Here is a 68,407-nt window from a genome sequence, read left to right as displayed (position 1 = left end):
GAAAAAAAAGGGGCTGGAGCAATAGCACAGTGGGTAGGGCATTTGCCTTGCACGTGGCCGACCCAGGTTCGATTCCCAGCATCCCATATGGTCCCCTGAGCACCACCAGGAGTAACTCCTGAGTGCAGAGCCAGGAGGAACCCCTGTGCATCGCCCGTGTGACCCAAAAAAAGCAAAAAAAAAAAAAAAAGAATGCAGGCCGACGCACACAGAAGAGAAAGAGCCAGGACACAGCCAGAAGGTGATCGCCTGTGCATGGCAGGCCAGGACTCGGACCCGGGTACTACATATGGTCCCCCTGAGCAGAGCCTGGAGTAAGGCCTGAGCATTACTGGGTGTGACCCAAAAAATGAGAGAGAGAGAGAGAGAGAGAGAGAGAGAGAGAGTGCAAACTATGATTCCACACTCGTTTGCAGCCTGAAACTCCCCGGCTTGCCTCTGTCCATTGGGGTGTCTGTGTTGCTTTTCCGGGGCATGAAGAGCAACGTATGAGACACCCCCCCCCCCGTGTCCCCCCAAGACTGACCACACCTGCCTCCCACCATCTCAGACCAGGCGGTCAGTATCCTGGGGGAGGAGAATGAGGCTGCACAGGTGGGACAGGTGCATCACCCTTGAAGGGTGAACATGCACCAGCTGGGACCCCAGAGTTGGCCCCAGGGCTGGCGTTAGTGGGCAGGGCCCTGTGGTGCATTGGTTGCTCTGCTCGCGCCCCCTGCTGGCCAGGCGGGCTCCTGCAGCCCAAGGCCAGTTCCCCCGAAAGTCACGCTCAAGGTCCCAGGTGGTGCCTTGGGAAGGGGTCACGCGCCTGCGTGAGGCTCCTCTGCAGAGATGTTCTCCACGACCACGTGCGCGCGCACACGCACACACACGCACACACACACGCACGCCTCTGCAATTGTCTATTACAGAATGTGGCCAATGGAGGTCTCCTCCTCCAGGCAGTTCTCCATCAGCGGGTGCCGTCCAATACGAGGGGCTCTGGTCTTGATCACACGGACGGTCCAGTGTGCTCCGCAGTGGGCTGGGTTTCTCCCGCGGGGTCCTCCTGGGGCCTGGGCTGGTACCTGGCCTCAGGCTCAGGGAAGTCGCTGCTCCAGCCCGTATTTCCCTTCGCCAGACCGACCCGGCTGCCTTGCACACAGCCAGCCCAAGTTCAGTCCCCACGGCTGCATACAACCTTGCACGGGCCTGAATCGTACAATGATTCATTTGAAATTGGGCTCAAGATTTTATTTTGGTTTTGTTTCGGGGTCACGCCCAGCAGCGGCTGAACATGGGGGTTTCTGCATATAAAGCAAGTTCTCGGGCCTGCGGATCGACTGCGCTGGCCAGAGCCTGGACTTTCATAACAGATCAATATGACATTTTAAATTAATTTTTAAAATGATTTATTTTAAATTGGATCACCATGAGATACAAAGTTTTCATGATGGGGTTTCAGTCATACAATGTTTCAACACCAATATGATTTTTTTTTCCTTTTTGGGTGACACCCGGCGATGCTCAGGGGTTCCTCCTGGCTCTGCACTCAGGAATTACTCCTGTCGGTGCTCAGGGGACCCTATGGGATGCTGGGAATCGAACCCAGGTCAGCCACGTGCAAGGCAAACACCCTACCCGCTGTGCTATCACTCCAGTCTCACCAATATATTTCCTGAGGAAAATCACAAAAAGATTGTCAAGAGGTCAAGTGAGAGGTCAGTGGGGAGGGCGCTTACCTTACATGCTGCTGACCTGGGTTCGATTCCAAGCACCACATAATGGTCCCTTGACCCCTGCTAGGAATGATCCCCGAGCACAGAGCCAAGAGTAAGCTTTGAGTGAGCTAGAGCAAGCCACCGGGTGTTGCCTAAAACCAAGAAAAGGATTGTCAGAGAATATATAACAACATCCCCACTGAAAAATAAGAGAGGCACAGCCAGAACGATAGTACAGCAGGCAAAACGTTTGTCTTGCATGGGGGCAAGTCAGATTTGATCCCTGGCACCACATATGATCCCCAACATGCTAGCAGAGATGCAGAGCCAGGAGTAAGTCCTGGGCACCACGAGATGTGGTCCAAAACCAAAAAAAAAAAAAAAGATATAACAGACAAGCAATTAATAGGGGAAAATGGAATGACAAATAATTCAAAAGAATGCCAAAGAAGGAAGGAAAAAGTAGCACAGATGGGGTGGAAGGAATAGGAAAAACAGTAAGTTGATTTAAACCAACATTAAAAGCAAGTGGGTAATTGTCTTCAATGTTAACAAATTTATTTTCCAATTAAAATATTAAAGTTTCAGACTGGGGGCTGGGGCGATAGCACAGCGGGGAGGGCGTTTGCCTTGCACGCGCCTGACCCGGGTTCAATTTCCAGCATCCCATATGGTCCCCCGAGCACCGCCAGGGGTGACTCCTGAGTGCAGAGCCAGGAGGAACTCCTGTGCGTCGCTGGGTGTGACCCAAAAAGCAAAAAAAAAAATAAAAAATAAAAAATAAATTTTTAGACTGGGTTGCATAACATAATTATGTAGAAATATTGACAAAGGGGAGAAAATATATACAATGCAAATGCTAATTCAAAAATTCGTACCAGTATAGGCTGGTATGCCTATACTCAATTCAAATTCAGTGGGGACCAGATCAATACAGCAGCAAGGTGCTTGCCTTGCACTTGGCTGACTTGGTTCAATTCCCAACACCGCATATGGTCCCCAGAATACCGCCACGTGTGACCCCCTGAGAACAGAGCCAGGAGTAAGCCCTGAGCACCACCAGGTGTGGCCCAAAAACAAATAAACTGTAGCACTGTCCTCCTGTTGTTCATCGATTTGCTCGAGCGTCCCAGTAACGTCTCCATTGTGAGACTTGTTGTTACTGTGTTTGGCATATTGAATACGTCAGGGGTAGCTTGCCAGGCTTTGCCATGTGGGCGAGATACTCTCAGTAGCTTGCCGGGCTCTCTGAGAGGGGCAGAGGAATCGAACCTGGGTTAGCCGAGTCAGCTGCATGAAAGGCAAATGCCCTACCCTCTGTGCTATCGCTCAAAAAAAAAAAAAGATGTGTGTCAGAAGTCTGTGGCCTTATTCATTCATCTACAGTTTCGCTTTTGATGAACAAATTGACCCATGGTACCTACCGAACAAACCTTATTCTCCTTTATACATGAAAATCTCAGGGGCTGGAGCGATAGTACAGTGGGTAGAGCATTTGCCTTGCACATGGCCGATGTGGGTTCAATTCCCAGCATCCCATAGGGTCCCCAGAGCACTGCCAGGAGTAATTCCCGAGTGCAGAGCCAGGAGGAACCCCTGAGCATCGCGGGTGTGACCCAAAAAGAAAAAACAGACAAACAAACAAAAACCCCAAAACATGAAAATCTCACCCCCATAACTTACAGGACCTAGAACCAGGCTCCTGATGGCCACGTCCTGATGTCCAGGCCCATGAACATGTGGGAGGGGATAAGGAAGTGGAGGGATTTGGTGTGCTGAGACGCCTGATTAGCCTGGATTATGTCGGACCCGAGGTGACCGGGGTTGTGTTGTGCAGAGTCCGGGGCCCGCTGCAGCACCCTGGGCTGGCTCTGAAGGTCAAAGGGAGCCTGAGCCAGCAAACACCGGAAGCCTCCAGGAGCTGGAAAGGCGGGGGCAGCAGTCGCCCCAGAGCCCCGAGAATGTCAGGTTTGGCTCAGCGAGACCCATTTCAGACTTCTGAGTCTGGACCTGCGCCAAATGTACTCAGGGGATAAACCAACCCCTGCAGGGTGTCCACTTGCTAACCACTCCCGAGGGTCCACTGACCACCATTTCCACAGCAGAGAGCACGCAGACGTCAGCTGACAGGAGTGAGGGGGTGAAGAAGGGGCCAGGAGCCTGCCGTGTGGCCAGGAGCCACATGCACACACATACACACACCACACATGCACACACATGCATGCACACAAGCACATGCACACAAACACACATGCACACACGCATGCATCACTGTGCATACACACATGCACATGTGCATACACACATGCACACACACATACACACATGCACATGCACGCACACAAACACATACACACAAACACACATGCACACACTCATGCACCCATGCATGCATGCACACATATGCACACACATGAACACATGTCCATACACATGCATCCACATGCACATGCATGCACACAAACACATGCACACACATGCACACACCACACATGCACGCACATGCACGTGCATGCACACACATGCATACACATGCACATGCACGCACACAAGCACATGCACACAAACACACATGCACACACGCATGCATCACTGTGCGTACACACATGCACGTGTGCATACACACATGCACATACATGCACACATATACTCGCACACACACGTGCATACACATGCACACACACACATGCACACACACATCCATGAAACAGTTCCTCCACGCCGCCTGGCGGCCCTGGCCGGAACCCCCATGGGCACCGGCTGGGCCCCACGTGCCAGCTTCACGCAGCCCCAAGAGGGAAGGGCCGAGAATGTGGGCTAGAGGACAGCGGGCAAGGCAGGAGGTGGGGGGCGTCTGGGTGAGGGTGAGTGGGTGAGGGAGGGTCCAGGCGCCAGGGAAGGGCGGCCAGGCCAGGGAGGCCCCCAGGGCTGTGGAGGGAGGAGGGGGCGGCTGAGAGAGGCGCCTCGGGGGAAGCGGGGTGTGGGCAATGACCGTGAGATGGGCAAGATGGCCACCGGGAGCCCTGCGGGGAGCCGCATGCAGACAGACCAGCAGACGGCTGGGCAGATGGTGGCCGGGTCACCAGGACATGTGACCGTGACCAGGACGTCACAGGCTGTAGGGGCTGGAGGTGGTGGGGGCACAAGAGGTATGAGGCCCGAGACTACGGGGCTCTGACGGGGGTGACCAGTGGGTGGCCGTGTGTTTTGCTGCGACAGGAAACGTGGCACTGCAGATTAGAGACTGATGACCAATTCACAGCAGACATACTGACAGGGAAGGACATGCGGACATTCCAGCAGAGGGGCCAGGAGAGGGAGTGTAGCTCAGTGGTTAGGGAAGGAGCTCAGCCTGAGGCCACATGTGGAGACTGAGATACAGGAGCCGGCAGGACAATGGAACCGGACAGTGCGTGACATGCCCCAGGAACTGTGCTGAAGGCGACAAGGCCCAGCCAGTATGAGTGGGTGACCTGAGGCCCTGGGAGAGTCTAGACTCACAGGGGCAGAGGTGTGGGTTTAGGGGGCTTTTCTGAAATATAGACCCAACCCCTCATTTCCGTAAGTGTCCAGGAAATGGGGCCCAGGAAGACTCTTCCTGGTGAGGAAGTAGCCAAAGGTCAGCAGGAACCTGAGAACAGGGTCAGAGTTATAGCACAGCCCAGAGGGCATTTGCCTTGCACGCGGCTGACCCAGGTTTGATCCCCGGCATCCCATAGGGGTCCCCTGAGCACTGTCAGGAGTGATTCCTGAGTGCAGAGCCAGGAGGAACCTCTGAGTATCGCCGGGTGTGACCCAAAAAAAGCCAAAAAAAAAAAAAAGAAAGAAACTCAAGACCATTGAAGATGGTCCAGGGCTAGAAGGGCCTGGACAGTCCAGGGAGAAGGGCCACGATGGGGCGAGAGAGGACAGAGTTGTCAGGGGATCCGGGCGCGGGTCAGGGCACTGATGCCCCAGGAGGGCCACCCTGTCCCCTGCCAAGTTCTGACCCGCCCTCGCCTCCCAGAGCTGGGGCCTGGGGGTTCTGCAGCCCTGAGAACCTGGGCAGGGTGGCGGCGGGGGTAGGGGGGCTGCCTGCGGGGGATCTGGTGAGAGAGAGGAGGGCCCACCAGATCCGGCTCGCCAGGGGGCTGGCAACTCCAGGAGAGGGAATTTCGGTGGTGCCGTGGGCGGAAAGCCAGATTGCCGTGGGTGAGGAGAGAAGGGGAGCCGAGAACGGAGGCAGCCGACGTGGACCCCATTTAGGGGACGTGTGCATGAGAGGCGGAGGTGAGAGCTTCAGGCCCCCTCAGAGGCCACCTTGCAGCTCCCACAGGAAGTCCGGGGAGACGATGAAGAAACGTGATGGGCCTTCAGATCCCAGGGGCCCAAGTGGGGCTCGCAAGGCCCTGGCAACCCTCAGATTGTCCGAGCACTCAAGGCTACCTCTGTCGCCCCATTCGAGCCTAGGCCCCTCTGGGCACTGGGCTCCCCCCGCTCCCCAGGGGTCCCCATAACCCAGTTAAAACTTAAAGTATTAAAACTCCCCCAAACGGGGTCTGGAGCGATAGCACAGTGGGGAGGGCGTTTGCCTTGCACGCCACCGACCGGGGTTCGAATTCCAGCATCCCATATGGTCCCCTGAGCACCGCCAGGAGTGATTCCTGAGTGCAGTGTCAGGAGTAACCCCTGTGCATCGCCGGGTGTGACCCAAAAAGAAAAAGAAAAAACTCTCCAAACAAGACAGGAGCTATAGTACATCAGGAAAAGCTGTACTTGCATGTGGCCGACCCGGGTTCGATTCCTGGTCTCCCATAGGGTCCCCGGAGCACCACCAGAAGTAATTCCTAAGCCCTGAGCATCACTGGCTGGAGCGATAGCACAGCGGGTAGGGCGTTTGCCTTGCACACAGCCAACGTGGCCGACCCGAGTTCGATTCCTCCGCCCCTCTCGGGGAGCCCGGCAAGCTACCGAGAGTATCTCGCCCGCACGGCAGAGCCTGGCAAGCTACCCGTGACGTATTCGATATGCCAAACACAGTAACAACAAGTCTCACAATGGAGACGTTACTGGGTCCATTCATCAAGACGTTCATCAAGAAAATTGATGAACAACGGGAGCACAGTGAGCATTGCCGGATGTGGCCTCCCAAACACCCTCTCCTCTCCACACAGTTCCTCTCCACCTTCCTGCACCCCAGGGAGTCTCCAGACCCCTCTGGGAGACAAGTTCGGGGCTGCACTGTACTCAGAGCTTCCTTTTGGCTCTGTGCTTGGGAGTCACTCTTGGTGGGCTCGGGAAGCATGCGTGATGTCGGGGATCCCTGTGGTCAGCATGCAGGGACAGCGCCTTAGCCCTGAACTGTCATCTCAGACTCCAGCCAGTTCTGCCTGTCACCACCTGGCGCTCCCCTGAGGACTGGGTTCCCCAGCCCCCTTGGCCGACAGGTCAACAGCATAGATAGGGCACCCGCCCCCACCTCCCTGGAGAGAAGCCACCTACAGTCCCAGCACTGGACAATGAGTGATTGTGCCTGCACAACTGTGCCCCCCCCCCCGTGCCTTCTCTGGACACCTTCCTGTCCTTCCTCTCCCAATCCACAGCACCAGGCCAAGGGCCCACTTCCCAGGGGGTTCTGGAAGTTTCCTTCTGGAATGCCATCTTCACTCAGAGCCACCAATTAAATACCCGAACCTGCAGTTTCCTTTCTGCTTTGCCTAGTTCTATTCATGCTTTCAGAATTCTTTTTTTTTTCTTTTTGGGTCTCACCCCACGATGCACAGGGATTACTCCTGGTTCATGCACTCAGGAATTACGCCTGGTGGTGCTCAGGGAACCCTATGGGATGTTGGGAATCGAACCCGGGTCAGCCACGTGCAAGGCAAATACCCTCCCCTCTGTGCTATTGCTCCAACCCCTCAGTATACTTTTCCTCCAAAGAAGAAAAGGCAGGCTGGGGATGGGAGGTCTTTTTGGGTCACACCCAGCGATGCACAGGGTTTACTCCTGGCTCTGCACTCAGGAATTACTCCTGGGGGTGCTCGGGGGACCATATGGGATGCTGGGAATCAAACCTGGATCGGCCGCGTGCAAGGCAAACGCCCTCCCCGCTGTGCTATCACACCAGGCCCAGGGATGGGAAGTCTTTACTTTAAATATCGAAGACATCACTTTGAAAACAGGATCTGGCCGTTTTTTGAGGCAGGTGCAGGGGAAACAGCTCAGCTCCCTTCCACTGCAGCAGGTTATAACCTCTCAGCACCTCGATCCTCGTGGGGTTACAACACGCTGTTGCTGAAAAGGATTTTTTTGAGAGGGGCCAGGAAATAGCTGAGGGGTCTGTGCTCCGGCTTTGCATGTGGGTGGCCCAGGCCTGATCCTCAGCAACACACCGGCTTTTCCCAGACCCCTGAACTGGATGCAGCCCCTGAGCACCTCCAGCGGTGCCCCCAAAAGAAAAGCCCCTCCCCAAATCAAAGGATTGCCTGAAAATGGGGTTTAGATGCGCCTCATAGGAACTAGACAAATCATCCACAGCCTTCCCAGGTGTTAAGAGAAGAGCATCTTGGTACCAAAGAGTCGCATTTGTGATTTCAAACGACGAACGGAACTCCCCAAGGCAGTGTCGCTTTCCAAAGTTTGTTTCTCTAAAAAAAACGAGAACTTCAGGGGCTCCCCGCTCTCCCACCCACCGCCGCCGCTCAGGCCCACGGAAGACGGCTCCATGCGAAGCCACGCCCCCCGCGCGCCAGGCCACGCCCCCGGCCCGTCCGCCTTTGACGTCATAGGGCCCTTCGACGCGATTGGCGTCTCCCTCCACCAATAACAAGTGCGGCCTCCGTCCACGTCCGGCCGCGGGGGGCAGGACTTCCGCGCTGGTTGCTAAGACACTCTCGCTGCGCTCCTTGACAACCCTGGCGGGGGTGCGCTAGCGGCGGCGTCGTCCGGGCCCCGGCGGGAGCAGGTGAGACCCCCGGACGCGGCGGGCGGAGCGGCGGGGCGGGCGCGGCGCCGAGCGCGGGCGGGCGGCGCGGCGGGGCGGGCGCGGCCCGGGCCCGGGCGAGGCCCCACCTCGGTCCCCGCCTGCGGGGTCCTCCCGGGTCGGGCCGGGACGCGCTGGCCGTGCAGACCCGTCGGGCCGCGACCCGCTTCGCGCTGCCCCGACCCCCGACCCGGACCCCCGGCCCTGCACCTCGCGGCCGGGCCAGGGGGGTCGCTGTCGCCTGGGCCCGGGCGATCGGCAGCTGGCCGGGACCCCCGGTTGGCCGATCCCCTCTTTGGGCCTCCGTCCAGGTGGGAGCTGGCTTGCACGACCCCCGCCCCCCGCAGGCCTCTCGGACCCCGACATTCTCTTCGCCCCCAAGTGTATGGGCTTCACCGGGAGGGCGGTGGAAGAACTTGGCAGACCCCCGATGCGAGAGCCCCCTCCCCCCAACTCCGTGCTTAACTCCCCTGGACTCCGTCCGGTCCCTGTGCAGGGGAGACAGCTCCTTCCGCCGCCCCTTGGGGAACCCTCTTTGGGGGAGACTTGGGGGACTTGGGGCCACACCTGACGGTGCTCAGAGATCAATGCCGGTGGGGTTCAGGGGACCCCAGGGGTTCCTGGCCTTGTGCCTGGGTCCACCAGTGCAAGGCAAGTGTCCTGCCGGCTGGACTGTCTCCCCTGGGGAATTCTGAGGTTCCCACAGATGCAAGCAGATGGGTCTGACGTGTTTGTACCTCTCCCTCCATCTCTGCCCAAAGTTTTATTCATCCTCTCTTTTCTCCATCTGACCCTCAAGCCCAGATCTGTCCAGGATGGTCCTGCAGCCAAGTAGAGCTCTTAGAATTCTGTGCTGGATTGGGGGGGGGGGGGTCAAACTTGGGTCCTGGTGTGCAAAACCTGCGCCCAGCATAGCACCCCAGAAGACACACCCCAGAGCGGTAGTAGAGCCTGTAGGGCATTTGCCGGACACATGGTCGACCCAGGTTCGATTTCCGCATCCCATATGGTCCCCTGAACCTGCTAGAAGGAACTCCTGAGCACAGAGCCAGGAGTAGCCCATGAGCACCGCCAGAGTGGCCCCATAACAAATGAACAGAACCCAAGACTCTTGGAGCTTTTCTGCCTGGGCTGCTCTGAAAGGTTTATTGGCCCTGTGTACCTGCCACACGTGCCCACCTTAAACGCCCCGGCTCAGGGCCAGAGCGATGGTACAGCAGGCAGGGTGTTTGCCTTGCACACGGCCGACCCAGGTTTGGTCCCCGGCATCCCATAGGGTCCCCCGAGCACCAGCAGGGGTGATTCCTGAGTGCAGAGCCAGGAGGAACCCCTGAGCATCGCCAGGTGTGACCCGAAAAGCCAAAAGATAAAAAATAAACGCCCCAGCTCAGACGCTACTCTTGTCCCCGACCCTCCAGAATTTCTTTATCATGATTTTGCTGCTCTCTGCTTTGAGGGGTGTGTGTGTTCATCTGTCTGTCTGTTCTCCATGTTGGATTGTAACAGGCAGTGTCCCTGAAGGCCGGGCTGTGTCTTGCTTATAGCCAGGTGGTGGCCTTGAAGTCATGCACCTGAGGCTGGACCCGCCCCGCCAGGTGGAGAGTCACTTCCTTTCCGTGACCCACGTACCACCCCCCCCCCCCCGAAGAAGTCAGGCTCGAGGTGCCTTTCGGGCCACCCCTCGCGTGAGAGTGTGGAGAGACGTATCGTCACAGCCGGCGTGAGGCCCGGCCTCGCTGGCCTTCCCGGGGCTTCACGTGGTGGTTCCTGGTCCTGTAGGCTTGGCTGCGAGAGAGTGTCCCTGGCGGTTCCTGGTTGGGAATGAATTTTTGGGAAAGAAATCTCTGTAGACTCCACAGACTTCTTTGACCCCTGTCTGCTCATTGGGGGTGGCAGGGGTGACTGTGTGACCCATGGACAGAGCACTGAGCGGGGCAGCTGAGAGTCTGGGATTTCACCCAGAAAGACTGTCCTGCGGCCCCTGCCCCCTCCCTCCGTACCCCCTTTTTCCCGCCCGCAGTCTTCAGTGGTTTTCCATAGACTGGTGTGGGCCCACGGGGTGAGTTGCTCTTTTTGTTTGTTTTTGCTTTTTTTGGGTCACACCCGGCCGATGCACAGGGGTTACTCCTGGCTCATGCATGCAGGAATTACTCCTGGTGGTGCTCGGGGGACCCTATAGGATGCTGGGAATTGAACCCAGGTTGGTCGCGTGCAAGGCAAAGGCCCTCCCTGCTGTGCTATTGCTCCAGCCCTGTGAGTGGCTTTTGAATGGGCGTGGAATGGGCGTGCATCAGACACCTTCGACGGGACTCCCATTCCCCCAACCCCGACATTACGCCCCCCACCCCTGAGGGGTGGTGACCCACAGTTTGACAAGCGAAACCTGCCCGGTCCTCAGCACAGTGAAAGGAAGAAGGTGGTTGTCGGTGTGTGTGGGTTTTTTTTTCTTTTTGGGTCACACCTGGCGATGCTCAGGGGTTCCTCCTGGCTCTGCACTCAGGAATTACCCCTGGCGGTGCTCAGGGGACCCTATGGGATGCTGGGAATCGAACTGGGTTGGCCGCGTGCAAGGCAAACGCCCTCCCCGCTGTGCTATCGCTCTGCCCTGACGTGTAACATGTTTTCTGCTCTCCGGGAAGGTGATGTGTTCTGGGAACCCAGGGCCACCGGCGTGCATGTGCAGTGTGTCCACCTTGCATCCCATCGGGGCGGGTGGGCACGTCCCGTTTTCTTTGCTGTGAATGTCCTGGTATCGGTCCAGGGCCTGTTCTGGTCTTTTGGGAATTCACCCTGAAAGCCAGTGGCTGGGTCGCTTGTGGCGATCCGGTTTCCTTTTTTTTTTTAACCTTTTTGGGTCACACCCAGCAATGCACAGTGGTTCCTCCTGGCTCTGCACTCAGGAATCGCTCCTGGCGGTGCTCGGGGACCCTATGGGATGCCGGGGATCGAACTCGGGTCGGCCGCGTGCAAGGCAAACGCCCTCCTTGCTGTGCTGTGGCTCCGGCCCCTGGTGACCGTCTGTCTGTGCCCACTCCTGCCTGCACTGTGCCCAGGGGATGGGCTCAGGGTGGTGACCAGGACGGCTTCCGGTGCCCCCTCTGCTGCCTGTCCCATATTCTGCCTGTGCCCTGCCCCCCTGCCTGCTGGTTCCTTCTGGCCAGTCTGGTCATTGCAGCTTGCCACACTGCCTGTGCCAGGGACCATGGTGGTTGGAGGAGGAGGAGGGCCCCCCCTTCTGAATGGATGTGTGTGACCCCTCTGCGGCCGCATGGCCCCATCAGGATTCCACCACCACCCCCGACCCTGGCACTCCCAAGTGGAATCCCCCACAGGCCCGGGGTCGGCATGAAGGGAGTGGGGGACCACCAATGCCAGGCTGGTGTGGGCTCTAGAGGGGGCCATGGCAGGGCCTTGACGGGCTGGGGGAGGGTGAGACCCCTTCCCGGGGCCTCTGCTTTACCCATGTGGAGGTCGGGGTGACCCCAGGCCACGCCACTGTTGCTGCGCTCAGCCCCCCAGGCGGGTGGCCCCCCCTCCTCCACAAGGCTACCTCACATCCGGTTCAGAGTGACGCTTGCTGGCGTCCCCAACCCGGCCGTTCCGCTCACACATGTGGAGAAACACGGGGTGCCCGACCCCCGCTGAGGACGGCCACCCCCCACATGTGGGCAATGGGGGACGCGGGGTTTGGGGGGGTTCCTGGTCACTGGGCTCTCGCTAACTGTGACTCACGCCTGCCCTGCGAGGTGGACTGTCCCCAGGTGGACACAGCGACCCTGGCACCCTGTCTCCGGGGCTCCCCGCTGCCCTGGGCACCTCACCCCGCCCCCTCGGCCCGCTGCGCTCACTCCCTCCAGGCTGTGGAGTCGGGGTGCCCTGGACGCCGCTGCTTCGCCCGCTCACCCCAGCTCTCCTGGTCTCTCCTGTCCCCCAGCTCCCCTGCTGGACACTCTGTGCCCCAGGCTGGCCGGGCCGCCCCGGGGGTGGCGTGATTGCCAGGGCCGGCGCCTCCCAAGGCCCCAGGAGGAAGGACCATGGGAGAAACGGAGGGGAAGAAGGACGATGCGGATTACAAGCGGCTGCAGACCTTCCCCCTGGTCAGGGTGAGCCAGGCTCTGGGGGGGGCAGGCGGGGCTGACAGGGGGGCTTCTCCCGGGGCTGTGGAGGCCTGCCTGCCTCCCCTCCCGCCCCCCTCCCTCCTTCTCACCTCCCCCTTTCCTTCCCTCCCCTTGTTCCGCAAGGCCCCGTGCCGTATGTGGGGTCCCTCGCTGGCCGCTGTGGTCAGTAGGGAGCAGGAAGAATGCCCCGAGCATGATCCCGGGAGACAGGGCCACGAAGGGGCCCGAGCGGGGTCACTGTGTTCGTCTGCAGAGCCCAGACACCTGAACAGCCTGAGGCCACTGGTGCCCGGTCCGGGACCACGCCTGCCCAGACAGGCCCACGCTGGCACCTGCTGAGGCATCACTGAGGAATGTGGCTCCATTTGAGCCTAGAGGGCACCGCAGGGGTTAAGCCGAGCCCAGGGGACTCGGGTCTGAGCACTGCTGGGGTAGCCAGCACCCGAGCAGTGACAGATGTGTCCCCCAACACCCCCACCAAAAATTAAAATAAAGGGACCACCACGCCCCACAGCTGGTGGGGGGAGCGGAGGTGTGGGCAGCCAGGGACCCTGCGAGCAGGGCAGAGGGGCGCCCGGGGCTGTCCCCCCCCCTCCCTGGCGGCAGGAGAGGGTGGGGGTCCCAGAGGCTGCTGGGGTGCAGCCGCCTGCATCCGTGCGTCAGCGCTGCCCCTTGCCCTGTCCGTAGCACTCGGACATGCCCGAGGAGATGCGCGTGGAGACGATGGAGCTGTGTGTCACGGCCTGCGAGAAGTACTCCAACAACAATGAGGTGCAGCCAGCACCCCTGGGGGCGGCTCAGCGTGGGGGGGATCCCTGCATGCCACAGAGCCCCCTAGGAGTGGGCTCCAGCCTGGGGGAGACCCCACAGCGCCCCCTGGGGGCGGACTCCAGCATGGGGGTCTTGCACATTACACCACAACGCCCACTAGAGGCGGCTTCAGCATGGGGGTCCCCGTAGCGCCCCTTGGGGTCAGTCTCCAGCGTGGGGGTCCCCGCAGCGCCCCCTGAGGGCGGGCTCCAGCATGGGGGGTCCCCGCCTGCTCAGCCCTGCCCAGGCTTGTGCACGTGGCCACCTCCCCATGTGTCCCCCCGGCCCTGACCGTGTTCCCCCCTCCCCCCCACTCCAGAGCGCCGCAAAGATGATCAAGGAGACGATGGACAAGAAGTTCGGCTCGTCCTGGCACGTGGTGATCGGCGAGGGCTTCGGGTTCGAGATCACGCACGAGGTGAAGAGCCTCCTGTACCTCTACTTCGGGGGGACCCTGGCCGTGTGCGTCTGGAAGTGCTCCTGACCCCGCGGGGCGCCACACCGCCCACCGCGCCTGGATTTTCGGAGTCCGGGGGCTGCGGACCCGCGTCCCCGTTTCCCGCACTGCGCCCCATGTGTGACTCGGTGGCCCTGCCCCGTCACCGTCCCCTGGGGCTCGGCCCTGCAGTGCTGACTCCCAGGGGACCCCGGGGCTGCGAGGGGGCAGGGGGAGGGGGGGAGCCGGTCTTTTCCCCACAGGCCATCTGACTCGGGGGGCACCTGCCCCCTACAGCCCAGGACCCCCGTCTGAGTGGCCCCTGCACTGCTGACAAGGGTCCAGTCCTGGCGGGTCCCAGCCATACCCTCCAGGGACACGGTGACCCCCCAGAAGCCCCTTCTCCGACCTGCCCCGGACTGGACTGGCCTCTCGTCTCCAGCCCGGGGACCCGGCAGCCTTCCCCGCCCTGGGCACGGGCGGGCACTGCCCATCAGGGACGCATCACGACTTTGTATTTCTCATCTCCGCTGGCTTTTTCTAGACCTTTTTGAGTGTGGGGAGAGGGTTTTGGTAGAGGGGCCCTATTTTACAGTGGTCTTATTTATACGAACGTCTTGGTTTTTACAATTAAAATGACAAAAATTGGCCTCGACCTGCAGCCTCTTTCTTTTTTTAAATAGAAAAGTTTATTGGAAAGTAGAGGAGAAAAGGGGTTCCCCAAGTGGGGAGGAACTTAGTAAAGGACTAAATTGCTCGACCTGCAGCCTCTTGAGGTTGGAGGAGGCAGGATCGGGGTCCGCGAGCTGGGATGGGGCCGGGGGCTGGGGGGGACCCCAGGAAAGTGGACCTCGGGGAAGTGAGTGCCGGAAAGGAGCCCCAGACAGACCTAGGGGGTCACGTCTGGGCACGGGACGCCCCTTCACTCAGGGCTTGGCTGCAAATCTAAGCCCCCCCAGCTCAGACCAAACACCCCCCTGGTCGGTCCCCGAACGGCCTTGTCCGACCATCTGAGGGTCCAGCTGCTGGCCCCAGCCCCTGGGGCCTTCCCTCCACCAGGGGGAGACGTGGGCCCCTGCCCCTGCCCCCCACTTCCGTGGGGGGGCAGGAGAGATGGTGTGCGCCCTCCACTCCAGCAGCCGAGCACTGTGCCTTGAGAATGGAGTCAGAGCCCCGACAGGGCCTCCCGACCCCCACGACGTAGGGGGTGCTGGGGGTTGGCCGTGCGCCACCCCTGTTCTATTTTCCCTTTGTTCCCTGTGTCGCCTGTATTTAAGGCAACCACCGCCCACCGCCAGCTGCTGCCTCACATCCTTAGAAAGAAGGGCGCGGGGCGGGGCGGGGGAGCCCCCAGGCAGAGCCAGAGTTGGCTCCCAGCAGCCCAAGCCCAAGGGGGAGGGCGTGCCCGAGTCCCCGCACGCCAGGGGTCAGCAGCCCTGCAGTGTCTGGCTCCCCATACGGGGTCACTTTGTGCATGGGTCTGCCTCACTCCTACCTCGGCCCCCCAAGTCCGCTCACTCAGTGGTCAGAGGTGGAGCTGGAAGGACGCCAGGGGGGAGGGGCCTGGCCCACGGGTCCCCTCGCGGAAAATGGGACAGCTCAGAGGTGATGGGTGGCCGGGTGGGTGGATGGCTACAAGGGGAGATGGTGGACGGGTGGACGTGGGGTGGACAGGCAGACGGCCGGATGACTGATGGTCATGGGCAGGGAGGATGATGCAGGGAGGGTGACGCATTTGGGAAAGGCTCCTCCGGTAGCTCGGACCCGACCCTGGCCTGCAGGGTCTCATGTCCTTTGTCAGATTTTCAGGCCATTTGCAGACCGTTTCCCGGATCCCTAAGATGAAAACCCAGAAGCAGCGAGTGGTTCCCAAGTGGGGGTGCCGGGTTCAGACATTTGCTCCACCCAAGCCTGCGGCCTCGAGAGTGGACGGGTGTGGAGGGCTCAGCTCTCGCGTGTCTGCCCAGGGTCTGGGCTCATCACGGTATCAGGGACCCCCCGCGAAGCCTCGGCTGGGTCCACCCTTGAGCAGGCGCCGGCAGCTTCCGGGGCTCCCCACCACCATCCTGCCCATGGCCACACCCTCAGCCAGGACCGAAGGCAGGTCTTAGAGATGCTGGGTCTGGGGTGGAGGGGGCCGGGGGCAATTGGGGTCTGCAGGTGGCCTTGGGAGACGGGGACCAGACACTGCTCGGCAGCTGTGGGCCACTGCGGTCCCGTGGTCACCAGTGTATAATGTTAGACTTCAAAGCAAATAAAGCAGTTCCAAGTCACGGGTTTTGTTTTCTGGGGTCTGAAGAGTAAGACGTCCTGTTTCCCTGGGGGGCAGCTGGAGAGGGTTGGAGACCGGTCCAGACAGGCTGCTCAGAGCCACAGCCCACCTGCCCACCCCCTCTGGGCCTCACACAGCCTCACAGACGGTCTCAGCCAGGCTGTCTGACGCGTTTGCCACACCTGCAGGGACAGGGCAGGGGAGGGCGTGGGAAGGGAAGCAGGGGAGGGGAAAGGACATTTGTACCTGACCTGGGACCGAACTGAGCTCAAGCAGTGATGCGAGTGAAGCCGGAACCGTGTCAGCCAGTGAGGCTGTTGAACTCTGGCAGTGATGCAAGTGAAGCCAGAACCGTGTCTGCCAGTGATGCTGCTGGGGTGACCTGAGGCAGGGAGGGGTCAAGCTGCAGATCTGTGGTGCCGGAGAGGGAGCCAGGCTGTGGATGAAGAGGAGTCAGTTCCCACGCGGAGGCCAGTGGGCTCAGGGAGAGGCCCAGGATGGACATGAGGCAATACTAGGACGGCTCCTGGGGACCCCTCAGTTCTGTGCCCTCCTTCCATCTCTCCCCATGAGCCCTTAGTGGCCACACTCCAGGGCGCAGGTGTTCCCGGATTGACAGGAAGCGACAGGAGCGCATCTTTCACTGAACAACAAATCCCGCAGGGCCCAAGGAGTGGTCAGAGCTGGGCAGCCAAGGCTGAGCCAAGTGCGCTCTGACTATCTGACCTAGAGCTGTGAGCCCCGGAGTGCTTCCTATAGGAAGTGGTATGACAGAGCCAAACTGAGGGGCCTGGCCAAGGATGTGCTGGACCCTGAGGTGTGCCAGGCCTGCTCCCTAGATTGCCCTGCGGGCCAGCCCCCCTCTGACCCCCAACCCCAGGACGCTGTAAGTAACCTCACCTAACAGCGTCCACCTCAAAATCACTGTGTCAGGGGCCAGAGCGATCGGACAGCGGGGAGGGCGCTTGCCACACACGCAGCTGACCCAGGTTCGATCCCTGGCACCCCATCCAGTTCCCCAAGCCTCACCAGGAGTGATCCCTGAGCACAGAGCCAGGAGTCAGCCCTGAGTACTACCGGTGAGTATGTCCAAATAAACTAAAAACAAAAAAAGCAAAGTCAGCAGGGTGGTGAGCTGGGAGGAGACCTCAGCTGGCTGTGGCCCCCTCCCCTAGCCCACTTTGCCCCGGGGTACCTTTTCGAGGCGCCTCAGGCCTTTTATGCAACCCCGCCCCCTGCACACCTGCTCCCCGGGCTCTGGCCGCCCCCCCGCAGACGGAGTCGTTGCTGCCGCGGCTGCTGGTGTGGGGCGGCCTCTTGTGGCCACGGGTGGTATGACAGCCTGCTGGACGCATCCAAGACCGGTGCTTGGCGGAGAACTGGGAGGGTTCTAGGGAGGGTCGGGGAAGGTCCTAGAAGGACGCAGGGAGGACCCTGGGAGGGTCCTGGGAAGTCCTTGGGAAGGGTCTGGGAGGGTCCTAGAAGGGGACAGGAGGTCAGAGGGCAGCTAAAGAAAGGTATAGGGTGGGGGGGCGTGAGGGCGTGGGGATCATAGGCCAAGAGGCCGTGTGGCCAGAACCTGAGTTAGGAGGAAGAGGCACGGGAAGGGCAGCCCCCGGCACCTGGGGGCTCACCATCTTCCTCCGGCCACCTGCTGCTCGGTTCCTGCCCAGGCGAAGGTTCCAGGGTCTGCTGGGCCAGGAGACCATCGGGTCACTGAGAGTAGTCGGTGAGCACGTTGTCCTGCTCAGGTCCTTGTTGGCTTAGGGGTTGCCTGAGCCCATCACTCCCCTAGGACCTCAGTTGTTTCCAAAGTTCGGTCATGACAACTTGCTGCTGCCCTGGTAAAGGCCCATGGGCCGGCCTGGACCCCACAGTGTCTCTGGTGTGCGTGTGTGCGTGTGTGCCTGTGTGTGCGTGATTGAGTATTGAGTGTATTATGATTGTGTCAGTGAGTGTGTGTCTGTTTCTGTTGTGTGTGTGCATGTGTGTGTGCATGATTGAGTGTATTATGGTTGTGTCAGTGAGTGTGTGTGTCTGTTGTGTGTGTGCGTGTGCATGATTGAGTGTATTATGATTGTGTCAGTGAATGTGTTTCTGCTGTGTGTGCGTGTGTGTACATGCATGTGTGTGTGCTTGTGTTCGTGTGTGTGCGTAACTGAGTGTATTATGATTGTGTCAGTGAATGTGTTTCTGCTGTGTGTGCGTGTGTGTACATGCATGTGTGTGTGCTTGTGTTCGTGTGTGTGCGTAACTGAGTGTATTATGATTGTGTCAGTGAATGTGTCTGTGTGTGCGAGTGTTGTGTGCATGACTGTATTATGAATGCATATGTCAGTGTGTGAGTGTGTGTATCTGTCTCTGCTGGGTATGTGTGTGTGTGTTGTGTGAGTGGTTGTCTGAGTGTGTTATGAACGTGTCAGCATGTGAGTTTGTGTATGTGTATGCGTGCTTGTGTGTGTGTGTGTGTGTGTGTGTGTGTGCCTGGTTATGTTTCCTTGTGCCTGGGGGGCCACACCCCTGTGCATCTGTGGCCGTGTGTGTCAGTGTGTGTATGTTTGGGAGTGACCAGGATGCCCCTCCACCTATCTCCGCTCTCAGGGACAGGGGAACCCTCTGTCAGCTGCAGACTGACCTCTGGGGGCTGCCCGAGTGAGGGTTCAGGCTTTCAGCCAGAGGTTCCGGGTTCCAGACCTGGAGGGGACGAAGGGGCCCACCGTGTCCCACCTTCTAAACCCTAAAATATGCCTCACGGGCTTATGTACTCCATCACATTCCAAAGGATTTGGGGGGGATTGGGCCACACTCAGAGGTGCTCAGGGCTGACTCCTCCCTCTGTGCTCAGGGATCACTCCTGGTGGGGTTCAAGGAATCATAGGGGTGCCGGGATCAATAGGGCTGGCCACGTCCAAGGAAAGCTCTTTGATTTTTTGCTTTTTGGGTCACACCCAGTGATGCTCAGGGTTCCTCCTGGCTCTGCACTCAGGAGTGACTCCTGGTGGTGCTCGGGGGACCCTATGGGATGCTGGGAATCGAACCCAGGTCATGGGACCATATGGGATGCTGGAAATCGAACCCAGGTCGTGGGACCATATGGGATGCTGGGAATCGAACCCAGGTCGTGGGACCATATGGGGTGCTGGGAATCGAACCCAGGTCGTGGGACCATATGGGGTGCTGGGAATCAAACCCAGGTCAGCTGCGTGCAAGGCAAACGCCCTCCCCACTGTGCTATTCGCTCCAGCGCCCCCCAGAGGATTTTCACAGATCATTTGGATACAAATGATTGCTTCCTGATGAGCCAGTGGCACCTCGGGGTGCCCAGCTGCAGCTGAGGGCCCAGCTGAGGAGCCCCCCAGCCTGGTGGCTCCCCCTGCCCCCCAGGCTGGCAGCCCTCACAGCTATTCATATCCTTGAGGTCGTCCTCAGCCGCCCTCCCCTCCAGTGGGGCCGTTGTTAGCAGACTCACCCCGAAGTCCTGCAAAGGCCCGCTGCATGTGGTGTATATCTGCTCCCCGGGCAGCTGCCCCCAGCCCGTCTGGACCCCCAAGCTCCCCACCCCAACTTGGACATACTCCCCAAAGTCCACCAGCAGTCGGGTGTTTGCCTTGCGTGCAGCCAGCCCAGCCGAACCGAGTTCGATTCCTCCGCCCCTCTCGGAGAGCCCGGCAAGCTACTGAGAGGATCTCGTCCGTACAGCAAAGCCTGGCAAGCTCCCCGTGATGTACTCGATATGCCAAACACAGTAACAACAAGTCTCACGATGGAGGCGTTACTGGGCCTGCTCGAGCAAATCGATGAACAACAGGAGGACAGTGTTTGTTTGTTTTTGGTCACACGCAGTGATGCTCAGAGGTTACTCTTGGCTTTGTACTCAGGAATTACTCCTGGCAGTGCTCAGGGGACCACATGGGATGCTGGGGATCAAACTTCGTGCAAGGCAAACGCCCTACCCTCTGTACTATTGCTCCAGCCCCCTACCACCTCTTTTTTTCTTGCTTTTTGGGGTCACACAAGGCGTTGCACAGAGGTTACTCCTGGTTCTGCACTCAGGAATTACTCCTGACGGTGCTCAGGGGACCATATGGGATGCTGGGATTCGAACCTGGGTCGGCCGCGTGCAAGGCAAACGCCCTCCCCGCCGTGCCATCGCTCCAGCCCGCTCTACCACCTCTTGACCCCTTTGTCCACGGTCCAGATTCCTGGGCACCTGCTGTGGGACCCCTGGAAACAGTGGAAAGGGGGGGAGCCATGGACTGGGGTCCCCAGAATGTGCTGTCACTGCACCCGCCCTGACCCCCTCTGGGGACATGAGATGCCTCATGCGGGCACACGCCTCACCCCCAGGCCGGCGACTGTGTGGGAAAGGAATGTCGTCACCCCAGGGGCAGCCCCGTGGACAGGCGCCACTGTGGGGCCCTCACAGCCCCCGGACGGGGAGGGCAACATCTGGACACCTCATCTCCGCCCCCAGCCACCCTGGGGGAGGGATGGGTCACAATGCCTGCCCCCATTGCACTGACGGGTAAGTTGAGGCCAGGCAAGGAGGGAGTGAGCGGCAGTTGGGGGGGGGCTGGGCTTACGACTGGGCTGGGGTATACTGGGGGTCTCTGGGGGGTCTAGTGACAGGCAGGGCTGTGGCAGAGGCTGGCCTTCCCTGGGCCATGTCCCCACGAACTGGTCACTCTCTCTGCCCTCAGCCCTGTCAGCCTTGGAACCGATCCAGCAGCTTGAGGCCCGGTGCCAGGCACTTTCCCACCTTCTGGTCACAGTGGACCTCAAATAGTTGCTGTTTCTTCTCTTCTTTGGGGGGGGGGGGGTGATGGTCAGACCCAGCTGTGCTCAGGGATCACTTCCAGGAGGCTCAGGGGACATATGGGGGCTGGAGACTGAACCAGGGTTGATTGCAAGGCAAGCACCGATGCAATGCCTGCCCCCATTGCACTGACACCACTGCTGTGCTAGCGCTCCAGAACCCTCTGAAAAACAGGGGCATTATAATATATATTATATATAATCACTGTCACTGTCCTCCCGTTGTTCATCAATTTGCTCGAGCGGGCCCAGTAACGTCTCCATTGGAGACTTTGTTGTTACTGTGTCTGGCATATCGAATACGTCACGGGGAGCTTGCCAGGCTTTGCCGTGCGGGCGAGATACTCTCGGTAGCTTGCCGGGCTCTCCGAGAGGGGCGGAGGAATCGAACCCGGCTCGGCCAGGCTGGCTGCGCGCAAGGCAAACGCCCTACTGCTGTGCTATCGCTCCAGCCCTATTATATATAATATAGATCATCATTATATAAAAGGGGGCTCTTATATACATGTGTACATATATACATATATATATGAGCATTTCCTCATGATGAGAGGCCCAGCGGTATTGGTGGAGGGTGAGGGGGACCCACTTGGTGGTTCCAAAAATTGAACTCAGGGCCTGGCACGTGCTCGACTACTTGGGTCATTTCCCAGCCTGCAATTATTTATTTATTTGCTTTATTTTGATGTTTGGGACTATACCTGGTGTTGTTCAGAGCCGTGCTCAGGGGTCACTCCTGGTGGTGCCCAGGGGGCCCTATGGGGTGCAGCTCAGACTCAGACTGGTCGTGTGTAACACGAGTGCCCTCCTTACTACTCTGTCCCTCTGGGCCCCGGCTAATGATTTTTCTTTTTGATGAGCAGGGATGGGATGAGAGCTAATCCAGGCTAGAAGCTGTTGCTCTTTTTTTTTTTTTTTTTTTAGTGAGACACCAGCTCATAGCTCCAGCTACGAGCACATCTCTTCGATTCCACTGTTCTTCCTGCATTAATATACGCCTCAGAGACCCGGGCCCTACGAAAACAGGATGAGAACGCTATTCGGGTCTCTCAAAGAGGAATCGAAAGAGCTATGCTTAGAGTATCACGCTTCACTCAAATGAGAGATAGAATCCGGAGTTCTGATCTCCGTCAACGCTCAAGAATCAGGGACGCTGTGTCATTTGCCAAGGCATCAAAAATCAGATGGGCTGGACACGTAATGAGGTTTACAGACAACCGCTGGACTAGAGCCATTACTGACTGGATTCCACGGGACGTCAAAAGATCGCGTGGACGCCCACCTACACCACCTACAAGATGGTGAGACTTCTTTGTCAAGACCCTGAATGATCGGTTTGAGGCTCTGCATGTTCCTAGAATAAACAGATGCCATTGGGCTACGCTAGCACGCAACAGGGATGAATGGAGACGTTTCTGGCACCCGCTCGAGCAAATTGATGAATAACGGGGGATCAAGTGATCAAGTGAAGTGATCAAGTGAGACACCATGAGGTACAGTTGTAGACTTACAAATTTTTGTGCTTGGGTTTCAATTATACAATGATCAAATACCCATCCCTCCACCAGTGCCCATTTCCCACCACCACGGGTCCCAGTATCCCTCCCACCCCCCATCTCCTCCATCCCACCCTGCCTCCTCACTCTTTTTTTCCCCCAATTTTTTGGGTCACACCTGGCAGTGTTCAGGACTTCCTTGTGGCTCTGAACTTAGGGATCACTCCTGGCAGTGCTCAGGGACCATCTGGGATGCTGGGGATCAAACCCATGTCAGCTGCATGCAAGGCAAACGCCCTCCCCTCTGTGCTATGGCTCCAGCCCCGCAGTTGCTCCTTATATCATCACATCACCCCAACTAGAACTTGTTAGGTTTATTTATGTGCGTTTCTTGTGAGGTGGGCACACCCGCAGGGCTTGGGGCTTCCCCCTGAACCTATACGCTGGGATCACTCCTGGCAGTGCTTAAGGGGGTCAGCTGCGGTGCCAGGATTGGCTGAGAATAAATCAAGTGCTTTAAAAATAAATCAAGGGGCTGAAGCAGTAGCACAAAGGGGAGGGTGTTTGCCTTGCACGCGGCCAACCTGGGTTCGATTCCCAGCATCCCATATGGTCCCCTGAGCACTGCCAGGAGTAACTCCTGAGTGCAAAGCCAGGAATAACCCCTGAGCATCACTGGGTGTGACCCAAAAAGCAAAAAAAGAAAAAAAAACTAAATAAAAAAGGATGGGGGCAAACTCTTTGCCTTCAGGGTCCAGTGTCCAGCGCTGTCCATGAGAGTGAGGCCACACCTTGTATGGTCAGCGCATTCTTGGCCCAGATCACGGGACCAGACATGCACCGGAGGGCCAGCCATGAGGGATGTCCCCACGTGTGCCTTCTTCCAGAACACAGCGAGAGTGACATGCCAACATGGGGACACGGTGTGCAAGGCTGTCAAACCCAGGGAACAAGAAGGCAGGAAGTGAAGGCGTGGGACAGATCACCGGAGGCCACCGCTCCACCTGCCGTGGCGGGGGGTGTGTGGGAGGGACCCAGGTAGGGCTCCCGGGGCAGGTGGGTACCAGCTGCAGAGGCCGCTCTGTGAAGCGTTTGAAGATCAGGAGGCAGAATCGGGCACTCCGCTCGGTCACCAGCGTTTATGGGGAGCCAGGGGCGTGGGGGCGGGGCGCCGCCGACTCCGGAGTCCCCAGAAGGGCCCGGTAGCCAGCGCCCCACTCTCCTTCCCGCACCCAGCCCGCACCCAGCCCGGCCTCTCCTGCCATAAAAGCACCTTAACTGCGCTTGCAGCTGGGAGACAGACGCGCTCTCTGCGGATGAAAGGTCCCGTCTGCGCTCAGCCCCGTGGCCAGACGGAGCGGGGGTGGACCCGGCAGCCACATCAGATGCCCCCGGAGCTGGAGGAGGGAGCCTGGCATTAAAGGGAACCGCGGATGGGAAATGACAGACGCCAGCTCCCCGCGGCGCGCGGGCTGCAGCCCTGCCCAGCTCTGGGCGCGCTGGGGAGCCTAGAGGTGACCTCAGCCGCAGGGGCTGCACGGGGCTGTGTCCCCTCTCTGGGGTGTCCTGGGGAGGGACAGGAACCTGCCACCCCACTCCCGTCTCACCCCCGGGTCCTGGATGATTAAAGCCTTAGCATCTGCCAGGACCCTCCACCTGCCCCTTGGGGCAAGAGGCCTCAGCCCCGTCTGGTCACTCACTAGTCACCGGCCTGTGGGGGCAGACAGGCATCTGGGCGCCAGGCCTGGCCCTCCCTGATGGCCTGGAGCCCTCAGGCCTGTCCCCTGGCAGCCAGGGCTGGAGACAGAGCAGGTTTGGGGACACTGCCTGACCGCCCTCCCCCACGGCCACCTCCAATGCCAGCAGAGTTGGGTGGGGAGGGCCAGCAGAAGTGTGATTTTAGGTTATTTTATTGGGGAGGGTTTTTTAAAATTTAGATTATTTTTATTTTTATTTACACCCAAAGGTGCTGGGGGCTGCTCCCAGTTCTGGGTTCAGAGCATCACTCATGGTGAGGCTGGGGATTGAACCCAGACCCTCCCCCCCACACACACACGTGAAACTTCCGGCCCCAGCCCCAGAAGCATTTTAATTTTTAATTTGAGGGCCTCCAAAGTCGTTTATTTTTATTATTTTTTTTATTGAATCACTGTGAGATACAGTGACAAAGTTGCTCGTGATTGAGTTTCTATCACGCAATGTTCCAGTATCATCCCTTCCCCAGTGCACATTTCCCACCACCCATGCCCCCAGTTTCCTTCCTCCGCCCCCCCCCCCAGCTGCCCCCCACGCCCCAGCCTGTCTCTATAGCAGGCACTTTTCTTTTCTTTTCCTTTTTGGGTCACATTTGTGATGCTCAGGGGTTACTCCTGGCTCTGCGCTCAGAAATTATCCCTGGCGGTGCTCAGGGGAGCATATGTGATGCTGGGAATCGAACCCGGGTCGGCCGCGTGCAAGGCAAACGCCCTCCCTGCTGTGCTATTGCTCCAGCCCTAGCAGGCACTTTTCTTCTCTCTCTTGCTCTCTCTCTCTCCTCTCCTCTTTTTCTCTCCCTCTCTCCTCTCTCTCTCCTCTCCATCCTTTCTCCCAGTTTCTCTCTCCCTCCCTCCTTTCTCTCTCCTCTCTCTCTCCTCTCTCTCACTCTCCTCCCTCCTTTCTCTCTCCCTCTATCTCTTTCTCCTCTCTCTTTCTCTCTCTCCCTCTCTCCTCTCTTCCTCTCTGCCTCTCTCCCAGTCTCTCTCCACTTTCCTTTCTCTCTCCCTCTCTCTCCTTTTCTCCCTCTCTCCCTCTCTCTCTCCTCTCTCACTCACTCTCTCTCTCTTTTTCTCTCCTTCAGCAGTTCTTATGGCCCAGGAGCCACTCCTGGCAGTCAGCGCTGCTCAGGCCCCCCTCAGAGCTGGGGTTTAGTTGGGGTGCCCCCCCGTGGTACTCAGCCACAGCCACTGCTGCATCCAGGATACGGGGTGGGGGTGGGGCGGGGAACACGTGGTGCTGGGGACCAAGCCAGGCTCAGACTCATGCAAAACAAGGCCCTTGAGTCCTTTGCTACATCCCAGCCCCACCGGGTAACGCGGGTTGCAGCTCAGCAGTTCAGCATCCTCCCTGCTGGTGTGAGGTGCCGGGTTCAACCCCCAGCGCAGCTAAAGGAATTCATTAAAATCTGAGTAAAGGGGCTGGAGTAATAGCACAGTGGGTAGGCCATTTGCCTTGCACGCGGCCGACCCGGGTTCGATTCCCAGCATCCCATATGGTCCCCCGAGCACCGCCAGGAGTGATTCCTGAGTGCAAAGCCAGGAGCAACCCCTGAGCATCGCCAGGTGTGACCCAAAAAAAAAAAATCAGAGTAAATATCTGAAATCATCCTTGGGGGTGACTCAACGGTGGAGCACCTGCCATGCAACATGAGTCCAGTAAGGACCAGTTTTGATCCCCAATTTGATCCTCTGCAATTTGGAGTCCCTGGCACCCTAAAACAAATGTGTGGTCTTTAGTACACTATAACCTTTAGTATAGGACCCCCCCCCGCAACCCTCCCTGGTTGTTGCAGAAACAACAGAGGCAAAGGAATGTGAACAAACTCAAATCAGATCAGAAGGAAGAAAAATCATGGTAGTGAGTATTAATTATGATTTATAATAAACCATAATACCAAGCCTAGATTATACCCATCTTTCTACCAATGTAGCGAGGAAATAAAATCTGTATTTGTTTTTTTCAATTGTCTTCTAGTGTCTGGCTTTTGTTTTAGGGTCATACCCGGTGGTCATAACTCAGGAGGTATTCTTGGCTCCGTGCTCAGGAGCGGGCCTGGAGGTGCTCAGGGGACCACGTATGGTGGCCGGGATTTGAACCAGGGGTGCAGCTGCGTGCAAAGCAAATGCCCTTCCGGCTTGGAAGCCCCCTCACATGCTGGGGGAAAAGGCAGCTCAGATAGAAAAGCAGCCACCAAGTAAAGGATGCTTGGAGGGCCTGCTATGGAGGAGAAATGTGTGCTGAAAGTAGACTATAGGCGGAGAATGTCTCTGTCACTGTCACTGTCCTCCTGTTGTCATTGATTTGCTCTAGCAGGCCCAGTAACATTGTGAGACTTGTTACTGTGTTTCGCATATCGAATACATCACGGGTAGCTTGCCAGGCTCTGCCGTGTGGGCAAGATACTCTCGGTAGCTTGCCGGGCTCTCCGAGAGGGGTGGAGGAATCGAACTTGGGTCAGCCGGGTTGTCCACGTGCAAGGCAAACGTCCTACCTGCTGTGCTATCACTCCAGCCTAGACTGAGCATGATGGCCACTTAATTGCAAACCACAACACCCAAAAGGACTGAGAGAGAGAGCGAAAGGGAAAGCTCCTACCACAGAGGCCGGGGTGGGAGGGGGGTGGAGGGGATGGGGGGTGGTGGGAGGGATACTGGGAACATTGGTGGTGGAGAATGGGCACTGGTGGAGGGATGGGTACTTGATTATTGTATGGCTGAAATGTAAGCATGAAAGTTTGTAAGTCTGTAACTGTACCTCATGGTGATTCACTGTCACTGTCACTGTCCTCCCGATTTGCTCCAGCGGGCCCAGTAACATTGTGAGACTTGTTACTGTGTTTGACATATCAGATACATCACGGGTGGCTTGCCAGGCTCTGCCATGCAGGCGAGATACTCTCGGTAGCTTGCCGGGCTCTCCTAGAGGGACAGAGGAATCGAACTCGGGTCGGCCATGTTGGCTGCATGCAAGGCAAATGCACTACCCGATGTGCTATCGCTCCAATCCACTAAAAAAACCTAAAATTTTATTTAAAAAAAAAAAGGCAAATGCCATGCCTTTCCTTCTGTACGAGCTCTCTAGCCCAAGTTTTTGTTGGTTTGTTTGTTTGGGGCCACACCTGGCGGTGGTCAGGGCTGACTCCTGGCTCTGCACTCAGGAATCACTCCTGGCAGTGTTTGGGGGACCCTCTGGGATGTCGGGGGTCAAACTCCAGTCTGCCCCTTGCAAGGCAAACACAGTACCCACTGTACTGTTGCTCTGCCCCCACAATTTCTTTCTTTCTTTCTTTCTTTCTTTCTTTCTTTCTTTCTTTCTTTCTTTCTTTCTCTCTCTCTTTTTCAGCAAAGGAAGGGCCCCGAACCAAAGTTCCTAGGAAGAAAGTAAGTCACCTCTAGCCTGGCCACAGAAGCCACATGGTCACCGCTGAGACACACACCTGAGGCTTTGCAACCTCCCTGCTCATGCGGGGTCCTGGAGCCCCCCCAAAGCCACACAGGCAGTACTGGGTGGGTAAGCAGAGCCCCTCTCTCTTCCCTGGGAAAGGGGGTCAGCTCGGGGTCTTCCTCTTCTGTTTGGAGCGTGCAGAGCGCAGGGTTTCACAGTCTTGCAGTCGCCGATCCCAGCCTTCCGGTCCTGTCACCTGATTTCTTCATTTCCTGTTTCCTCTGGGCGCTGACAGTGAAGTAGTGACTCTTCTTCACCCTCCCTTAGCTTGTCCGTGGGCTGGTCCTGTGGGTGGCTTTATCTGGGGTGTCTGCCACAGGGGAGTCAGGGCCACAGAGCCAGGAGGGAGGCTGCAGGCTAGCCGGGCCCCAGCACCCTGGGGTTACTCAGTCCTCATCCCATGCTTCTGGAACCTCCTTTGCAAGTCTGAGGAAGGCCCCAGGCTAGGACTCAGGTGCTGAGCACTGACGTGGCAAACTTCCTCTTTATAGCAAAGAAGAAGAAAAAAGCAGAGAAAAGGGGCCCGAGAGCTAGTGCAGAGGTGAGGCAGACCGCAGCAGAAACCAGCTTCGAATCTGCTGCACCGCCCAGGACACCTTCAGGGTCGTTCCTGAGCACAGAGCCAGGAATAGTCCCTAAATGTCACTCTCGCAAAACAGAAGTGAGAAAAATTTCTGCCAGGAAAGTTGGGGGCTCGGGGACGGAGGTTCAGAGCTGGAGAGAGCAGAGGCTGCACACTCTTGGTGTCCCCAGATCAACCCCTGAAAAAAAATTTTTTTTTGCTTTTTTGGGTCACAATGCACAGGGGTTCCTCCTGGCTCTGCACTCAGGAATTACCCCTGGCGGTGCTCAAGGGACCCTATGGGATGCTGGGAGTCGAACCCGGGTTGGCCGCTTGCAAGGCAAACACCCAAACCACTGTGCTATCGCTCCAGCCTCTGAAACTTTTTGAGGGGGGTTGGGGGGCAATGCTCGGGGGCTTACTCCTGGCTCTGCAGTCAGTATATAAGCTGTGGAAGCGAGTGGCTCTATATTCAGGAATCACTCCTAGCGTGCTCGGGCGACCATGTGGGATGCAGGAACCCCAAGTCAGGGGCTCCATCATTTCTGCAGCCCCTTAAACATGTACACACACACACACTGAAAATAGAAAACCTTGAACCTGGAGGTAGGAGGGTTCCTAACCTTCGTTTTACTCTTTCCTAGCGGGGGGCACATGGAACAAATCCCTTAAAACCACAGGATCCGGCTCCTGACCTGGGAAACGGGTAGAAATGTGCCTGGCTGTTCCTGGCCGTTGGGACAATGACACAAGCGCGGGGCATTCAGCAAACGGTCAACTAGGGCCACCAGAACCCCCGCGTAGGGCTAAGCACTGCTGCCCCTCCGGGGTCTACTACCTCCCCGCTCCCACTTCCTCCCGGGTGGAGGCTGCGTCCCGAACCATCCTCGGTCACTAAGGTCCTACAGCACCCAGGTCTTGTCCAGGCGGGCGCAAGGAGGCACCCCCGGTGCCAACTCCGCCTCCGACCCAAAGGTCGAGCCCGACTAGGCTCCCACGGCCCCGCAGCGCGCCCGCGGCCGCGTCTCCCACGCGCGCAGCCGGGCGGGGCGCGCCGGGGCCCACGCGGCGGGCGGGGCGAGCCGGGGGGCCTTTGTGTTCAAACCGCCCAATGGGCGGCGCCGGGGGGCGGGGCGGCGGGCGGGGCCGGCCCAATGGGCGCGGCCTGTCAGCGCTGAGTGACAGCCGCACACATACACAGCGGGCCACGCGCGCCCGCCCGGCCCCACTCTCGCCGCGCGCTGGTGCGCGGGTCGCATTGTCCGCCGCCCGCCGCGCGCCCCGAGCCGTCGCGGGATCCCGACGCGGGGAGGGGGGTCGCGCCCCGCGGGCCCCAGACGCCCCCCGATCGCCTCGCGCGCGCTCAACTGCCTCCGAGCAGGTAAGAGACGGCCGCGGCGGGGGCCGCGGGGATGGACAAGCGAGGTGACTCGGGGTGGACAGTCCCGCCCATCTCCCCGCGCGCCCCGGCTCCGCCGTCACCCCGGGACTGGACCGGCGAGAGCCCCAGCGGTCCGGGCCTGGTTCTCCCTCCCGGCGCACCGGGCTGGGCCAGGCTCCCGCCCCGCTTGGCGCACGCCCCTGGGCCGCTTGCGAAGGGCCAGCGCCGCCGTGCCAAGGCCGGCCGGCCTGACTCATCCACCCGGCCGGCCCCCGCCCCCAGGGCCGGCCGCACCACTGGTCAGCCCGGAGGGCGGATGTGTCCGGGCGGGACTTCCCCCCGCGGCACCTCCCAGGAGGAGGGCGCGGAGCCCCAACTGCCCCAAACCGGCCCCGGGCAGTGCCCGCGCGATGTCCGTGCCAGGCGCGCGCGCGCGGGGACAGGCAGTTCTCGGCTGCCTCTCAGGACGCTCGGCTCGTTTTGTTCTAAACAAAAACCAAACCCAGCCCCAGGGAGGGCGGGAGTGTGACTTAGAGCAGGGCGAAGAGGAGGAGGAGGAGGAGGAGGAGGAGGAGGAGGAGGAGGAGGTGGCGGAGGAGAGAAGGAGGAGGAGGAGGAGGAGGAGAGAGGTGGAGGGGGCATCTCCGCAGGACTTGGAGGGAGCAGGGAGTTCGCCCTGGACGCGGTGTGCAGGTCCCGGGCAGGGGTGAGGCAGCCCCAGATCTGGGTCAGGACTGACTGGATCCCCGCGGGGGGGCCGTGCAGGGCGGAGCTGGGCCGCGGATGTGGCGGAGCTGGGAAGTGGGCGGGATTTTTGAGGGGTTCCTCCCCGGCTGTGGGGGGAGGTGTGTTCGATGGAGATTCACCTCTTGTGCGGAACTGCGAGGGCGGCACCGTGACTCCCCCCTGAGCTGACCCTGGCACCTGGGGTGCCCCGTGACGGCCTCCCACACCCACCCCGAGTGCCTCCTCGCGGCAGCTGGAGCGCACCCCAAACCTGCTACCTGGTTGGCGCCGGGAGGCAGCTCCGCGGGGCAGGGGTGAGGGGGCGGCGGCTGTGTGGGCATCTGGAGCTCTGGCAGGGTGGCACGGCCTTATAAGGAGCGCCAGCTCGCTCCTCAGGCCTTTCCCATTCCGTCCTTCAGCCTGCACAACCAAGAAACGCAGGCGGGTCATCCTACCTGGGGAGACGCTAGTTAGACCAGGCATGAGGCTGCTTGTTTGGCAAAAGACAACTTTCTAGAATTCTCCAGCTGGACGAACCAGACCTTCTGGTTTGCACAGTCAGAGCTGGGCTGCGGCCGCGGCGGTGCCCACCGGCAGGGGCATGAGCGGGGCCAGCCTGGCGCCGGGGCTTGGGCCGTTGAAGGCGCACGCGAAAATCACGGGCCTCTCAGCTGGCCGCTGCCTGCCCCTTGGCCTCCTGGGAGTCGGGGCCATGTCCCAAAAGCCCAGCTCCCGGGCACACATGCAGAGGTGGCGTTCGCTGTAACCCCACACTGCCGAACCCGCGTGGGTTGGGTCATGCCCCTGGCCGCATCCCGTCCTGCTGCCCAGCACTGCCCGTTCCCGAGTTGACTGGAAAACCTCCTGTTAGAGTGCAGGGTCCCCGCTGGCCAGCAAACGAAGTGGAGGGTGTCTCCTGGTGGGCTGCGAGTCCAAGCAGATTCCTTGGGTGGGGGAGTCCCCCTCTGGGGGGGTTAGGGGGCATCTCACTGTCTTCACTGAGCCCAGCCTAGAGTGGGGTTTGCCAGGAAGGAGGTTCTGGGGGCAGAACGTGGTTGGGGTCGAAGAAGAGGGTCAGGAGCATCACAGGGGTGGGGGGTGGTGTCCTCTGAAGGGAACAGCTAGAACAGGGTCAGCAGCGGCCTCAGGGGAGAGCACAGCGTGGGGTGTCCCGGGGCAGAAGGCCCAGATTCACCCCTGGGAGCAGGGGGCGGGGTGAGCTAGGGCAAAGAGCATCCTGGGGGCCGCCCCGAGAGCACCCCAAGCCCGGGCTTACGTGAGCCCCATCCTGGGGGGTGTGGTTGGGTGTCTGCACCCCACTGGAGGCTGGCCTCACAGTCTCTGCCTCACAGTCTCCCCATTTATTTTCTCAGGCAAGGACCCCCGCCTCGGCCACCATGTCCCGGCGTAGCCAGCGGCTGTCACGCTACTCCCAGGGGGACGATGACAGTGGCAGCAGCAGCGGCGGGAGCTCCGTGGCGGGGGCCGCGACTCCCCTGTTCAAAGACAGCCCCCTCAGGTAGGGGGGGTGCCCGCCCCCGGGGAGAGCTTGGGGCTGCGTTTCTCTCCCTGATTTACCCCATAGGCCGCCAGGATAGTCCAAAGGGCCATTGGCGAAAGCCGTGTCCAGTGGGGGTTGGGGTGTGGGTGGCACAAGACGAGGGGGGCCCCCGGAGGACGTGGGGGGGGCACAGGAAGGAAGAGAAGGTGGGAGGAAGTTGAGAAACGCTCTGGTCTCGGGGCCTGCCCGCCTGTACTGGCCGGGCCACCGCCCTCTGGTTGAGAAAACAGGAAGCAGGGAGCAAGCCCAGGGGGAACCCCTGAAACTGTCAGTTGGGGGTGCCCTTCTCACCGCCCCCAATGCCGGCCAGTCCCCCCGGCGTTTCTCCCCTCCCCGTACAATCCCGCAGGGCCCACCCAGCCGCTGCAGGAAACTGGCAGGCTGGGCCCCTGTTTCCCAAGGGTCAGTGCGTTTTTCGGTTGGGGCACAAAAGTTGGGGTCCGAGAGGAAGTGGGAGGGGTTGGCAGGGGAGGCGGGCTGGGACGCGGCCCCGCTGCCCTCCTGGGCTCACCTGCCCGGCGTGGCCGTGGGGTCCCCCTTTGCACAGGACCCTGAAGAGGAAATCGAGCACCCTGAAGCGCCTGTCGCCCGCGCCCTCGCTGGCCCCCGCCACGGACTCGCACACGTCCTACTACAGCGAGTCCATGGTGCGGGAGTCCTACGTGGGCAGCCCGCGCGCCGTGTCGCTGGCCAGGAGCGCCCTGCTGGACAGCCAGCTGCACAGCGACCCCTACTGGGGTGAGTGTCGCGGGCCCGGCTTCTCCCTGCCAATCTCCTGGGGGTCGGGGGTCCTCCCAGGAGGGGCGCCCCGTGCAGGGAACCCCAGGGAGCGCGGTGGGGCGTGTGCGCCCCCCTCCCCAGGCCCCTGTATGCGATGCGATGCACGGTGCAGGGGACGGGCGAGGCGGGGCAGCGCTCCTGGGGCGAACGGAGAGGCCCGGGCTGGGCTCGAACCCCGGGAGCGGGCACCTCGCGTCCTCGCCTCGCAGAACCCCGCCTGCTCCCCACCCCCGCAGATGAGGACTCACGGGTGAGGCGGCGCAGAGGCACGGGCGACACGGACAGCAGCAAGATCAACGGGCTGGCGAGGACCAAGGGCGCCGAGGACTTCCTGGGGTCCTCCTCGGGCTACTCTTCGGAGGACGACTACCTGGGTAGGCACCTGGGGGACGGGGCGACCCCGCCCCCCGCGGGACGACGGGCTTGGCAGCGGGCCGTGATGCGCGCGCGGGCGTGGCCGGGAGGGGGCGCCCCGGAGCCGGCCGCCCTCCGCTCAGGTGGCCCCTGCGCAGAGGCCGGGCTAAGCTGGGGACCACCCCCACCCCCACTGTCCACTGCAGGCTACACGGAGACGGAGGCGCGCAGCTCGGGCTCGCGGTTCCGGAGCGCCTTGTCCCGCGCCGGCTCCGTGGTGTGGGCGGTGGTCACTTCCCCAGGTGAGTGCTTCGGAGTCTCCTCGTTACCTCCAGGCCAAGCCTGTTCTAGAATGATCCCTGGTGGTGGTGGGGCACTTGGAAGGGCAGGTTCGGCGGTGGCTCGTGGTTAGAGCAGGTGGCTTGTCAGGGAGGTGCTCCGGGAGGACCAGCAGGAGGAGGTGGGCATCACGGAGCAAGCTGGGGTCACCCTGGACACGCTGGTGCCCCTTTCTTTCAGGCCGCCTCTTCGGGCTCCTCTACTGGTGGGTTGGCACCACCTGGTACCGCCTGACCACCGCCGCCTCCCTCCTCGACGTCTTTGTTTTAACCAGGTCAGTGACATCCCCACCTTGAGGTGGTTCAGCGAGGGGGGTCCGGGAGGCGGGTCAGGGGAGCTGCCCATCAGGGTTCCTCCGAAGGGGTCCCGGTTTATTGCCCACTTCTTCCCTGGAGGGGCAGGGGCACCCCCCGAGTCAGGTCTGACCCCTGACTGGAAAGTGTGTGCGGGGAATGTTCTAGAACGCAGGCCCCCTGCTGAAAACCAGCCCAGCTCAGCTCCTGCTGCTGAGGCCTCCGTCTCTTGCCATGACGTGTTTCCAGAAAGTTCCGCTTCCTTCTCAGTCCTATGATGACCGAAGCCTGGACTTGTCCCTTGAGAGCCTCTGTCCAGAGAACCAGAGTGTGGGAAGTGCCCTGGGCAGGGAAGTGGGGGTGGGGGGGTCTGGCTATGCCCAGGGGAGCAGACAGCCAGCCGAGAAAGGGCAGGGAACATTCACAGCCCCCCAAAAAACAGCTCCCGGTTCCCCCAAAGCAAAGCCAGTTTCAGGAGTTGTGAATTATTATGGGAGTTGCACTTATTTCCTGGGTTTGCTTATTTCAAGTATCTCTCCATAGGGATATTCTGACATTTTAGTGACCCCAGTATTTTTTCTTTTATAAGATTAAAATCCAGAAACTTCAGGGCCCAGAGGGATAGAACAACGGGTAGGCTGTTGGCCTTGCATGTGGCTGACAAGGGTTCGATCCCCGGCATCCTACATGTTCTCTTGAGGCCACGGGGGAGGGGGGGGCCCTGACTGCAGAGCCAGGAGCAAGCCCTGAGCCCCGCTGGGGGGGGCCTAAAAACAAACAAAAACAAGAAAAAAAGGGGGGAGAGAGGGGAAAAAAATGAAAATTCAGAAAATGAGGATTGTTCCCTAAACCCGAATATCTGAAGGTAACGCCCTGGTCTGGCCCTCTGCAGCTTTTGTGCAGCAGTAAGGGATGCCAGAGGCCCTCTGGGCCCAGCCCAGCTCCCCTGACAGTGCTCCCCCCTCCCCACTCTCCTCCCCGCCACCCCCAGGCGCTTTTCCTCCCTGAAGACCTTCCTCTGGTTCCTCCTCCTGCTCTTGCTCCTGACCGGCCTGACCTACGGTGAGCGCCCCCGCGTGGCAGGGGAGGGTAGGACATGCATCTGCACAGAAGTGGGGTTGTACATGGGTTTGGGGGGCTGGAGTGTGGGTGGAGAAGGGCCCTGAGCACAAACCCAGAGAAAGCTCAGCTGCAGGAAAGAAAAAGGTCACTGGGGCCAGAGACATAGTCGAGAGGGCAGGGCGCTTCCCTTGCATGTGGTCGACCTGGGTTCAATCCCCAGCACCGCCAGGAGTGATCCCTGAGCACAGAGCCAGGAGTAAGCCCTGAGCTCTGCTGGGTGTGGCAAAACCAATGCATAAGCATTATATACGCATTGCATATATATATATATATATATATATATATATATATGTTTAACCCCCCGCCCAATCTCATGGTGCTATAGGAGATGTCTTTTGGCAGGGGGGAGGTTGTCGCTATATTCAGCAGTGCTCAGGGCTTACTGAGGAACCATCTAGGGTATCAGAGATCGAACCCAGGCCTGCTGCATGGAAAGCAAACACCCTGCTTGCTGTAAAATCTCTCCGGCCCCAGGAAACACCATCCTGAACCCCCTACCCTGAATCCTTGTAGCAATTTATTATGAAAGATCACACTTTTTGTGTTGGTTTTTGGAGTTGGTCTCAGTGTCCACACAACTTGGAATCTATATTTATACCAAAAGGAACACTTTCCTCGCACGCTGATTGCTTTTCTGTGTCCTGTTCCAAGAAGGGGGTGTTGGTGCCCAGTGGAAACTGGCCACGGTCCTTAGCATAACAAAGGCCCGTTCTGTCCGGGCGGGTACTGCACAGGAAGTGCCTTTCCGCGTGTCAGGAGAGGATCTGACCCTGATCCCGCTAGCAGCTGAGTCTGAGCTCCCTGGCCAGGTGGGCGGGGAGGTCAGGGGCACCTCTTGAGGGGTTGCACAGTGGGAGGGAGCCCAAGGGCCAGGCTGGCCAGTCTGAAGGGCACAAGTAGGTGCGCTGGGCTGGGGCTGGCTCCTGGCCAGTGCACCAGCTGGTGGCAAACATGTAACATTGATGTAACATTCAAGACAGAAACTCCTCAACCCATACGGCTTCTTCAGGTGCCCCTGATGCACACATGCATGTGCACACTTGCACACTTGCATACATGCGTACATAAACGCACGTGCACACATGCGTACACTCAAGCATATACACACGCGTGCTCGCACACACTCATATCTAGACATACACTCAGCACATATGCACACATATACGTGTATGTGCATGTGAGCACACATACACATATAGATGCACAAAAAAATACATGCACATAAAGCATGCACAAACACATGCACAGGCACACCCAGCTCACACATGCGCACACTTGGACACACACATCCATACACGCAACACGAATACACTCAGCACATATATGCCCATACACAGATGTGAGCACACACATGCATACTTATGCACACACGCGCACATACACATACACACATGTGCGCGCGTGCGCACACACACACACACACACACACATGCACTCCCCTGGAGAATCAACTTGTCACATGGGTCTGGCTCTAGCACAGCTGCGGCCGCCATGTGCCTCTGCCTTACTGACGCTCAGGCCCCTCCATGCGGCCCATTAGCATAGAAAACACCCCTGGGAGCCCCCCGGAACACCCATGGGGCCTTGGGGTCCACCTCTGAGCCACCCCGAGCCTGCACCCACCCGCTCAGAGAGAAGAGGGGCCCCTGAGGATCCCTGGGGACTGGCCGCACCCTGGGCGTCCCCCTCCCCCCGGTATCTGGCCACTGCTGGGATTCAGGTGGGGACCCGCCTGCCTGAAGTCCCTTCACGCCTCTCCCCTGCCCAGGTGCCTGGCACTTCTACCCATACGGCCTGCAGGCCTTGCAGCCCGCCCTGGGCGCCTGGTGGGACGCGAAGGGCAGCGGCAGGCAGGGGCTCTGGGAGTCCCGAGACGCGTCCCCGCATTTCCAGGTGAGTCCGGGCCCGTGTGCAACTGGCCTCCTCTCTCGCGTCCCCTTGCCTTGGGGTGCAGCAGTTTAAGGTGTTTTAGAGGGTTTTTTTTGGGGGGGGGAGGGCGGCATGTACCCAGTAGTGCTCAGGGCTTCCGCCTGGCTCTGGCAGGCTCAGGGAACCCTATGGGATGCTGGAGATCGAACCTGGGTCAGCTGCATGCAAGGCGAGCACTCTCCCTCCCCGCTGGCTGGCTGGACTGTCTCTCCAGCCGAGCCCCAAGGGATGCAGCACTTGGATGTTTGAGGGGTGAAAGTGACTCCAAACCACTCCCATGTGAGCCAGCGACCCAAGCAGGGAGAGAAGCAGGAGTCAGAGCCACGTGCTGTCCCCTGCTTCCTGTCCCAGGTCCCCCCCACTGATGTTTCTGAGTCACTCCCCCCAGCAAGGGGCACCCTGGCCAGCTCCCGCCACCGAAGACCAAGTCCCGTACATCAGAGACTGTACTGGGCTCCCCTGGGCTAACGGGTTCTGGGGTGCCACGGCTCTCCTCATGGCCGCAGGGCAAGGCGCCGAGAGTGGAGACAGGCCAGGCCTCCTGAGGCCAAGATTGTCGTTCATGCACCGGCCATTGCAGCCTAACTCAGAGCCTGCCAAGCGGGAGACGCCAACAATGCCTCTCTCGGTGGGAGTCCCTGCCACAGGTGGGCGGGGGAGCGGGTGGGGGGGCAGAGGACACAGGCCTTATAGGACAAGGGAGGGGTCCCAAGTGACCAGGGTGTCTGTGCACGTCAGCCCGGCAGGGCGGCAGGGGAGGTCATCGAGGTGTCAGCCAAAAACGCAAACCCTGTCACCCCTAATTAGAGCTAAACTTTGGCGGCAGGCTGCTGCACTTGGTCACCACATTCCAGCCATCTCTTGGGAAGGATATTATTTTCCTACTGGGCCAGAGCCATAGCTCAAGGGACTGAGTATGGGTACTGTGTAGGGGGGGCCCACTCTCCATCCAGCAGCCCACTCTCCCTGAGCACCGCCAGGGGCCATCCTGAGCCTGGCTGGGTGTAGCCCCCCAAACCAAAAATAACCATGCACAGGGGCCGGAGTGATAGCACGAGAGGAGGGCGTTTGCCTTGCACGTGGCCAACCCGGGTTCAATCCCCGGCGTTCCATAGGGTCCCCCGAGCACCCCCAGGAGTGATTCCTGAGTGCAGAGCCAGGAGGAACCCTGAGCGTCGCTGGTGTGAACCAAGAAGCCAAAACAAAAACACAACACCACACTGTCACCTGTGACTTGGTTTTTCCTGGCCAGTCATTAGTGACGCTATCCAAGCCAGCTTTTTTTCTATTTTTTTTTGTGGGGGGGGGTGGAGAGTCACACCCAGCAATGCTCAGGGGTTCCTCCTGGCTCTGCATTCAGGAATTACTCCTGGTGGTGCTCTGGGGACCCTATGGGATGCCGGTGATCAAACCCGAGTCGGCCGCCTGCAAAGCAAATGCCCTCCCTGCTGTACTATCGCTCTAGCCCCCAAACTAGCTTGTTTGTAAGGGGGTGGTGGGTCAAGGGGGACTCTCTTGGGGCGGGAGAGATTGTGCCCCAGTGCAGAGCACTTATCTTGAGCGTGGCCAACCCCCCCCCCCCGCACCCCACGTGGTCACCAGAAACCGGCCAGGATGATCCGTGAGCACCAAGCCACGAGGAAGCCCCCGAGCGCAACCGGGTGTGGCACAAACCCTACTCAAAAGAATGAATCTCTCTCGGTGCACTTGGCGTAACGACATTAAGAGGACCAGTGCCCGGCGGGGCCAGGCGGGGCGGACGTTCTGCAGCTGTTTGTTTTCTGAGTCATGCAGAGTGGCAGCTGGTTTTCACGTGGAATCTTTTTAAAATCCACCTTTCACGAGGCAACACTTTTTAAAAAGCAGCCTTGGCACCCGGCAGGCCCCTGCCCTTCGAGAGTGGGAGGCCAAAGCGTTTTGTCATCCCTCCCAGCAAAGATTTTTGTCGTGCCGCCAACAAGGCCCTCAAAACTCTGAATGTGCCAACGCGTGCCACCCTCCAGCCCAGCCACCCAGGGCTCGGCCCCTGCTTGTAGCCACTGAGTGAGGAACAAAGCAGAGGCCGACTCGGGCTCCTCCAGCCTCGCTGGAAGGTGGGGTTTGCTCAGAAAACAGCACAGCGGGGAAGGCGCTGGTCTTGTGCAAAGTTGAGCCCGATGGGACCAGAGTGATAGCACAGCGGGGAGGGCGTTTGCCTTGCACGCAGCTGACCCAGGTTCGATCCCCGGCATCTCAGGAGATCCTCTGAGCACTGCCAGGAGTGATTCCTGAATGTAGAGCCAGGAGTAAGCCCTGAGCATCACTGGGTGTGGCCCCGTAAGCCCCCCCCCCAATAAAAGTTGATCCTAGTTCAGTCTCCACGATCAGATAGGTCCCCAAGCCCAGCCAAAGAGATCCGTGAGCACAGAGTCAGGAGTAAGGTCTGAGCACAGCTGAGTGTGGCCAAAACAAGAAGCAAGGAGACTGGGACCAGTGATGGCACAGCGGGGAGGGCGTTTGCCTTGCATGTGGACAACCTGGGTTCCATCCCGGCATCCCATAGGGTCCCCCGAGCAGTGCCAGGAGTGATCTTTGAGTGCAGTAACCCCTGAGCATCACCACATGTGGCCCCCCAAACCAAAAAATATAAAGAAACCAAAAATTTTAAAAAACCTCAAAAACAAAACCGAGTGCTGGGAGCGGTCCTCAAAGCCACTACTGGCCTGTGATGAGAGAGGGGTCAGGACTGTGGTCACCAGGCCCCCTCAGTCCATCCTGTCGCTCCTGGTCCTCTTGGATTTCCAGAATGTTCCCTCTGTGGGATCCCTGGGGAGCACCTGGGTCCATCCCACCTGCTGTGGGCCAGCCACACCCCCCCAACACTCCATGTCCCTGCGCCCTGGGCAGGCTTCCGTGTCAGCGCACACATGTCCGCGCGTGGACAGTCACGGCCACTTGTGGATGCTCAGACCCCCCCTCCCCCCCAGGCGGAGCAGCGCATCCTGTCTCGGGTGCACTCGCTGGAGCGGCGCCTGGAGACGCTGGCGGCCGAGCTGTCGGCCAACTGGCAGAAGGAGGCCATGAGGCTGGAGCGCCTGGAGCTGCGGCAGGGAGCGGCGACCGGCGACGGGGGCAGCCTGAGCCACGAGGACACGCTGGCCCTCCTGGAGGGGCTGGTCAGCCGCCGGGAGGCTGCCCTGAAGGAGGACTTCCGCCGGGACACGGCCGCGCGGATCCAGGTGGGCGCAGAGCGGGGACTGCGCGCACCGGGGACAGTGCGCGCAGTGGGGACGGCGCCAAGGTCGGTGCGCGCGGGTTTCGGGGACCTTTCCACCTCCACCGAGCTTTAATTTTAACGCTCCCCCGTCACGTGGAGGCGCCGGGGTCTGCCCGCCCCGCCGTGAGGACCCGGTGCCCACCCTCACGGATGCGCGCAGTGAGGCCAGGCGCGGCCCAGAACCCCGGGCAGGGCCTCCCAGCGCGGCTCCCCCGCGGCACAGCGTTTGCCCTGCGCGAGGAGAGGGGGCACCCTCCAGCCCTCGTAGCCCCCAGGACACCCACCCACACCCCCGCTCTGGGCCGCAGGAGGAAGTGGCCGCGCTGCGGGCCGAGCACCAGCAGGACGCCGAGGACCTGTTCAAGAAGATCGTGCAGGCCTCCCAGGTGCGCGGCGGGGGGCGCGCCTGCAGGGGGCGCTGCCGGGCAGGGGCGAGGCGTGGGTGAGGAACCCCCGGGCTGCCTAGGCGCCAGGCCCGGCCCGGGTGATGGGTGCCGGGGTGGGGCGTGGGGGGGCATCAAGCCGACGCCCCGTCCGGGGGTCGCTACCCTGAGCCACGTTTTCTCCTGTTCTAGGAGTCTGAGGCCCGGCTCCAGCAGCTCAAGTCCGAGTGGCAGAGGTAACCGTGCTCCCCGCCGGCCGCCTCCCTCCTCCCGGATCCCAGAGTTCTGCCTGGGGTCCCCGCAGAGAGCAAGCGGGTCGGCGCTGGCCGGACGCTGTCTGACGGGGATGGGGTGCCCGTGGGAGGGGGAAGGACTGGGTGGAACTCGGGGCCCTTATCACACAGGAGGAACCTGGGCCCTGGGCGTGGAGAGGCAGCCGGGGGCCCTGGGCTGGGCCAGCAGGGTTTTGCCCAGTGACACAACCCCCCCACCCTCTCTCTGGGTGCAGGACCACCCAGGCCTCGTTCCGCGAGAGCTCCACGCAGGAGCTGGGGCGGCTGGAGGCGCAGCTGGCCGGGCTGCGGCAGGAGCTGGCGGCGCTGGCCGGGAAGCAGGGCTCCGTGGAGGACCGGCTGGGGCTTCTGCCGCAGCAGATGCAGGCCGTGCGGGACGACGTGAGTGGCTCCCCCTCCCCCAAATGCAGGACACCCCCTCCCCCCAACGCTGCCGGGCCCCGGCCCCGCCCACTGGGTGCAGGTCCCGCCCACTGGGTGCCGCCCCCCCCCCCCCCCCACACACACACCTGAGCGCGTCCCTCGGTCCCCAGGTGGAGTCCCAGTTCCCGGCCTGGCTCAGCCAGTTCCTCGCCCGCGGTGGGGGCGCCCGCGCGGGGCTGCTCCAGCGAGAGGATGTGGAGGCGCAGCTGCGGGACCTGGAGCGCAAGATCCTCGCCCACGTGGCCGAGGCGCAGGGCAAGTCGGCCCGCGAGGCCGCGGCCAGCCTGGGGCTGACGCTGCAGAAGGAAGGCGTGATCGGGGTGACCGAGGAGGTGAGCAGCGGCTGCCCCGCCCCCAACACACGCACACGTTCACAGGTACACTCACATATATACACATACACACACACTCATTCATGCACATACACAAACACATACACACATATAATCACATGCACATTCACACGCATACACTCATACACATACACAGTCATTCATGCACATACGCAAACACATCCACATCCACACACTCACATATACCCCACACACATACACTCACATACATACATACACATTCACGCATACACAAACACATTCACATGTACACACATGCACACATACACTCACACATTTGCACACATACATATACTAACATACATACATACACACATTCATGCATACGCATACACAAAGACACTCACCTGTACACATACACCCACATACACATTCACACATTCACATACACTCACATATACACACATTCACGCATACACAAATACATATACACATACACAAACACATTCACATGTACACACATTTATACACATACAAATACATTCATACACACATACACACACACACACACACTCCCAGAGCCACACACTCCTTGGGCCTGCGTACCCTGGCATATGGGGTGGCCCTCCAGCTGGGCGGGCAGGCGGGCGGGTTCCTCCGGGTACCAGCAGGGCCGGCCCGCCGTCTTCCAGCAGGTGCACCGCATCGTGAAGCAGGCGCTGACGCGCTACAGCGAGGACCGCATCTCCATGGTGGACTACGCCCTGGAGTCGGGAGGTGGGTGCCCCCCACCCCCACCCCGTTTGAAAAGATTTGAGTTCTGGGGTTGCCACTGTCGGTGCTCAGGAGTGACCCCTGGCGGCGGCTCAGGGGACCACACGCGGCGCGCCTCACCGGCTGTCCCCCTGCCCCTCCCCTCTGTGTCCCGCCCGCCCAGGGGCCAGCGTGGTCAGCACCCGGTGCTCCGAGACCTACGAGACCAAGACGGCGCTGCTCAGTCTCTTTGGCATCCCCCTGTGGTACCACTCGCAGTCGCCCCGCGTCATCCTCCAGGTGGGCCCCGAGGGGCGGCGGGCACTGCCCATCCCCGCCCGCGCGCGTCTCCCCTCCCACTGACCCGGCCCCCTCCCTTCCAGCCAGACGTGCACCCAGGCAACTGCTGGGCCTTCCAGGGGCCGCAGGGCTTCGCCGTGGTGCGGCTCTCGGCCCGCGTGCGCCCCACCGCCGTCACCTTAGAGCACGTGCCCAAGTCGCTGTCGCCCAACCGCACCATCTCCAGCGCCCCCCGGGACTTCGCCGTGCTGGTGAGCGTCCGGCGGCCGGGCTGGGCGGGGGTCTCCGGACGGAGCAGGGGGGGGGAGCATGACGGGCACGTCGCGCCTGGGTGGGTGAGCGTGTCTCAGCAGGGTCTCCCACCCATCCCGCACCCTCAGGGCTTCGATGAGGACCTGCAGCAGGAAGGGACGCTCCTGGGCCAGTTCACCTACGACCAGGACGGGGAGCCCATTCAGACGTTCTATTTCCAGGTACGGGGCTGTCCCTGCCGCGGGAGGGGGTACTGCCCTGACCCGTCCACCCGCTGGATGGTCACCGATTCCTATACCCCTTTCTTGAGGGGCCTGCGTGGGCGGGGCAGCTCCTGGTGGGGGTTTCCAGGCCCCCCACCGGGATCTTGGGCAGCGGCTGGGGCACCTTCTTAGAAATGACCCTTGGGGGCTGGAGCAGATAGTGCAGTGGGGAGAATGTTTGCCTTGCACACAGCTTCCTCAGTTCGATCCCAGGAGTCCCATACGGCCCGAGCCGGCCAGGAGTGATTCCTGAGTGCAGAGCCAGGAGTGACCCTGAGCACCGCCGGGTGGGACCCAAATTACCTCCCCCGCACTCCCTCCCCCGCCAAAATAACAAATGACTTCCAACTCCCAGCCTTGAGTCTGCTGGCAGGAGGCATCTCCCCGTTCCTGACCGTCTCTCTCTCCACCCCCCAGGACCCCAAGATGGCCAGCTATCAGGTGGTGGAGCTGCGGGTGCTGACCAACTGGGGCCACCCCGAGTACACCTGCATCTACCGCTTCCGGGTGCACGGGGAGCCCACCCACTAGCGTGCCCCCCGGGTGCACGCCCGCTCTCAGGGCCCCTCCGGGGAAGGGGGCACACCCCCCGCCGCCCGCCCCACTCCCGTGATCCGCACTGACTCGGGGCGCACACCGGAGGTCCTGCAGCCCAGCGCCATGCAGGCCCCTGGCCCTGGGCCGCCCCCAGAGGATGTAAATACTCAAGCCCGTGCTGGGCTGCTGTCGGGGGGCGCTGCTGGCTGGACTTGTGCCAAAGCCGAGGAGACCCAGGCCCTGGGTCAGGCCAGAGGGCCCTCCGGGAGGAGGTGCCCGGCGTGGGGGATCGACTCCCGCTACAAAGCCCTGGACTCTTCTAGAAGGCCTGTGCCACCACTGGGGGGTGCCTGGATCTGGCTCGGAGGCGCTTCTCTGCACTGTATTTGCCCCCGGGGTATGCAGGCCTCTGGCTCCTGGGCCCCGAGGGCAAAGTGCCAACCCTGGGGCCCCCTCTCCCTGGGGCAGGAAGTCTCCTGAGGCCACAGGCACCGGGGGTCGCCACACTGTGGTCCTCCTCACTCTTTCCTTTCTGGGCGTTTTTCTAAGGGAGCCGTGGGGGTGGGTGCCGGGGAAGGGGCCGAGGTGCGGGGGCTTTCGGAACCAGCAGGCCCTGCGGGTTTGTGTACATATTTTTCAAGGTCTGTTTTTTAAATGGAAAGCTAAGGGCTTGGTGCCAGCCCCGTTCTGTGGGGCGCGGGTGAGCGAGCGCCACTCCGTCCCCTGTCCCCGCGGCCAAGGGCTGGGGGCTGCTTGGTTCTGGCCTGCGTGGGGGAAGACGCGGCCCCTGCAGCTCATGCCCGGGGCCATCGGGGCGGTCTGCGCTCTCCGTTCACAAATGCTGCATTCTTGGCTCGGAATTTTCTATGTCCAGATTCTAATTTATGCCTACGCAGAAAAATAAATTATGCCCAGAATTGAGCGTGCCTGGTTTTGATCCGCCTGTGGCTTGGGCGGTCTGGTCGCGGGAAAACAAGATGTGAGTTCTCACCCGAAACAGCACCCCACTTTAAGATGTATTTCGTAGGGGGCCACAACTGGCGGTGCTGGGGGGTCCATATGGGATGCCGGGAACGGAACCCGGTCAGCTGCATGCAGGGCGAGTGGCCTACCTGCTGGACCATCGCTCCAGCCTCTTTGAATTTTTGGTTCTTGGACCACACCTGGCAGTGCTCAGGGGTCACTCCTGATGGACTCAGAGGACCAGATGGGGTGCTGGGAATCGAACCCTGGCCTCCTGCATGCAAACAAGTCCTCCCCACTGTCCTAGGGCCCCAGCCTCTAAGCCCGCTTTTAACCCAGGGGATGCCGGCTCTGCTGGTCCTGTCCCCCATCTGAGCCACCCTGGAGTCTGTGGGGGTCCCCTTCCATGGGACTTGGGACCTGCCCTCTTCACTGGCACAGGTGCCCCCAAATCAGAGCTGCCTGCTCAGGGGTGCAGAGCCCGGCCCTCACCCGATTCAGCCAAGGTGCCAGGGACGCCAAGCACCTCTCACAGGGCAGTGGGGGGGAAACTGGTGGTGATGTGGGGGTGAGAGCTTGCAGCTCCTCCGCTGGGCAACCTTGGGTCCAGCCCTCGGTGACCCCAAGTGCTCCGAAGGAGAACAGGAACCTGCTCCCCACCAGGGCAGGGCTATACCCACCTGCTCCATCCAAATCTCCACACAGCGGTCACCTGCCCTTACACACTCACACACCTGCCCTTACTCACACACACACACACACACCTGCCACCTATCCCATATACACAATTGGCCCTTACACCTACACACCTGCCTCTTACACTCATCCTCACACATGCACACCCCTGCCCCTTCCCCTCACCCCGCCCCCATCCCGCAGGCCCACGCATCCATCCATTCAGCCCCAGCACTGGTACCCCAGCCCCAGCACATCAGTACCCGAGGCCCGGAGGGACCGGAAGTCATCCTCAAGAGCCTCCAGGAGATGCCCCACGGGCCGACTCTACAGAAAGGCCAGGGCCGAGCACTGCGGGTCTGAGTTAACACTTTATTCTGTCAACAAAAGGGCTGGTGCTTGTCCCAGACAGCGGTCCGGTGGCCTCTGTGGCCCGGCTCTCGGCCCTCCCTCACCCGGCAGCGACTGATGCTGGAGCCCGAGGGCGCCCACCTGCTGTGAGCCCCATCACAGCCAAAGGCCTGTGGGGACACGGAGGGGTGGACACACCGCGGGAAAGGGGACACAGCAGCAGGGCAGGTCAGCAGCGAGGCCAGGGGTCCGTCTGCTGCAGGCTCTCCCTGGGAGAAACCCGCCGCGCGCACCGACCCCAACGTCCACACCCATGGCAGCTGCCACTGATTCCCTGGCAGCCCGTGGGGGCGGGCAGCACGACACCCCTCCGCGGGCAGGGAGGCTGGGTCGGCTCCCTGTCCCGGGTCCGGGGAGGCCCGGGGCTTTGGGGCGGGCACAATCCCCCTGGAACAAACTGCGCGTGTGCTGGTCTGGTCAATCCACGGCCACGGGTCAGTGGCGACGAGGACGGCTGGGAGGAGGGGGAGGAGGCGGCCACGGGGAAGAAAGGAGGGACGCGGGGAGGCGAGGCTGAGGGGGACCCAGCCAGCTGGGTGTGTGCCCGTCGGGCCTGCAGCGGGTGCCGGGAAGGCCTCTCCCACCCTGCTCCGGCCCCCGTGGGAAACGGGGGACAGGGCAGGGCCCAGGTGGGGGAGGGGATTCCAGTCGGGGGCCTCTTGGAGGAACCCTGGGACCCCACCCACGGAGGCGCCGGGAAGCATGACCCTGAGCAGGCCCACAGGGACCCCACCATGCTGCTCCCCCATGCCCTGAGCCTGCGGCCTCACCAGACGGCGCGAGATGGGAAACGGCTGCACTCGGCCCTCGGTGGCCACGGTGGGTAAGAGGGGGGCGGGAGGGGGCGCCTCCTTCCTCAGCTCCCCCGACCTGACAGGCTGAGGCAGGCAGGCAGACGAGGGTGGGGGCGGAGGGGGGGGCTGCAGGGGGCCGCAAAAGGGACTGGGGGAGCCAGGCCCAGGCCCTGGCCAGCGGCATCCCTGCACCTCACACATACGACCTCACTCTCCCGGTCTCTCTCCCACGGAAGGACAGCCGAGGGTGGCAGATAATAGATAATAAAAAGAATAAAAACTAAGGGCCCATATATACAAAACTGTGAGCGGGGGAGGCAGGGACGGTCAGCCCTCGGGGCGTGGGCCCCCTCCTCAGCTTATAAATTACAGCCCCCCAGAACGGGGCGGGGCGCGGTCTCCTGGGCGAGCAGGGGCACTGCCCACCTGCTGGAGTGACGCGGGGCCGAGGACCCCGGGGCGGGTGGGCTGCGGGGGTCTAGCAGCCGCCGGCAGGAGTCACGCAGGCCCCCTGGGACTTCACCTTGTGGCGCTGGCCCCCTCGGCGCCGGCCCCCACTGCTGGGCTTGGGCTGAAAGGCAAGAAGAGGCGTGACTGGAGTGGCCGCTGGACACAGGGACCGCGACGGGCAGCATGGATGGGGGAGGGGAGAAGCCAGCAGCGCCCACAGGCCCTGGGCAGTCTCCAGGGAACAGGCAGGAGAGGACAGACTGGGCAGGGCAGAGCCTTAGGGAGGCCAGAGACCCACGAGGGCGGGGTGGGGGCAGGAGAGCCCCAGGAGACCCTCAGGAGGCAGGGGGCGGGGGAGGGGAGTAGGAGCTGCTGAGCCCACACCCCTCCCTCCCGGCTTCCGGCCGCAGTGGCTACAAGCCCTTCCTGCCCTTCTGGCTTTCTCCAGTTCACCGGAACCAAACAGGGAGGGGCGGGACAGCACTGAGGGCAGATGGACAGGAAGCTACCTCCCCCTGGCGGGCTCCACCCCCAGCGCCCGAGGGTCCCTGAGTCCTGCCAGGAGTGAGCCCTGAGCACAGAGTTGAGAGTGAGCCCCAGCACAGAGTCAGGAGTGAGCCCCGAGTACCGCTGCCAACAAAAACACCCCAGATGGTCACCAATGATCTGAGCTGGTGAGAACCAGGGCCTCAGAGTGCAGAACTGCAGGAGATGAGCCCTGGGTCAGGCGCGGGCACCCCTGCCCCTCGGGCCCGGGGCCCAGCTCACCTGCGGCTGGAGGCCGCTGGGCGCGGACGGCTGGGCAGCTCCGAGCGAGCTCGCGTCTTCTCCCGGCGGGGGCGCCCCTCCTGCCAGCCCTCCGGAGGGGCCCCCCTCTTCTCGTTTAGTCAGGGGACCCTTTTTCGTCGACTGCATTTTTATCTGCTGAGGCTTGGAGTTCATCGGGGAGTTGTTGGTGGTTTGGAGGAGCTGCAGGGACCAAGGAAATGAGGCTGAGGGGGGCTGCGGGCCTCCCGCTCCCTGGCCTGCTGGGACCTGGGGGGGGGGGGGGGGCAGGGAGGGAGGGGCTGGGATGGGGTACGGGATGGGGAGGGGCGGGGCGGGTCCCTGTGCTGGGCCTGGCCCACTGTCCCCCACAGGCCTTCTGTGGGGTTCTGCCCCCTGCGCCCCCCACTCCCCTGGCCTGGTCCTGATGGCCTGGAGCCCGGCAGGCGGGCGCTACAGTGGTGCCTCAGCCCCGCCCCGTGCCCCTCACTCCGGGGTCCTCCCTTGCCCGCGCCTGCCTTGGTGATGGTGCCCACGGCCTTCGTGCGGCCTTCCCGGAACACCAGCCGCTGGTCGATGTGCAGGTACTCGGGGGTCTTGATGAAGCGGAAGTGCACGGTGGCCTTGTCGCCGGTGCGCAGGCAGTCCTTGTCCATGCTCAGGATGGTGGCCGTCTGCCGGATGCTCCCGCAGTGCACTGCCCAAGGGAGCCGGCGTCAGGTGGGTGGTGGCCGTGGCCACCACGGCTGGGGGACACGCAAGCAGGACCGAGCAGCCCCCTGCCCCCGCTGGCTCCTGCCCCAGGCTGAGCTCCCGTGGGCTGGCTCTGCGCCACTTTCAGCTGCCCCCGCACCCTGGCACCGCACTTCTGGGTATATGGAAGGGCGGGGCTGGGGCTCCTAGGCACAGATCTGGACAGGGCACAGAGAGACAGACAGGCCCCCGGGCACAGACAGACTCACAGACAGGCCCCTGGGCACAGACAGACTCACAGACAGTCCCCTGGGCACAGGCAGACTCACAGACAGTCCCCTGGGAACACACAGACTCATAGACAGTCCCCTGGGCACAGACAGACTCACAGACAGTCCCCTGGGCACAGACAGACTCACAGACAGTCCCCTGGGCACAGGCAGACTCACAGACAGTCCCCTGGGCACAGGCAGACTCACAGACAGGCCCCCGGGCACAGGCAAGGCGTGGGGAATGAGCGGGAGATCGAGCCCCAGGCAACCCCGCACACCTACCCATGGCCTGGTAACGGGGGCTGATGGTGGTGGGGTGATGCAGGACGAGAATCTCGGCCTCGAACTCCCAGGACGCTTGGGGGTTCAGGCGCGGGGACACCATGACCATCCCCTTCCGGATGGACGAGCGCTTGATCTGGAAGGCAGAGGGAGGCGGCGTTCGGGGGGGCTGCGCCCAGGGCGAGGCGAGGCCGGCGGGGCGGGGTCGGGCCGCTCACCTTCTTCAGCGCGAAGGAGGCCGTCTGGCCCCCGCGCACCTCCTTCACGGGCATGCGCTTGCGGTGGATGGACTTGACGGCGATGGACAGGAAGTTGCCCAGGGGGTCCGGGCCCAGCAGCAGCGTGTCGTTCAGCTTGATCAGGCCGCGCAGGGTGGTCCCCGACACCACGGTGCCCACGCCCTGTGGAGACACCCCGGCTGGTGAGAGGTGCTCCCTGGGCCGGCCGACCCGCCAGACGGCCAGACGCCCCGCCCCTGTGGGCCTCACCGGCACAGAGTAGGTGTCGTCGATCTGGAACTCGGCCGGCTCCTCCTCCCGGCAGCTGGTGCGTGGTGACAGCAGGTTGAGGAACATCTTGAGCAGGTCCAGGTTCTCGCCGGTGACGTTGGAGATCTGGAAGATCGGGCACATCCTAAGCGGGGAGGGGGGGCGAAGAGACAGGAAGGAGGCGCTCAGGGGCGCTGGGGACCCGCGCCTCCAGGGCCTGCCCAGGGCCACCTCCCCTTACTTGGGGATTGATTTTGGGCTTGGGGGACCACGCCCGATGGTGCTCAGGGATCGTTTCTGCCAGGCTGGGGGGACCATGTGGGGTGCTGGGGATCGGACCCGGGTCAGCCGTGGGCCAAGCAGATGCCCTACCTGCTGTGCTACTGCCCTATCCCAACATGGTGTGGTTTTGAAATTTAAAATCTGAGGGGCTGGAGAGGCAGGCCAGTGGGTAAGGTGCTGGCCTTGCACATGACCCGAGTTCGATCCCCAGCACCCCATATAGTCCCCCGAAGACTCCAGAAACGACCCCAGAATCAGAGCCCGGAGTCAGCCCTCAGCGCTGCTGGGTGTGGCCCCAAGACAAAAGCAATGAAATTCTGAGGGTCCAGCGGGCCCCGGGTCCCATGCCTGGGGATAATGTGGTCACTGAGGCTGCCCGCCTGGGCCTAGAGTAGAACGGGGGCCTCATGAGCTCTAGGGGACACGAAGTCCAGGGACTGCACGAGGTCCAGCCCCCATGTCTGATTTTCTCACAGGGCAGGTGATCCACTAAATAGATTCCAAGCACAGGCCTGGCCCCAAAGTGCCCCCTCTGCTGGCCAGGAGGTGTGACTGACGCCCAGGCAGACGCCTCCCAAGAAGCCTGAGTCCGGAACGGGGGTCCCGAGCGTGGGACACCTGGGGAGCGCAGGCCAGAACAAACGCCAACAAGCATCTATCCTCAAGGCTTACGTCAGGGCCAAGACGCCAGCATGGGTGTGAGGCGAGGGTTTCGGAGAAGTGACAGTACATCCACCTTGACGTGCAGGACAGCTGCCCAAAGGCTGCATGTCTCCCGCCAACAGTCCCACGCGGACATGAGCCCCGGGGAAGGGGTGCCACTGTCAGCTCGCGGGTGGGGACACCTCCTTGCCTCAGGTGGACAGGCTGGCATTTTCTGGTCCAGGGCTTACGGGGCCTGCTGTCTGTGGACCTGCCTCTCCTCCCCCGCCCCCTGAAGGCTGGGCTGGCTCTGGCCCGAAGTACCTCTCGGAGCTGAAGTTGGAGGCGGTGACAATGACATCGTCCTTGCTCTGCACCAGCACGGGGATCTTCCTGCAGCCCGGGGACTTCAGCAGGCGCTGCAGCAGCTTCAGAGTTTCTGGGGGGATGGCGCAGGGTCAAGGGTGAGCACTCGGAGAGACATGGGTGGGACCGGCGGCGGAGGGTAGGGCCTGAACCTGCCACTGCTGCAGAACCCCTGGCAAGGCCTCGGGGGCCAGAAGGAAGAGGCTTGTCCCAGAGAACAAACACACCAGCTGGGAGGGTTTCGGGAGACCAACACTGCAGAGGCCCTTGGGGGCCCCTTCCACAGACACCCCCATTCCCTCCCTCCCATGTCACGGCCTGAGTCCAAATACTGCCCGATATGAGCCAGAGCGATGACAACACAGGGGTTCCGGTGCTTGCCTTGCATGTGGCACCCCATATGTACCCCATCAGGAGTGAGTCCCGAGCACCACTGGGTGCGGCCAAAAATGCAAACCAGACAAGAACCTACGGCCATTTAGAGCCGAGCTTAGAGAGGCCCCCGCTGCTCCCTGGGGACGCCGGGAGAGCCGTGGGTGCGGAAGGGTCCTGAGTTTGCGAGCAGAGGAGCAGACGTTAGGGCATGACTCTGGGCTGCACTCGGGCCTGGGCTGCCAGGGCAGGAAGCAGAGGACTCCAAGCGGTCAGGGCTCAGAGCCCAGGTGTGCACGGGCCCTGCAGCGGCCGCGGCGTCACTCACCCTGCAGGATGTTGGCGGGACACATGTCAATCTTGGTGACCACCACAAACACGGGCACATTGAGCGCCAGCGCCAAGCCCAGGTGCTCCTTGGTCATCCCCACGATGCCAGCATTGCTGCCGACCTGCAGCAGAGAGAGCGGGCATCAGGAGCAAGACGGGCAGCGCCGCTGGGAGGGCCCCGGGGCCCACCGGAACTGGTCATGGGCACAGGGGCCAGGCAGGCACCGGGCAGCTGGGCACGGGGAGCGCCAGTCTCTCCTTCCACAACAGGGGCGGGCGAAGGTGAGAGCTGGGAACGGTGGAAAGACGAGCTCCGACAGCAGAGAACCACCACCGCCAGGAGTTTCCAAAACGGACTCGGTCCCACGCCCCCAGGCCTCAGGTGCCCTCCGTAAAACAGAGGGGCTAAGAGTTTCCAGCTTAGAGGGGCACTCGAGGCTGAAATACCCTAGCGTGGGCCAGAGAGACGGTACAGGGGTAAGGCACTCGCTGTGCTTATGGCGACCCAGGCTCAAATCCTCGCCACCACACATAGACCCTTGAGCACTAACCATGAAGAAGCCCTGAATGTGACTGGGTGTGGCCCCCAAACCCTCAGCCCCCCAGGAAAGAAATGTCCTGGTGCAGGTGAGAGAGATGGTACAGTGGGCAGGGCACTGGCCAGATCAATCCCCAGCACCCCCAACATGCCCTGAGCCTGGCCAGGAATGACCCAAGTGCAGGGCCAGGAGAGGGCCCTGAGCACCGCCAGGTGTAGCTCCGAAACCAAAATAAATAAAACGTGGGGCGCAGTGCCATCAGCAGGTTGACCTGTCCCCATGGGGTGAGTGCATCAGCAGCCAGACGGTGCCTTCAGGCTTCCTTTTAGAGTCAAAAGTGCTGCAGTGCCTCTGGCCAAACCCCAAGAAATCAGGGCCAAGTTTTCGAGAAATTAAAATGGCCAAAAGTTAAGCGTGTGGGAGCCACACCCACAAACCACTTCCAGCTCAGTTATACAAGTTCATTCGTCGGCCTTGCTTCAGAGACACATAAATAAATATTGAAAGAGATCAAAGCTGTAGTAAATCTTGGACCCACACAAGGCCGAGAAGACCAGAGTAAGTCAGAGGCGGGCGGGTCAGCCCAGTTCCCACCCAAGCAGAGCCCTGGCAGCCGCTTGTTCCCACAATCCAAAAATCTCTGCCATGCCCCAGGACAGACTCCACCATCTCAGGACCGACATCGAGAAATAATCTGCTGAAAATCTGAGCAGGTGACTGAACTCTCCAGGGTTTCTCGGGGTTGGGGTGGGCTACCTCCCCCCACTCCCTTAGACTCCTAGAAGCACTGCCAGTCAACCCCCACGAGCCAACTCCAGGGCCACCGTATAAGCTCTTCTACTGGCCTTGCTTCAGAGACCTATAAATAAATCTCGAAAGAGATGAGGGGCCAGAGCGATAGCACAGCGGGAAGGGCGTTTGCCTTGCACGCGGCCGACCTGGGTTCGATCCCCGGCATCCCATATGGTCCCCCAAGCACCACCAGGAGTGATTCCTGAGTGCAGAGCCAGGAATAACCCCTGATGTGTGACCCAAAAAGAAAAAAAAAGAGAGATGAAAAGTCATAGTCAATCTCAGACCAGTGCAAGGCTGAACAGACTGGGGGAAACTGGAGGGGGCAGTTCAGCCCCCCACTGAACAGGCTGCCACCACTGGCTTTCACAATCCAAAAATCGTCGCCATGTCCCTGGCTGGACGCCATCGTCTCAGGATGGACCTGACCAGGATATAATCTGCTGAATATTAGGTATGTTGGTTTTGTGACTGAAATCTCCAGTTTTTCTTGGGGTTGGGATGAGCTACTGCCCCCACCACCACCTCCCGGTGCTTCGGGAAGCCTCGGCAGTCACATCCACACCCCAAAGCTGCCACCCGCTTAAAAAAGCTACTCCAGCCTTACTGTCCCGATAATACTAAACACCCTGAACAAACACGAAGACCTCTTAGCACCTGTATTGCAGGAAGTGCCTGCCATTGGGGCTGGAGTGACAGCGCAGTGGGGAGGGCGTCTGCCTTGCACCTGGTTCCCAGCATCCCATAGGGTCCCCCGAGCACTGCCAGGAGTGATTCCTGAGTGCAGAACCAGGAGGAACCCCTGTGCATCGCCAGGTGTGACCCAAAAAGAAAAAAAAAAAGCGCCTGCCATAGAGGCAGGCTGGGAGGGGTGGCCTTGGCCTTGGAGGGAAGGAAACGGAGGACAGTGGTGGTGGGAAATGGGCACTGGCGGAGGGACGGGTTTTGGCTCATTGTAGGACTGAAACCGGGCCACGAACAGCTTTGCAACAATCTATCTCCGGATATTCAATAATAAATCAATAAGCGAAATAAAAATACATAAATAAATAAATAAATAAATACAAGGTCACAGCGTAGGGCAAAGATTGTCCCTGCCACTCGCGTGAATTGGGTGCCGGGCAATGCCAGCTGTCGGTGCCCCTACAAGTCCTTTCCCGACGAGACGCTTAAAGGCCACGGCAGAGGGTAAACAAAGCAGGCCCACACACAGGTGTGCCCCGCAGAGGGAGAAAGAGGCGGCTGGGATCACTGCCAAGGCGCCTTTAAAGGCAAATGCCACGGTGCGCACGGCACGCTACCGCCAAAATGGCGACTGGGCCTTTCTCAAAAAGCTGCAAGACACATGGGCAGGGGCCGGGGAGGGGACCGGGCAAGGTGCTCGCCGGGCACGCCGCTGACCTGGCTTCGAGCCCTGGCACCCCACAGGGCAACCCCCGCCCCGCCCCAGCACCATCAGGAACCATCCCTGAGCACAGAGCCAGGAGAAAGCCCTGAGCACTGCCGGGTGTGGCCCCAACCAGGCTCCCAAGAGAACAGACGCGGGGAACCTCAGAGTGGAGACAGATACATACAGAGTAGCCCTTGGGTGACGGGGAAGGGGTTGGCTATCATCCTGGCTTCACTGAGGGGGGGGGGAGGGGGGAGGGGGAGGGAAAAAGGGAGGGAGGGAGGGATGGAGAGGGAGAGAGGGAGAGAAAAGGAGAGAGGGAGAAGGGGAGGGAGAGATAAACAGGGAGAGAGGGAGAGCGTTCTTTCTTCAGGAGCTGTGCTGAAGTACTTGGGGGAAAGAGTCGCCCCTTCTACAAACACACTCTCCTTTCAGATGCTCCTGCCAGGCCCCGCCAAGTCCCACACAGAGACGCCCCGTGGGACCCTGAGCGGTGACTTCCCAGCACCCGTGCGCGGCTCTTCCACCCCCTCGGCTAGGCACAGCTCACAGAAACACAAGAAACCGGAAATACAGGTCGGCTCCCGAGAAAACGATCCCACGAGGAAGGGAGCCTTGGCTGAGGGCCTCGGGCCCTTTCTCTCCTGTGCCAGGCCTGTGCCACTGACCATCAAATCTAAGGAGAGAATGCCACAGAGGGCCCGACATTCCCATGGGATCGGCAGATTCAGGCAAGCCGCACCCCAGACACAGGCTGGGCCCCTCCGTCTGCAAGACCCCCCTACTGCCCCCTCCCTCCCCCCATCCTGCCTATCAGCCCACACCGGCTTCTGCTCTCCCAGCCTGCAGAAGGACCTGGCTAAGCTCGAGGGTCTGTTTGGAAGGCCGTAAATTTTTTTTCCCAGGACAGTAATGAAAACCTCACCGCTCTCTTCATAAGCTGTTAATATTTGGGTTGTGGTGTACAGTGAGATCATAAACAACCCTTCGTTTGGGGTAGAGGCGTTTAATCGAGTCTTGGCCGACGAGCTCTGTTGTCTGAACTGAGCTCCTTCTAAACTGGTTTCTAGTGAGGGGATGGAGGTTACGGGCAGGCAGGGGTGCGGGAGAACCACATACCTGAACCCCAGACCCAGAAGGGGAACACGAGAGCCAAACCACGACGCCTAAACTTAGAAACGTACCTGCCATGGGGGCCAGAGAGATAGGACAGTGGCTAGGACGTTTGCCTTGCACATGGCAGACCCAGGTTCGACAACCGGAACTGACAGCTGGGTGTGGACCCAAAACACAACACAAACAGCAACAACAAAAAAGGTGCCTGGCTGGAGGCAGGCTGGAGGGAGGGAGGGACAGTGTCGAACACTGCATGGTGCCTTAATGAAAAGGATTCAAAAAGCAAAAACTGGTTTCCATGCCCTTTGACAGATTACTTTGGTCTCTGGGCCATGCTCTGTGTGAAGAGGGGATCCCCCTGGCTCTGTGCTTGGGGGTCACGATCAATAGGCTCAGAGGTGGTGCTGGGCCGGGACGGGGGTCAGCCTGAACCATTCTCTATTTTTTTGGGGGGTCACACCCAGCGATGCACAGGGGTTCCTCCTGGCTCTGTACTCAGGAATCACTCCTGGCGGTGCTCAGGGGACCATATGGGATGCTGGGAACCGAACCGGGGTCGGCCGTGTGCAAGGCAAATGCCCTCCCCGCTGTGCTATTGCTCCAGCCCCTGCACCATTCCTCTAGCCCCTCTCTCCTGAACACCAACCCACGAGTTCCCGGGCCTCCTCTGGAGCTGCCCCGGGAAGCACTGCAAAGCCGGGAAAGGCCCGGCGAGGCTCCAAGAACCGGCGCTGGGATCCCCAGAGCCTGCTCCCGGGGCCAAGTGTTCGTCCATCTGCTCGTCTCTGCCTCCAGCCTGGGAAGGATGTGGTGGGGAACTCGCTCAAGCGCGCGCACCAGACGCTGGTGTTTGCCAACCTTGTCGATACAGGCAGCTGGAGGAGATGGGGGCCGGCGAGGGCTCTGAGAGGGGCCCACGGCAAAAGCGAGCGCCACTGGGGCGAGGTTGGGGGTCTCAGGGCGCCGCCTCTGCCCAGGGACAAAGAGCAAACGCCAGCTGGGAAACATGAGCCAACAGAGATGCCCAGACTCTCCCGCCTCAATTCTTCTTCAAACCCTATTCCTGGGGCGCCCATGGCACAGCTCAGAGATCTGGAACACTGGGCCGGGAGCACAGGGAGTCACCTCTGGCACCCCGGGTATGGCCCTGGTGGCATTCAGCATCTCTGAACTGAGGCTAAGACCTAGAATATGCAGGTGGCTCTCGGGCCCCTCAGCGCTGCTGGCGACCGACCCCAGTGGGGCCAGCGATGGGGACGTCTTACGCCGCATGACACGACCCCCGAGTACCAGCAGGACTAAACTTGATACAAACGTCTGTGTTGGGGGTGGAAGGAGCACTCCCTGGCTGCCCAGGGGCCAGTGTGTGAGCCCAGCTTCCATTCCGAGCACCACATGGTCCCCCAGGGCACCAGGAGGAAACCCCATAGTGCTGGGAACGCCCCTAGTAGCAGGTTTGCACCCCAACACACAAGCAGGCCCAGGCCCCGTGGACTGCGTGAGTCTCCGGGAGCCGCCCGGAAAACGCTCTGAAAGTATCGGGCCCCGAACACGAGGGACGCCCATAAACGGCACCCGATGGGCAAGGCCCAGCCGCCCACCCGCACCCCTGCCCTCACCATGAGCATGCAGAAGTCGGGCAGGTGGCCCGTCATGCCGAACACGGTGGTCTTCAGGTACTTCTCGTGGCCGGCCAGGTCGATGAAGGTGATGACCTTGGTGGACTTCTCGCAGATCTTCGTCCACTCCAGGCTGCCGCCGTGGCTGTCGGGCTTGTTGACCACGTTGCCCTCGCTGTCGAAGCCCAGGATGTCGTTGCCCACGCTGCTCGTGCGGCCCGACTCGATCTCATGCTTGTGGCGGAAGAGCTTCTGGCGGGCGAAGCCTCGGCCGTTGTCCAGCTCCCCGTGCGTCAGGACACCCAGGAGCGTGCTCTTGCCGGCGTCCACGTTGCCCACCACGGCCACCCTGCGCGGACGGGAATGCACGCGCGGGGCCGTGAGGGCGCGCAGAGAGGGCCTCGGACCATGTGCCCGGCTTCCTGCGCCCGCCCTCGGCCCCACCTTTCCCGAAGTGGCATGTCGCAGATGTCCCCAGGGGTGCCCAGCGAGGGGAGAAGGGACTGCGGGAGTGGGGACCCAGGGGCTTTCTCCTGGGCCCCCACCAGCTGCACCCAGGCTGTCACAAAGGCTCCCCCGGCCAAGAGCGGCACTTGATGCTCCCAGCCAGCCCCGTTTTCTCGCCTCATGGCCTCACGGTGTCAGGGACCCCGCTCGCTCTCGGGGTGAGCCCTGCAGTCGGGGGGAGGGGGCGCTCATGCCGTGGGCAGGGTGGGTGGGCAAGGGGTGATGTCCAGGCGCCGCACTCAGAGGCTCCAGCAGGAATCCCTGCGGCCGAGACCCCCCAGCCCTGCCCCCGGGACCCTCCTCCTCACCTGACCTCCAGGAAGTCATTGTCGCCCACTCGCTTCCGGACCAGGTAGTCCCGCACGCGGCCCCCGGCTTCTTGCCGGTCCCGCAGGAGGATGACGTCGGCCTCGATCTGCTCGGCCATGCTCTTCACCGTGGCGTAGGAGGCCTCCATGTCGGCTTCGCTCAGCCCGTACTCGGTCCCATCTGGTGACAAAGCCCAGACGTCAGCCCACCCGTCGCGCGGCCCTGCCAAGGTGCACTGCGGGCAGCACCCACTTCTCCGCACACGCCGAGTCCCCAGACACCGTGCGCGGCCTCCTCCTTACTCCTCCTACGACAATCACCAAGTGTCTCGTGGGCGTCTCGTGGACCGTCAACACGGGGCCCCGGGAAGCCCACAGCCCCGGCGACAGACGGCAGGGAGTTCACTCTGGGGGCGGCTCAGCGGCGCCTGACCTCAAGCAGGGTCTCCAGGGAGGAGTGGGCTGGTGCAGAAGCAAAGGAGGAAGGCAGGGAGCACAGCGGGCGCCAGCCGGGCACGCTGGGGAGGGTGGCAGATGGGGGGCGGCAGGACAGATGGGGCAGAGAGCAGACAGACAGCAGACACAGCAGAACGCATCCAGGACCAACAGTGAGAAGCCCTGGGGGCGAGATTGGGGGGGGAGAGTTGGGAGCTCGGATAACCCCACGGGTCAGAAAGATCTGGGGAGGGGAGGCTGGAGCGACAGCAGAGCGGGGAGGGCGTTGGCCTTGCACGCAGCCGACCCGGGTTCAATCCCCGGCATCCCATAGGGTCCCCCGAGCACCGCCAGGAGTGATTCCTGCATGCAGAGCCAGGAGTAAGCCCTGAGCATCGCCAGGTGTGACCCAAAAAGTGAAGAGAAAAAAAAGAAAAGAAAAGAAAGAAAACGCCGGTTCTCTGGCAGGCAGGATCAAGGGCGCAGTTGAGCAAGAAACCTGAGACCTGAAAGCAATCCTCCTAATCCACACAGGAGCTGGGGAGGAAGGCGACAGAGGGCACTGGGGGCCTGGCACGGGGTGGCTCCGTGCGGCGAAGGAGCTGGCAAGAGTCTGAATGCAGGATGAGGTGGGGAGCCAGGGAGGCCCAAGGGCGAGGCAGGGGCCCACCCTCAGTCTCTCCCCTCCTCCAGCCCCACCGCCCTGAGGGTGCCGCTTTCCGGCCAGGGTCACTGTCCCCAGCCACGCCCCACCTCTTCTAGCTCCAGTCCTGTCGTCCCTCCCCCCTCCAAACAGTTCAAGGGGTTCTCAAAGGACGGGGAGCAGAGCAAACCCAGCCCGCCATCACGTCACTCAGCCACAGCAATCTCCCACCCCCTGGTGTTGCCCCCTGACAGCGGCCCCAGCCCTCGGCCTGGGGAGGGAAGCAGCTTCCGCCCCACCTTGTCTGCCTCGGGCCCAACTCTCCCTGCTCCCCCCACGCCCTAAAAGTCTCTCAGTCTCCCAGTTGGCCTGCGGAACTCTGCCCCATCCTCCATGGTCCAGCCCTGGGTCACTGTTAAAACCACAAAAACCTCCCCAGTGCACCCGGGTCACTGTCAAGTGCCTGGCACGTCCACTACTCCCCAACACAGAATGTGCAGAACCCGCCCCCCAATCCCCTTCTAGGCCCAGGCTGCAGCCTGGGGGCAGAGCATGCCCGGACCTAGGTTTGATTCCTGGTGCAACAGAAAAGAAAAATTAATTGATTTTAAGAAACCAGCAAAAGGGGCTGGAGCAATAGCACAGCGGGGAGGGCGTTTGCCTTGTGCGGCCAACCTGAGTTTGATTCCCAGCATCCCATAGGGTCCCCCTGAGCACCGCCTGGAGTAACTCCTGAATGCAGAGCCAGGAATAACCCTGAGCATTGTCGGGTGTGACCCAAAAAGCAAACAATAAAAATAAAAATCAGCACAGCGCAGAAATCAACAGCATTAATGAAACATGTCAGTCCTCACGGCAGCCCTGTGCGTGGGCACCGCAGAGCCCCCAGGCTGGAGGTAACGAGATCCCGGGCGTTTGGAATAGGCACCGCGCACGGGGCTCCCAATTCCCCACCCGGAGCCCCTTTCCTTGAGCAAGGGGGCAAGCGTTCCTCTTTTTGATTTTTTAAATGGTTTCTGGGCCACAACGGGTGGTGCTCCGAGCTCACTCCCAGCTCTGCTCAGGGATCACTTCTGGAGGGCACAGGGGCTCGAACCCTAATCGGCCGCATGAAGGCAAGTGCCCTCCCCGCCACACTATGGCTCTGGCCCCGAGGGTCCCGCCTAAGACCCTATGGCCCGGGGCTGGAGCAATAACACAGCGGGTAGGGCATTTGCCTTGCATGCAACCGACCCGGGTTTGATTCCCAGCATCCCGTATGGTTCCCTGAGCACCGCGGGGGTGATTCCTGAGCGCAGAGCCAGGAGTAACCCCTATGCATTGCCCGGTGTGACCCAAAAAGCAAAAAAAAAAAAAAGACCCTATGGCCCAACCCGTCTCCATTTCTCCCCAGCGGGACCCACGCTGCCCCCTCCTGGGAGTGAGTCGTCTGCGGGCCTTTCTCCCCTCTTCCACCACCCCAACATCGCCAACCTGCTCACGGCCCTTCTTCAAGCGGATGGGCCCTCAGCAGCAAACCCGTGTCCACTCCCTCCACCTCGGGACCACGGTCATTTCTCAGCCAAACCTTCGAGAGCAGCTACTGGGCCCTGCCAGGGGCTTCCCATGCCCCCAGCCGCTGCCCCCCACACTCTGCCAGGGGCACTGACCCGACGAAGCCGTAAGCCCCTCCCTGAGCCCCACGACTGCCTGGGTTTGGGAGGCAAATCGCCCCTGTGGCAGCATCCGAGGACAAGGACCAATGTCGAACACTCTCTGGGCGCCCCAGCAGAGCCTCGTCTGTCTCTCATTTTCGTTTTTTTTTTTGGGGGGGTAGCTTTCCTCATCTCAGAGGGTTCAAAGTGGGGTGAGAAAACTGCCCGGCCGTTGACGTCAACCCTTCCTGCAACGCCTTCAGGCCCCGTTCCGAGCCAGGGGGCAGCTGCCCATGTCACCTGGCCCCGGCCTCCCACATGACCCTTGCCCTGGAGTGGACACGGAGACAAGGGGCAGTCCGGAGGCCTGGGGCCCAGTGGCCCACACGCTCGCGGGGTCCGTCCCGCCCGCCCTCCAAGTCCCCTTCCTGCCACCAACGCCAAGGAAACCGGACTGGGGGGACTCAGCTGGACACTCAAGAGCCTCAAAGGACCTAGACTCTGCCTTCCTGTCTGCCCTCCCCTCCAGACACTGCCAGCCTCAGTTGGCACCCCACTGTGCCAAAGAGCTTCTCCACCCCCAAATATGCCACCCACGCCTGCAGGCCTCCGCGCGTGGGCTTTTCTCTGCCACACCAGGGCCACTGTTCACCTGGAACATGGCCATTGTCCTTTAGAATCCACTCAAGGGCACAACGGCTTCAGGGCCTCTGCCCCCCACAACCAGTCAATGGGACTACACCCCTCCCTTGCCCCTGTGGCCCCCTTCAGGGTGGCCCCTGTTAACAATTCCTGGCTCATAAAAAAAAAAAAACAGAATCACAGGATTCACACAATGCCTACTTTATGCCAAGCGCTCGCCTCACTGACCCAAGAGAGGGCGTCAATGCATAGCCCCACCTGAGGACCCGGGAACATGTGGGGACTCAGAAGTGCCCGTCTCTGTGGCTGGGGCTAGCAGTTGGCCTTCTTCTAAAGGATCAATGCCAGGGACTGAGGCACTGGGCAGGGCATTCGCCTTGCATGTGGCCAACTCAGCTTTGACTCTTGTACTCCAGATGGTTCCCCCCACCTTTGTTTTCTGCTTTTGGGGTCACACCCAGCAATGCACAGGGGTAAATTCCTGACGGTGCTCAGGGGACCATGTGGGATGCTGGGACTTGAGCCCGGTCAGCCGTGTGTAAGGCAAATGCCCTGCCTGCTGTGCTATCACTCCAGCCCCTCCAGATGGTCCCCTGAGCCCCGCCAGGAGTGATCTCTAAACACAGAACCAGATATAAGCTCTGAGCACCACCACGCGTGGTCCAAAACCAAAAAGATCAGTTCTGGGGCCTGGGATATGGACAGCCAGCAGGGTGCTTGCCTCACATGTGGGCCAATCTGGGTTCCATCCCCGGCACCACATATAGTCCCCTGAGTCCAGCTGGGAGTGATCCCTGAGCCAGGAGGGGCAAAGCTGGGTGTGGCCCCGAAGACAGACAGACGGAAGACACAGACGGAAGTCAGACAGACAGCTCTGGGGCCACCGAGACGGCACAGCCAGGAGGGTGCGGCTGGCCCAGGTTCAATCCCTGACAGCCCATATGGCTCAGTAGGCCCCACCAGGAGTGACCCCTGACCTCTGAGTCAGGAGGATGCCCTGAGTGCGGCTGAGTATGGCCCAAAAGCAAAAGGAAAAACAAGTCTGCCGAGGGGATGCGGAGGCGGCTGTGCACAGCACTTGCCTTGCACGTGTGAGGCTGAGTCTGGTCCCTGGCAGCAGCCCCACCCTCCAAAGAAGAGACATACGGGGTCAGCACAAGGTGGGTAGGAGGCCTGCCTCGCATCATGCTGACCCAGGTTCCATCTCCAGCACCACAGATGGTCTCCCGACCACTGCCAGGAAGGACCCCTGAGCAACACCGGGTATGCCCCCCATACCTCACCAAAATAAATAAATAAATAAAGAAGACATTTCCTTTGAACTGCTTAGAATGCTTTAATATCTATCTAATAAACACTGAGTCAGGGAGGAGATGGAGGTCACTACGCCCATTTCACAGATGAAGGGAGCGATAAACAGAGGGGAAGCACACCAACAGGAAGTGGGTGAAGCAGTCCAGGGGAAGCCTCTCGGGTTCAACTCGTCTCTCGAGTTAGGATTTCCTTCTACTGCTCAAGAATTCCAGCAGGAAGGAGTCACTCCGAATCTAGTGTCACCCAGTGGGTAAGGACGATGCCTGGGCTGGGTGTGTGGGAGTGTCAGTGTTTAATAGCTTCTCCTGCAATGCCACAGCAGGGTTAATTGGCGGCTGACTTGCCAAAGCATGATGAAACTCACTTAAAAAAAAAAAAATACGGGGCTGGAGAAATAGCACAGCGGGTAGGGCGTTTGCCTTGCATGCGGCCTGACGCGGGTTCGATTCCCAGCATCCCATAGGGTCCCCCGAGCACCGCCAGGAATAATTCCTGAGTGCATGAACCAGGAGCAACCCCTGTGCACCACTGGGTGTGACCCAAAAAGAAAAAAGAATAACAACAACAACAATATACAAACAACCAACCCAAGGGCTGCAGTGATAGTATAACGTGGGTGGGGTGTTTGCCTTGCATGTGACCAACCGGGGTTCAATCCCCAGCACCTTATACCCTGAGTACCGCCAAGAGTGATCTCTGAGCACAAAGCCCTGAGCACCACCACCTATGGCCCCAACAAAAATAAAAACAAAACAAAACAAAAAAACTCAAGGCAGGGGCTGGAGCAATAGCACAGCAGGTAGGGCGTTTAACCTTGCGCGCAGCCGACCCGGGTTCGATTCCCAGCATCCCTTAGGGTCCCCTGAGCACCGTCAGGAGTAATTCCTGAGTGCATGAACCAGGAGTAACTCCTGTGCATCGCTGGGTGTGACCCAAAAAGAAAAAAAAAAAAGAAAGAAAAAAAAACCTCAAGGCAAACGTACGTGCATGTGTGCGTGTGGGGGGGGGGGGGAGGGGAGGGGCAGGTTCTTAAAAATCTTGGTCTTGGAAAAAAACCAAGTTAGGAACACTTGTTAAACTTGACCGAGATGTGGGTGCTGAAATTCAAGGGTGAGCTGATGGCCACTGCCCCTGGTCTTCGAGCAGGCCAGACAGGGCCGAGGGGCCACAGAGGGGCTCACCGTCCTGCCCTCCCTATCTCTGTAGCTCTGGGCAGTGCCTGGCTCCCGGCTCTCCTTAGCATGCACCTTCCCAGCCTGCTATCTCCCTAAGCATGCCTTCTGTCGCCGATAAGGGCCTGAAACTGGAGAGACGGAAGGGCAGATAGAGAAAACACTTCAGAGCAGGGCACAATAGCGACTCAAGTGACACCCTTCCTAATCAACCTTTTGTCACTCCCGCAGCTTTCCCCATATTTTTGGCTACTGAGACTATTTGTGTCTCTGTGTTTCTGCCTGTGAGACTAGACTTGAAGTATCCAAGCGCTCTGCAACAGTATCAAGTCCTGCGGCTGGAGAGATCCCTGGCGGGAGGGCGAGGTGCCCCGCACTTGGCTGAAGCAGGGTCAATTGGCAGCACCCCATATGGCCCCTCCGGCACTGGCAGAAGAGATCCCTGAGCAGAATCAGGAGTTAGCCCTGAGAAAAAAGGTAGCAAGTATCCAGTCCCGAGAAGACACTTACTAGATATGTATCAGAGTTAAAGAAGGTTTTTGACATTTCTTTGCTGAAACTCAAAACTACAGAAGAATGACTGATCACCAGCCTTACAAGGGTGACATTCGGCAGAAAGAACCATTTCTTCAAAATGATGCATCGAAGCCCACCCAGACTTCCTGCAAAGATGACAAGGACAAATTCTGGGACAGAAGCAATTGACAAGCCCGCTGCCCTTCTGGCAAAGACAGTGTCAGAGGGAAGTGAGGGCCAGGGTGCAGGCTGGACACCGAGGGACTACGTTGGGACTACGTTGGGACTGGCCAGGGGTGGAAAGTTCAAGTTCTAACCCGGATTGTGTCAGCGGCAGCCGCGCCTTGCCCTGACAATGAAGCCGGCAGGCCAGAGGACAAGGGCCAGTCCCTTCCAGACAGGGACACGCCTATGCGTCCGAGGGGATCTCCCAAGGGAAGAAGAGGCCCTCTGTGGCCACCGCTCTCCACACTGAGTGACCAGTGTGGTCTGGGCAGGGTGGCCAGGCTGGAGAGGGCCTCTGGGCATCCTTCGCTTACTAACCTCCAGGCTATGGCCCGGGTTGGAAGCCTGGTGGGAAAGAGATGGCGGAGACCGAGAGCTGCCGGGGTCAGCTTCTTTCAGGAGCTGGCCGGGACTTGCTCAGTGACATGTCCCAGCTCTGGACCTCACTTCCCTTTATGCAATCGGGGCAGTGGGGGTAGGAAGGAAGTTTCGGAGAAACGGCCAGGGACCCTGGGGAGGCTCATGGGGCGTGTGTGTGTGTGTGTGTGTGTGTGTGTGTGTGTGTGTGTATGTGAGACTTTATACTTTCCCCCAGACAGCTCTGCGGACACAGTTCCGCGGCTGTGTGTATGTGTGGCTGTGTGTGTGACTTTATTCTTTCCCCAGACAGTGTGTGTGTGTGATTTTATACTTTTCCCCAGATGGAGCGTGTGTGCGTGCGTGTGTGTGTGTGAGACTTTATACTTTCCCCCAGACAGCTCTGCAGACACAGCTCCACAGCTGTGTGTGTGTGTGTGTGAGAGAGAGAGAGACTTTATATTTTCCCCCAGACAGCCCTGCGGACACAGCTCCGCGGCTGCTGCTCAAACGTGTGGACAGGAGAAGTTGGGGAGGGAGGGGCAAGGCGCTCGGGACGCGAGTGCAGAAATAAAGTGAAAGGAAAACTGCTCACCTGATCCCTGCCCAATGACATATATGGTCTCTCCGCAGCCCTCGTCCATCCTCTCCCACATCTGCCGCAGCAGGCTGTCATACTGCTCTGACGAAGGGCTCACTAGAACCAGCTAGAAGAGAAACCGAGAGCCTTAGGACGACTCCGGGAAAAGCGCCACAGCCAAAGCACCTCCGCGCCCGACCCCGCCGCCTACTCTCAACAGCTACCCAGCGCCTGAGCCCTCAGGCCCGCCGGGAGTGACCTGGCCAAGTGCGAGTGTCCGAGAAGCAACAGCGCGCTGCCGGGAGGGCGGTGGTGGTGGTGGTGGTGGGGGACACACCTGCCTCCTGCAGCTTCCCTCAGGCGCTGGGGAGAAACTAAGGGAGGGCTTCCCCTCCTCCTGAGCTCACATCTGGACACCACAGGTCAGCAATCTCACCACCCCAGACCACTGGTGCCCACAATAAAGGCCTCAGAATTGACAGTGAAAACTGCTGCATCTCATCTTCCTGGCTGGACAACCCCCACCCCCCAGACACCACCAAGATGGGGTACAACATCAGCCTCTTGCAAACTTCTGCCAATGACATTACAGCATTAACTGCATCTCTGGTCAGAATCCATCCCTAACCAAGCGCTGTGGCCCTGGGCAAAGAAAGTCAGCAGACCCTCAGTCTTCCAATCCACAAAAATGGACAGGTCAGCGCTGTGCAGGTGTCAAAAGCTACCATGTCAAACAGCTGTCTGAGTCTACAGCTCACCAAGTGGGTGTCACACTTCTCTTGCTCCCAAGAAAAGCCATGGAGGAAGCCAGCCACCACAGTCCATTCACCGTTTCTCTGCCGGCACTGATCCCGGTGGAAGCCCCCCTGCTGAACCCGAGCAAGTGGATTCACCTCCAGCGGCTCATCTGTTTCTCAGCACTCAATGTCTTCAACCCATGCCCGCTGTCCCAGCACACTGTCAGTCCGTCTTTCCAGAACCATCGATACTGACAGAGAGCTTTCCGATTTAAAAGCAGCGGGCGTCCCCTTGGATACAGACAGGGAGTAACAAGTCCCCTGCTGGAGCACTAGATAAACTGGCCAGGACCCGGCTGCCTGGGAACCCACCCTGCAAGGTACCACCTTGCCTGCAGGTTCCTTAAGCACCTTGCCCAGGTCCTGCTGTCCAGCTGGTGTGCTTTGGGTTCCAGCGCAGGTCTGACAGTTTCCTGGACTGACTCATCAGAGACTGTCCCTGTAACCTGGGTGCTGGGGGGGGGGGGGTGGCACCTGCATCCTATCCTGAGAGACCATTGCCTCCCGCTTGCCCTGACCATCCGCCCCCTGCCACTAGCGGGACCTCTCCGGGCTGCTGTGACAAGCACTCTTAAGTGCTTTTAAGGGGAGACTAGAGGGAGCAGAGCAGCTGACATCACAGGACCAAGGGGAGAAGGGGGAGGGGGGGTGGCTTCACTGCAGGGCCAACTTCACTCCAGCTGGGGCCAGGTTTCACGCGCTGATGCCGCTGTGGCCGGTGAAAAGTCACGGCGCTGTTTGTCCAGAGCCCCTGGAGTCCAGGCTCGGAGTGTCCAACAGCAGCGCGGGAGGGTTGTCGGCCGGCCCGGGCGCCTCCGGGGGCAGCTGTTGGCGCCGCAGCAGCCCGGGTGAACGCCGGCCGCTCGGTTGCGCGGCGCGCTCGGTGAGTTTCCCGGCGGCGCTCCAGAATCCACGCACTCCTCGGGGCGGTGAGCGCGTGGGCTTCACGGGGGGCGGGGGGACGCCGCCAGGGACCCCCCACCCCGAGGCTCCGAAACTTTGCCAAGGTCACCGAGCCCAAGCCGGCCTCCTCTCCGGCGCGAGCACCTGCTCCAGGTGCGGAGCAGGTGGGGCGGCCCGGGGCCTCGCTCGCCTCCCGGATCGCCCCCCTCCCCGGCGGTCCCCCCTCGCCCACGGGCCGGTTCCGCTCCCGGGTGGGTCGGAACCCATCTTTCGGTTGGGTCCCCGGGCGGCAGCTCCCCGCCCTCCGGGGCAACTCGACTTTCTGTTTCCTTTCGCCACGCCGGGCAGGGACGCGCGCGCCCGCCGTCCCCCCCACCCCCATCAGCCCCACGGGCCCCGCGCTTCGCCCCCCACCCCGTTCAGCCCCCCGCATCCACGTGGCGGAGCCCGGGGGGTCGGGACCCCCGCGCGCGGGGAGGCCGGGCGGGCTGGCTCGGCGCGGTGGCTAGAGGGGGGGGCTGCCCGCCGGGCCCGCGCGCGCCGTTGCCCCGGAGACGCCCCCGCCCCCCCGTCCCCCGCCCCCCGCCGCCCGCTGCCCCCTCGGCGCCGCCGCCGCCGCCGCCGCCCGCGCCCGGGCCTACCTTGCTGGTGAGGTCCAGCTCCGGCTCGCCGTTGAGCGCCTCGCCGTCCTCGCTGCAGTCCGAGTCGAAGCCGCCGCCGTGGAGGCGGGCGGCGGCCGCCGCGGCCCGGGCCGCCCCCGGGGAGCTGGGCTCGGGGGCGAACATCGAGGCCGGGACCGGCGCGTCCATCGGGGAGCGACACCGCTCCGCCGCCATCTTTAATAACTTAGGCTAATTCCGAGCCGGCCTCCCCCCCCCCGCCCCGCCCCGCCCGCCCGGCGCGCTCATCTGCATAATTTATGCGCGGCCCCGCCCCCGCCGGGCCCCGGCGCCCCGGCCCCCCGCGCCAATCGCGGCGCGGCGCTGCGGCCGCCTCATGAATAATTAACGAGGCCCAACCCTCCCCCAAACAACAAATGTCTGGGGCCCGTCACGCGTCCGGCTCGCCGCTCGGGAGGGGGCAGCACCGGGTCCACTCTTACCTGCCTCCGAGCCTCCGCGTCAACGGGAACCGAGCCGGGGTTGTGATTGACGGCAGCCGCCGTCCAATGAGGAGAGGGAGCCGCCGTGCACCCGCCTCGGGTCCCTGGCTCCGGCGCTGTCCGGAGGCGGCGCTGGGCTTTGCACATTAGCTCTGCAAAACAATCGGCGGGAGAGCCTCGGGCTGATGGACTGGGGCGAAGTCCAATCTCGTCGCCCGAGCAGTCCCGCGCCTCGGCCGCGTCGCCCCGATAGTAAACGAGGCCAGGCGCCTCCCACTCGATGTTGTGACTCTGGGCCGCCGTCAGTGGCTGCGAGAGCGAGGCCCCACGTGCTGGCAGTCTCCAGACTGTTTCAATAGTAGGATCGATGCCTGGAATACTAGAGCAAGCCAGAGCGAGGCAATTAGCAAAAACGCTGACCTTA

At 60.8% G+C, this 68,407-nt stretch overlaps 3 protein-coding genes across 3 annotated transcripts; 2 read left to right on the top strand and 1 right to left on the bottom strand.

Moving 5' to 3' along the window:
- Positions 1-8,538: 8,538 nt before the first annotated feature.
- Positions 8,539-14,311, top strand: DNAL4 (dynein axonemal light chain 4). Its single transcript, XM_056137402.1, has 4 exons — positions 8,539-8,643; positions 12,596-12,764; positions 13,467-13,550; positions 13,909-14,311. The coding sequence occupies exons 2-4, from the start codon at positions 12,696-12,698 to the stop codon at positions 14,071-14,073; spliced, it is 318 nt and encodes a 105-aa protein (XP_055993377.1). The 5' UTR covers positions 8,539-8,643; positions 12,596-12,695; the 3' UTR covers positions 14,074-14,311.
- A 17,538-nt stretch (positions 14,312-31,849) lies between these two features.
- Positions 31,850-44,165, top strand: SUN2 (Sad1 and UNC84 domain containing 2). The gene is made up of 17 exons (XM_056137388.1): positions 31,850-31,995; positions 32,585-32,775; positions 33,054-33,191; positions 33,378-33,473; positions 33,691-33,784; positions 34,795-34,865; positions 36,694-36,818; positions 39,821-40,072; positions 40,419-40,496; positions 40,686-40,729; positions 41,002-41,167; positions 41,320-41,541; positions 42,195-42,279; positions 42,440-42,555; positions 42,639-42,806; positions 42,936-43,028; positions 43,488-44,165. Exons 1-17 carry the CDS (start codon positions 31,874-31,876, stop codon positions 43,599-43,601), a joined length of 2,175 nt encoding a protein of 724 aa, XP_055993363.1. The 5' UTR covers positions 31,850-31,873; the 3' UTR covers positions 43,602-44,165.
- Positions 44,166-46,862: 2,697 nt separating this feature from the next.
- Positions 46,863-67,752, bottom strand: GTPBP1 (GTP binding protein 1). The gene is made up of 12 exons (XM_056137389.1): positions 67,523-67,752; positions 65,197-65,308; positions 57,664-57,844; positions 56,849-57,197; positions 51,391-51,514; positions 50,649-50,763; positions 49,401-49,545; positions 49,131-49,313; positions 48,913-49,048; positions 48,184-48,362; positions 47,669-47,869; positions 46,863-47,021 (listed from the first exon to the last, which is right to left on the bottom strand). The coding sequence occupies exons 1-12, from the start codon at positions 67,715-67,717 to the stop codon at positions 46,929-46,931; spliced, it is 2,013 nt and encodes a 670-aa protein (XP_055993364.1). The 5' UTR covers positions 67,718-67,752; the 3' UTR covers positions 46,863-46,928.
- Between the last annotated feature and the right edge of the window lie 655 nt (positions 67,753-68,407).

This window comes from Sorex fumeus, unplaced genomic scaffold (genome assembly GCF_029834395.1).
Source record: "Sorex fumeus unplaced genomic scaffold, SorFum_2.1 ptg000125l, whole genome shotgun sequence".
Lineage (NCBI taxonomy): Eukaryota > Metazoa > Chordata > Mammalia > Eulipotyphla > Soricidae > Sorex > Sorex fumeus.
The sequence above is the reverse complement of the archived record's forward strand: the minus strand, read 5'-3'. Positions and strand labels throughout refer to the sequence as shown.

Excerpts from the sequence above, each read along its gene's own strand:
- DNAL4 (XM_056137402.1), top strand. The coding sequence starts at position 12,696 with ATGGGAGAAACGGAGGGGAAGAAGGACGATGCGGATTACAAGCGGCTG. Across the intron at positions 12,765-13,466 it reads AGACCTTCCCCCTGGTCAGG|CACTCGGACATGCCCGAGGA; the intron begins GTGAGCCAGGCT and ends CCCTGTCCGTAG. Across the intron at positions 13,551-13,908 it reads AGTACTCCAACAACAATGAG|AGCGCCGCAAAGATGATCAA; the intron begins GTGCAGCCAGCA and ends CCCCCACTCCAG.
- GTPBP1 (XM_056137389.1), bottom strand. The coding sequence starts at position 67,717 with ATGGCGGCGGAGCGGTGTCGCTCCCCGATGGACGCGCCGGTCCCGGCC. Across the intron at positions 49,546-50,648 it reads TCCAACTTCAGCTCCGAGAG|GATGTGCCCGATCTTCCAGA; the intron begins GTACTTCGGGCC and ends CTCCCCGCTTAG. Across the intron at positions 47,022-47,668 it reads CCAGCGGCCTCCAGCCGCAG|CCCAAGCCCAGCAGTGGGGG; the intron begins GTGAGCTGGGCC and ends CTTGCCTTTCAG.
- SUN2 (XM_056137388.1), top strand. The coding sequence starts at position 31,874 with ATGTCCCGGCGTAGCCAGCGGCTGTCACGCTACTCCCAGGGGGACGAT. Across the intron at positions 31,996-32,584 it reads TTCAAAGACAGCCCCCTCAG|GACCCTGAAGAGGAAATCGA; the intron begins GTAGGGGGGGTG and ends CCCTTTGCACAG. Across the intron at positions 33,474-33,690 it reads GGCGGTGGTCACTTCCCCAG|GCCGCCTCTTCGGGCTCCTC; the intron begins GTGAGTGCTTCG and ends CCTTTCTTTCAG.